Source organism: Arvicola amphibius, chromosome 9 (assembly GCF_903992535.2).
Source record: "Arvicola amphibius chromosome 9, mArvAmp1.2, whole genome shotgun sequence".
Classification (NCBI taxonomy): domain Eukaryota; kingdom Metazoa; phylum Chordata; class Mammalia; order Rodentia; family Cricetidae; genus Arvicola; species Arvicola amphibius.
In genome coordinates this window covers 87,828,726-87,900,814 of record NC_052055.2, presented here as the reverse complement: position 1 = coordinate 87,900,814, position 72,089 = coordinate 87,828,726, and positions in this window count along the sequence as shown.

The window sequence follows — 72,089 nt, the reverse complement described above, 5'->3', positions numbered from 1 at the left end:
TTGTTGAATTACATCTTTACCAGCTGTCTATTTTTGATGCTTTTCTTCTCTACCTAAGTTTGATTGTCCTGAAGCTGGATCTGGAGTCCAGGCTGGCCTCAAACTTTGAGATCCATCTGCCTCTACCCTGGAGTGCTGGGATTAAAGGTATGCACCACCCAACTGACTCTAAGATTTTTTTTAATTCATTTACACAAATTGGAAATTTATTTGGGTGAGATCTTGTCCTGAGGTCACCACTCCCTTTATTCCATTTCTTAATTTGTTTATTTCCTTGTACAGAGAATTTAGCTCCATTCCACATTCTGGTGCTCCTTTTCTCCTCAAATTATACATTTTATAATTGTCCTTGCTCCGCTTGCTCTTTTTCATAATATATCTTCATTAGAGGTTACACTAATATCTACATGAGAGATTCTGTACTAGGATGTTTTTAGATTTCCTCTACCAACAAAATTTATCCAAATCTATTCACTTTAGCCTCAGGCAGACTCTTAAGACAAGGGCAAAAATCAAACAAATTCTTGACCAAAATATCACAAGAACAAGCTTTAGGCCACATACTTAAATTCTTATCCACTGAAAGTACTTGAGCCTGTCCCTCACAGTTCAAATATTTCATACTCTTCCTAGCATGGTTCAATAAGTAATCCTTACAGCATTCTACTGCTTTCCTAACTCAAGGTACCAAAGTCCAGCTTTCTCCACACAAAAACATGGTCCAGCCTATCACAGCAATGCTTCAGTCTATGGTAGTAACTTCTATCTCAGTTAGGATTTCTATTGCTGCAAAGAAAAACCATGATCATGGTAACTTTTATTTTATTTTATTTTATTTTATTTTGGTTTTTCGAGACAGAGCTTCTCTGTGGCTTTGGAGCCTGTCCTGGAACTAGCTCTTGTAGACCAGGCTGGCCTCGAACTCACAGAGATCCGTCTGCCTCTGCCTCCCGAGTGCTGGGATTAAAGGCATGCGCCACCACCGCCCGGCTTCATGGTAACTTTTATAAAGGAAAACATTTAATTGTGGCTTTCAGTTTTAGGGGATGAGTCCATTATCACCATGGCAGGACAAGACAGCAGGTAGACAGACAAGGTGTTAATTTGCATATCCCAGAGCCTTTACATGGTACTTTTTTCTCTCTAAACTAATACAAAATGACTCTTACAAAGCTCATGAGGCAATTTACAAAGTGAATTGGATTCAATTTTTTGCTTTCATTAAAATGTATTTCAAAAAATTTAAGTATGACATCTTAGTTGGTATTCTTTTCTATATCTCTTCCTGGTTCCTTCCCTTGTAAATAGAAAACAGGACAGATTAGAAATAGATTATATAATTTAAATAGAGTTTAGTTTCATAATTTAATGTAATAAAAACTTTTGAAATAATTATGTACACAGAAAATGATTCAATTATACATTTAAATGCATAATAAGCTAAGATTTATAATGTATATTTGGTAATAATCCATAACAAAATGTGTAGCCAAACCAATTAATAACACTATAGAAATAAAATATAGTAATATTACAGCAATAAAAGAAAAAGTAAGTCTCTATATGATATCAGGATGAGTTATTTTAGCTTTAAAAGACTTTTAGGTTCTCAGTTTTGCATATAAATGAGATATGTAAGTAGTAATCATCAAATATTTTATTACAAATTATGAAATCATACTTACTAGGAATTTAGTTGTATATTACTCACAAAGCATGTATGTGTGTGTGTTTAGTAGTGTAGTCTATGAAGAAAGATAAAGAACAAGCATATGGGTAACATATCCATTCAAGATGTGATGACTTCAATCTTATCTGTTGCAGTATCTAATTTTTATTAATAAAAATTCTTCAATATAAAGTCTCATTTCTTTCCTTTGACCAGTTGGAAAAATACTCTAGAATTTGTTTACCAAATTTACTGTTAGCTGAGTTGCTTTCCTATTACCCTTAAGCCCTTGGTCTGTCATCAGCAGCAACACAAACACACGTCAGCTTGTATCTTGTGACCTGACAGTCCTCCTACCACTGTCACCAGAGTGTATGGAGAAAATGGAGGACAGCATCATTACTGAGTTAACTACGTGCATGATCACAACTACTAAACAATTTTAGAGGAAAACTGAAACCTGAGAATGTTTATATTCACATATGACTTATAAATGGCCATATTAGCAATGTTTAGGTGCATCTACTTTGACATAATTATTCATCAAAGCTAATTTAGAATTCTTATGATTTTCAAATCCAAGCTATCACACCAATTCTAGAACTAAAAAGGGAGGAGAAAAATCGAGATACCTAGTCTTCCTTGGGAAGCTACTATACGGTTTGTATGCTACAGTTTTAAAGCTCCTGGAATCCAAAGTTTGATTGCTTTTTATATCTTTCTTCCTCTGAAAGAATCAAACATTTCCTTGCACAGTGTCTGTCAACAGATTCTGTTTTTCTTTCTTTGATAGCCTGCTTCCGTTATATCTTTCACAAATTCAAAATAATTGGCCTTTTATATTTTAAGTTTCAAATAAATTGAAATATACCTTTTTTTTTGTTTGTTTTGTTTTTTGAGACAGGGTTTCTCTGTAGCTTTGGAGCCTGTCCTGGAACTAGCTCTTGTAGACCAGGCTGGCCTCGAACTCACAGAGATCCGCCTGCCTCTGCCTCCCGAGTGCTGGGATTAAAGGCGTGCGCCACCGCCGCCCGGCGAAATATACCATTTTTTTAAAAGTTAAAAAATGATCTTTTGGGAAGTCCGGGGTTTAGAAAAAATAAGATTATGAATACATTAGTGGCAAAGAAAAATTTTGTGTGTGTTACATGTGCATAAACTTTGGTATATGTGTATGAACAAGAGTACATTGCTGTAGCACATCTGTGGTGGTCAGAGGACCACCTTGGTATTAGTCCTACCTTCCACCTTGTCTGAGTCTGGGTCTCTTGATATCTGCTGTTGTTGCACACCAGCTTAGGTGGTCTGGAAGCTTCTATCTTTACTGCCATTCTTAGCACAAGAACACTGGGATTCAGGTGAATACATCCGTTCCCAGCTTTGCGTAGGTTCTGCAAAATTAAACCCAAGCTCTTGTGTGTTGGGACTAATGAGTTCTGGCCTTCAGCTGCTCTTCCCTACTAGAACCTTCTAATTGAAGCTACTAGAAGCTGTGCCTAGCTTAGAGGATCAGAGGATAGGATTTTCACCTGTTGTCCATTGACTGCAGTATATTTAAGCCTCAATGGTGCTATTAAAGAAGGGCTTTTGGTACCAGTGTTGGAAGGTCTGTGTGTCGGTCTGTCTCTGCTTGTGTTTCCTCAACCTCCAGCCCCTTGCCCGAAGCTCGCTAACTGGGGACTAGCGCATAGAGCACAGACCGGGGCCGCGGTTCGGGGTACTCTTGCTCTTTCCCAAAAAGCAATTTACTCACTGAGTCATCTCTTCTGTGTATAAATTAAAGTTTTAATACAATCATGTTAAATAATATTCTAGTTATGCTGCCTACTTTACAATAGTGGGTGCCTTATCATGCTCAATTCTGAACACATCAAGCATTTATTCACAACTTCTTTTTCTAATGTCTGCGGGAAAGGGCAATGAAAGTGGAGTTTACAAAGTGGTCAGGCTGTGTTTTCAGTTTATATTTCTATATTCTTATATGTGTCAATCAAGGTGGGATGGAGGCAAAAGGTGAACACGATTACAGGAACAAGATTCACATTTGTAATAGTTGAAATGTTCCCTGGAGGAGGTAATAAAAGCTTGCAGCAATAATAATATGTTCATAAGCTTCAATAATTATACTTGGATTTTGCTTTGAAAACACACCACAATGTCTAATTAATTGAATTTCCCAGTCGTGTCTCTGAATTATGAATGTGCAATTCTGGCAGGAGAGAATGGATGCTGATTTACTTTCCATTAGTACTAAATGCATCTCGTTCTTAAATTATTTCTCTGACACTGTATCCCTATTCTACAACAGGTGTAAAACCTGCTAAGATGATCCATTTAGAATGGATATTGGTTAGCTGGAGAAATGGCTCAGCATTTAAGAATACTGCTACTCGTTCAAAGAACCTGAATTCAGTTACCAACACCCACATTGGGTGGCAAAAAAACCTCCTCAAACTCCAGTTCCAAAATTTCTGAAGCCCTCTTTTGGCCTTCCTCACAAACACAGATGGATAAATAGAAATAAGCATTTAAAATTACATTAAAATGGGTATTTGGTATATGAAGTTGCAGCAATACTATGCTGCAATTTGATATGCCATGTTTTGTTGATATCATGGGAGGTCTGCCCTTTTCTGAACTGAGGGAGAGTGTATTGGGGCAGCAGGGGTTAGAAACAATGGGGGAAACTGAGGGAAGACAAAGGAAAGGAGGTTTCACCTGAGATGTAGAATAAATAATAAATAAATAAATACTTTTTTATAAATTTATTTTTTTAAAAAATAAGTATTTGGAGGAACTTGTATATGCTAGACAAGTTCTCTATAATTGAGTCAAATTCCCAGCTATTGACTTTTGAGACATTCATAAGAAGTAGCTCAGACTAGCCTTAAAACTTCTCCTATTTCTGAGTGCTAGGATTGTAGACTCCTGCCAGTATGCCCATCTCTCTCACATTTTAACCTTTCCTTTGATGTATGAATATTTCCCAGGGTTGAAATTTTATTCAATTGAAACGGAAAACACCTTGCTGATAGACATTCTAGCATTTGATAATCTCTTCTTTGGGAGGTAGAAATATGTAAATTATTGCTCCTTTCATTATTAAAAAAATTAAAGAACACAGATTAAAATCTGAATTTTATAATAATTTTATTTTCTTGTATGAGACATAATAGTGTTGATATTTTATGCTTTTTTCAAAAGGATAAAATCAGTTCAGTGAAATAAATACCAATCATGCATATGGAAAAACATGTTGGAGATCTTGAATGAACAATTGATCTTCGAGTGAAGGAAAGACTACATTGACAGAAAACGTTTTCCTTTAAACATTGATTTAAAGGCTGTGAAGGGATTTAGGGTGACCCTAAAATTGTTATCGAAATTTTACCAAATGCATATAGGTACACTTAATTGTAAATATTTAATATAGATGCCAATTTATTACATTCTCATCAAACAATAAGAAGCCTTCCTTACGGCTAAAGAGAAAAACCAGTTCATTTAAATCTCAGGCAGTGTGAAAGACTATGTAGTTATTCTCTGCACTAACAGTAATCTCTCTACAGATTTTTTTTCCAATCTACTTTAGTAAGTCTGCTCCATTATCTTTTTACTCTCTAGGATTTTTGCTTCTACTTGTTGCTTCTCAACTAAAAGCAAAAAAAGAAAAAAAAATATTGTTTTATTCAAGAAGGAGGCTAAAAGGTAGTGTTTCTTCCACTCAACATAGATTACAAAATCCTATAAGATATCATTGGTGGGAAGGTGTGGTAGAGCAGCTGCATTTAGTAATTGACTTTCAGAAGAGATGTAAACTTTCTTCAGGCTGCAAAACAAGAGACATATTTAAAACTGGGGCAAAATCCAACAGTCTGATCCCTATAGCCCAGAGATGTCGGAGACAAAGACTGTCTTCCCTGGTGATGGCCTGCCCAATAGTTCTCACTCCCTTGAGAATCATAGCCATAGGTCAGAACACTAAAATGTCTATTTTCCAGAGGCTCAGAGAAATCACTTTTTTATAAATACATTTTTTTCAATTTTCATAAATTATATCAATCTTTTTACAACAATTAACTTGAGATTTTGTATCAAGTTATTAGTTAATGCCATATATAGCTTAACAATATAACAAGGAGACAATGCTAATTTAAAAACATTAATGTTTATGTATAAGTAATATTATCTAATTATTTTCTATTTTAGAAAATCATGCATATCAATATGAAATATGTTTATTTTCTCTTTTCATTTATTCCTTGGGAATTTTTTTTATATATACACAGTGTTATATAATTATATCCTTCCCTCATTTGCCTCTTGTACCTGTCCCCACTCCCTCCTTAAACATATCTCCCTTCCAATTACATGTCCTCTTTTTATTCTTTACTAACCTGTTGTTTATTTAGTATACTGTACACGTGCATAATTGTAGAGTCCTCCAGTGCAGTAGTACAACAAATAATGAGTTGTCTCTCCATCAGCAACGATCAACTGCCAATATTCCCTCAATTAGGGTTCGATTTAGTGAGTTCCTCTCCCATCCATGCTGGAATTTTTTTGCAGCCAACCGCAAGTGCTGTGAGTTCCTGAATATGATAGCATGCCATGCTTGTCCGGCAGCGTTTCACAGCCCTCCCCTCCATCCTCTGCCATTGCTTGTATTTCTCCTTCTCTTCTATGATGTTCCTTCAGTCTTAGAATGGATGTCACTTTTAGGGACAAGAACTCAGGCAACTACTCTTAGCACTTTGACCAGTTATGAGTCTTTGCACTGACTATTGTCCATGGCAAAAACAATCTTTTCTGACCAAGGCTGAAAACATCCCAAGTCTATGAGTATAAGCATAAACATTTAGAAGACAACAGGACAACATGACCATTAGCAAAACAACAACATAGTGTTATGGCTGTCCTTAATGTCAACTTGTCACAAATTAGAATCATGAGGACTGAGTAACAGTAGAAGAACAGTTCTGATTGCTTTAGTTGATTAGAGACACACCCTGATTATACACTACATCATCTGATAACAGTCCAGATTAAAAAAATGAGTATGGCAAAAGAAAGGTTAGCCCTCTTTTTTATTTGGCTCAGTTGGCCTTCCCTCTTGTCACTGAGTTGATTGTTCCTATTGTTGTGGATTATAAGGATGATGATTCCTTTTCTGCTACAACCAGAAATTCCAGGCTTCAATGATAGACAAGGACCCAAGTGAACATTTCTGGTTTTCTGTACCAGATCAAGACTTCTAAGGCAGTCATCCTTGTGTACTGAATAGCTATCAGATTGTGTGCTGGGAATACTTCAATTGCTGCACTACTCACTCTCAAGGACCATGCAATTGCTGGCTCACAGCATCCTTTGTGTGATTCAGCTGTTGTTACTATTTAAATGTAAGCTAATAATAAATTCCATTGATTCTTTTCATTAGAGAATCTTTATTATACAAGTAGGTTCCACTCTAGGTTTTATAAACTTGCCTGCCATAGGATTTTGTCCAGGTCTACATTACCAAGCAAAAAATCTCTCCTGTGGCAAAGGCCTTAAATCCAATCAGAAAATTGTTGGTTAGTCCATAACAGTCATGTTACTATTGCACCAGTGGACTTACCTTGTATGGCAGGTTTTTATTGTGGGCTGCATATTTCAAAGCTGCTCAAGACTATTGATGTCTTTTAATCCCCATTAAACTTCATAGTATCTTTTCGCACTATGAAGGCAGTGAGCAGGGAAAGAGCTGCCTAATCAGTTCAAGATAGATGTCTATATCTCCTGCAAACAAATTATATAGTATTTTTAGAAAGGTAACTAAGAGAGATAGCAATATTATGTCTTATTTTGGAAACATTCAGGTCCTCAATGGTCAGTAAATCATATGGTAGTACATATGCCTGGGACTGTGATTTTCATTTAATAACCACGTTTTCTGGAAGCAGAATTATTCATCCATCTTGAGAATCTACATGAAAATCTGTTTCTTTTAAACAAATTACGTTTTAAAATTATCTACCTAGTAGGTTTCTATTATTATCCAACCCCTACTCACTCTTCTCTCACTACCATTCGTAAAACTTTAACCCCTGTTTACTCCCATACTTTTCATTTCATAATGTAGTATCTTACTGGTGCTCTAAGAAAATTGTGGGGATTCCCTTCTTGGGTTAGGGTATCTAGATCTGTGGGTAGTAAAAGGGAAGTGAGGGTCAATACAGAATGTCTGGGAAGTGGTAAGTCTGGCCAAGAAAATAGTTACACGGTTTTAATTGCATGAGTTCTATAAATATTTCTTTCTTACAACCACAAATCAAAGCAATCATAATTCCTTATAGGAGGGCTTTCCATACGTCTCTTAGTCATGGGAGTTGGAAGAACATGGTGGGCTTCAGTGGTCCAAACTCACTCTCCCATAAGTGTTTTTAGCATTTAATTGTTGTGCAAAATTGTGAAAAGAGGTATGCTTCAGACACTTGTACCATTTTTGACATTTTTCTTTTACTTTTGAAGTTGTAATATAATTACTAAGTTTCTCCCTTCCTTTTTCTCTTTCCAAACCCACCGATATACCCCTATCTTCTCTCTTTCATGCATGTAACATCCATGAGTGACAAAAGGCCAATGAATTTGGAAGAGACCACTGAATTTCCCTAGGAGTGGGAGAGCCTCACAATTTGACTTGTTATTTTATTTTTGTAAGAGTAAGGATATGCAGCTATTTTATTATACTTCTTTTTTAAGCATCTGTTCATTGTATTTCTAATTTCTTCATTGGCTTTTGTATATATATCACTCCTCTCTATGTGTCTCTCTCTGTCTCTTTCTCTCTCTCTCTCTCTGTGTGTGTATGTGTGTGCATGTGTTTGTGTTTGTGCCTGTGGGTGTTTCATCTAAAATGTGAATGTTAAACTTATGTGGACAGATGTATTGCTGATAAACATTTACTTCGATTGCTGTCTTTTCACTCCAGTGCATTCTTTGCTCTATAGAAACTTCTTAATTTCATGCAATCTCATTTGAAAGCTCTTAAAAATACTTCCTATTCTGTTGCCATTTATAAAAGGTCTCTGATTGTCTTTATATCTTTAAATATTTCCCTCTGTGTCTTTTTCAAGCACTTTTAGTGCATCATATCTGACATTTAGGTCTGATTCGTGTTAAATATATTTTTCCTTAGTGTGATAGATAAGAATCAATTTTCAGTCTTCCATGTGTAGTTATCCACTATTCCCAGGACCATTTGCTGATGAGGTTGACTTTTCTCTGATGTGTCTTTTTTTAGATCCTGGTCAAAATATTAGGTAGCTGAAGCTGTATTGATTTTATTCTGTGTTCTCTATTGCATCCTATTGATCTCTATGTCATTTTTTGTACCAGTACAGAAGCAGTATGTAGTGGCAGGGAAAACCTGGAGAGCATGACAAGGGTTAGGACCTATTTACCCTAAAATCTAGTCAAGGTCTCTTGAATGCAAAGACGCAGTAACTTCTGCACAATTAATTGATAAGAGCTTTCGTCCTTCCTAGCTAAACACCAATTATTTGGGAGCCTTACTAGAAATTCCTCTTACAGAAAATGAACAAATTCCGAAATCTTTCTGCAACCATAGGGGCTCCTGGTATCAAGTTATCAAATTATAATTCTAAGGTAGCAACAAAGCCATATCACTTTATTCACTTCAAAGAATAAAAAAGGAACAAAAAAGGGTTTCAGCTAAGAAAATTAATTGAGACATCTTGAAGAGCACATGCGCACATTTGAGGATAACTTGCTTTCTGGGCATCTTCTTAGAGAAGCTCAACTATGCTGTGGATCTTATTTGATTTCTGAATGATGTTCTCTTACTCTTAAACCTCATTCATAAGTTTGAATTAAAATATGATTAATCAAATTTTCAGTTATGTTTTATAAACTGGCTGACTTTGAAATTCTTTCTCATTATAAAAGTCAAAAATCCCTACCTAAGATGACTCAAAGTATAATAAAGTCTTTGGGTACTTCGCAAGATGCTAAGGATGACAGTGAGGAGCTGTGCCTAGCTCCTCACCAATGAGAGCATAGTGTTATTTTTATCACTATGTCTATAAGACATATGTTGTTACTATAAGACAACATGAAATTAGACACTGTAATGTTTCCAACATTATTTTTGCTAAGGATTGCCTTTGTTACTTAGTTTTTCTATTTTCCATATGAAATTCAGGATATTCCCCTGCCCCAAGTTTTGTGAGAAATATTATTAGAACTTCAACAATAAATGTATTCCACGTGCATGTGAATACACACACACACACACACACACACACACACACACCACACGTGTGTGTGATGTGTGTAGGAGGTCTGGTCTGACTTATTTGCACATTCCTGAAAAGGGGAGTGAAGACTAAGGAAATAGACAAGGGACAGAATATGGAGTCAGGAGGACTTCATGTGAATATTGTGACAGCCTTGAGTTTATTATTCATAGTCCTTATATGCCCCAATCAAAAGGGGAAAACAAAAGACTTTCCTCCCATGATATAAGGAACTAACAGCATATTTACCTTCTTACATCTTAAAACGCCTAGTAATCATGCCCTAAGTCCTATTGCCTGGTCTTTGAGTAGCAAAATATCCAGTACTCACACTTTTGGCCAAATATCCTGTTATCTGTCCTAGAGAGCTATAAATAGGTTTGAATGCTCAGAACTTTAGTCAAGATGGAATGAATTCAAAACTGTGGAGTCCGAAGATATATGTGGATATAGTCTAGAGATTTCTCTCATCTCTTTTTAAATAAAACCATTCATGTTCATGAACTTTCCTTTTATAGCAACCTTTATTCCATCCTACAGGTTCTACTAAATTGTTGGTAAGTACTTTTAGCTTTCATTTAAATTGAATTCTATTCTAGGCATTTTTGAAAGCTCTCTGATTTCTTCTATAAGCTAATGGTCATTTTGTGCACATTGGTTAATCTCTGTGCTTAGTTTCAGTTTCTGTAGTGTTTTTTGTTATTGACTCTTAGTTTTATTACATTATAAGGTAAGAATTAGGTAATTATTTGGGTTCTTTGGATCAGGATTTTTATTTAGGAGAGATGGTTGTTCATTTCTGTAAGTTTGTTCATTCTTCTCTTGCTTAATCTTCATACCACTTGTTCATTTCCTTCTCTCTTTCATGCCTCAGGATGAGGATGATTTACTGAGCTTGATGTTTTTACAATTCTAAATCATGGGATTTATTCTTTACTATGCTCATCATTGTAAATGAATTTCTCTTTCCTCTGGAATATTTAAGTATCTTCTGTGATGCTAGATAAATAGTCATGAACAGGTATAATTTGCACCTATTATACGGCCTCTATTTTTATTAGAATATGAAAAAAAAACAACAATTCAATTTTAAAGCAGGGACCTCAAAGGCAGCAGATGCAGAAGTGTCTGTGGTGTTGAAAAGAGTTCTATCTTTGCCAGAAGCCAGGAAAGTCAGAAGGACAGCTTCCTATTTTTTTGTTATTTCTTCTTCTAAGTGAGCTTCTGTCTCTGGGGACATGACCACAACCGAGAGCTGCACCTATCTCTGGGGGCTATGTGTAAAGACATGACCACAACCGACACACTGCATCTGGACATCTTGTGCACGAGTCAAGCTGCCCATGTTTCTGTCATCAAAGCTGTGGAAAGCCTTTGGACCAGCAGGTTTATGATAGCTCAACTTTCTGACATCTGATCCTGCCATAGAGAAGCTATGCCTTGTTTCACTTTCCTAAGCCCTGAGCTCTGAACTTATAATAAATTCCTTTCTAAATGTAACCTCTTCCATTGTCCATAAAATTCATTTTAGGTCTTAATGAGACAAAAGACCCAGAAGCCACTGCCTTGTAGTGTCTGGTGTCTGTTGAACTTTTGGCACATTAATTCTCTAATCTATACACACCTAAGGCAAGAAATCCCCATTGCTCTTAAGAACACTCCATTTTTCCCATTTCAATCTCTCCATCAATTTCAGAGATACAAATACATTTTCTGGACACAACAATCATGGGTGAAAACATTTTACCTTCAGGGCTTGAAACTTTTAATTCAGTAGTTCAGGTTTTGAGTGGTTTTTTGGGCATTATTCAAAAGAATTTAGCTTTAGAGGTAGATTGGATGTTTTTTCTTCCACTTTTTAATATTCTCGCTTAGATCTGTTTTAATATTTTAATAATGTGCCTTATAGAGGCTCTTTTCTGGTCATGCTTGTTGGGGGCTTCTACTTGCTGTATAGTTACTTGAGTGTAGAAATTTCTACATTAAATATTTCTATGCCTTTGGTTTTTATCCCAGCACCTTCCTTAACACCATAGATAACTGAACTTCATTTCTTTATTGTCTCTTAGAATTCTTGGATGGGCACCCACACCTTTTTCCTATTGCTCTCTGGATGTGATAGCCCTGCAAGTGTAGTTTTTATTACTTTCTTCTCTTTGACTATGTCTACTGATGATGCTTCCCATTGCTTCATCTTTGGCTGTCTCATTTCCAGCAATATTACATATGTCTTTGCAAAGCCAAAAAAATTTTTGTTGCGTTTTTCCTTTGTGTTGAATTTCTCATTCATTTTGCCAGGGTTCACAGTTACATTGCTTGCTTTCTTACTTAGGTCCTGATTGAAGTTTTTGTTGTTTGCTGTTATTGTTGCTTTATTTGTCTGTCTGTTTAAATCTCCTGAAGTTGTTAGACTCTTAGACGCAGGCTGCTGACGTATTTCCTTGCTTTTCAGTTCTTTCAATTATGGAGGCATTGTGAGATTGTGAGGGGGGCAAAATTGTGTTGGTTTTTCATATTTTTCTCTTTCCCTATGTTATGATTTGTATATTTATTGGAGTAGATCAATCTATCTTTTTTTCTGCCCATTCTGTTTGCTTTATTTTATGTGGTTATTTTTTTTTCCCCTTACTTGGAGTCTTCTTTGTAAAAACAGGCAGCAAGAAAAAATATTTTTGAAAATTCTGATACTAAAATGCAATAGAATTCAATTGGGAGCCTTTATTAGCTCCAGTAAAGTTAGAGAATAGAAAGCATGTTGTTAAAATAAAAATTTTAACGATAGTAAAACTATATAACAGTATAATAATCAAGAGCTGAAGGTGTAAGTCACAAACAATCCCACACCAGTTTGGAACTATGATTAATAGAATGGTTATTTATTTAAAGGGGAAAAACTTACAGATCACTGTCCCACACAACAGCCCTCTGAGCAATCAGGAAGGGAGCCTAATCTCCAGAAGAGGAGCCAGAAGCTAGAGAGCGAGGGAGGGCAGTTGCTGCTTTTTTTAAAGAAGGAGAGACCATGCCTCAATGGGCTGGTATCTCAGCAGCTATTGGCTGAAGGAGCGGAAGGAGCTCCTGCAACTAAAGAGCTAACAGAATTGAAATGGGGAAGTAGAAAGTTAAGTATTGAGATGGAAAATATATAGGTTGGAGAGAAGTAGAACAGTACCAGGCACAATGGAATATGTGCAAAAAATATCACAGAAGCTTCATGAAACTTAATTAAGCAATGGAAAGAACCAAGGGTAGTAAATATTACATAGTAATGCAAATTTGCAAACGTAAAATTAAAAGACAAACTGAAGCAGGTATAATAGGAAGAATATTGTATCATCCATTAATATTTTATCCTTTGTATAGTAGGATGATGGAAAATGAGTTGCCTTATAGAATTATCTCTGCTCATTACAGATCAGCTGCTTTTGTCTCCAGTCCAAAACTGTTAGATCTGATGTTTGGATACCCCTTGTGCATTGGATTGTAAAAAGTTTATTTGTTAGATTTAATCCCAGCCCAGGATCACCATGACTAAACTATTCCTTAGGAGTTTCCCAGTTCATAACATGAGGAACAATCGCAGAATAATTTCCGTGAAGGCAGCTACTGTCTTTCCTGTGTTATGATTGATGACGCTTTCTCTGAAAGGATCCCAATAAACAAAGTTCTGAAGCAACCCTGCCTGCATAGCATCTGCCTTTCTTTCTATCTACATATTTGCGACTATCAGAACTCATGCATCTTTCCACTAGCATCCACCATCCTAGTTTTTGTTTTTATCCGTAGAGTTTCCATTTAGGCAAATATGACTCCCATGGCATGCTCACAGTGAACATGTGTGTCGTCATGTTTCATGGTTAGTCGGGAGGATTGCTCTTTGAGGATTGGAGGAGTGATGCCATAGTTCTCTGTTCTCTCTGCAGAACACTTGATGGCAGAGCTTGTCTTGAGGCTTGTTACCTTCTTGTATCCCTGTGTTAAGCCGCAAAATCATATTCTTTGTTATGATACTTCTGACACAAAGTCATATGATCTCCTTATTGTCAGAAAATCAAGGCCCTTCAAGTAATTGTGAAAAATAAAATATTAGAATTCTGAGGCTCAAGGAGGTAACTGCTGTGAACTGTCTTGGGTAAAATGTATTAGGAAAAGAAAGTTGTTTTTAATGCTATAAAGACAGCTTGCTTATAATTTACTTCTAGATTAGCTTGGATAAAATTATCTACTTCATTTTATAAACTGATTGATGACAAGAAAAACACTAGAATTTTTTTGCAAATTAAAGCTAATAAGCATTTAACATGCATGATATTATTCTATATTTGTGTGTCTAATTAAATAAAGAATAAGAAGATAATAATTAGTCTTTGATTACCCAGTTTTGATTACATATTTGAATTTGACTTGAAAAAAGTAATAGTTTCTTGGAGTCTTCTGAATATTCCTGCTTGAAATATGGTGTTTCATTTTAAGCACTTGTTATTTTAATTTTTTGATGCCTTAAATATTATAAAATATTTGGGCATTTAGCATTAGGGGCAGAAGTGGATTACTAGAGTTAGTTGGCAAGTCAGTTTAGCCTATCAGTGAGTTTTAGGCAGTGAGAGACTGATTCAAAAAGAAGATTGCAAGCAATAGATTAAAATGCCTGTCATCAACCATTAACCTGCTTTCGAGCACACGTGCACACACACTTAAAATAATAAAATATGTAAAGAGATATTATTTCATAAAACATCAAGTTAGCTAATATCACACGCTGGTAATCTAACCTGTATAAAAAAAAAATCTCTCAATTAAAGTAAGGCGTGACAACATTTACACTCACACACAGATGCAGTTGTTTTCCTATGCCATATATATATATATATATATATAGATAGATAGATATAGATATAGATAGATAGATAGATAGATATAGATATATGTACATACATACGTAATTTGCTGTGTTTTTCAGGTTTGTTCACTTTGTGACAAAAGAAATGACAAAACATCTTAAGAGATGGAAATCTATATTGATTCATAGCATTAGAGATTTTGATCCATAGTTGGCTGAGATGATTACTTTCAGGTAATGCTGGCCCAATATCATGGCAGAAGGGGCACACTGGCATAAAGCTGTTCTGTTCATAGCAGAGAAAAGAAAAGACAATGCGAGAGTGATGGGAGACTCTTCAAAGTCAACCTCCTAGTGACCTATTTTCCTCCATTGAGATCACTAGGTTCTTTAATATCCCGAACAGAACTGAGCTCATTATTCATTAGTTGATTCATGTAGCATCATCATGGTCCACCGGCACTACAAGTTGGGAATGGAGCTTTCATGACCTTTGGGACCATATTCTATATAAGCCATAATGGTTATACGTTTGCCAAGAATTAAATAGATAAGACAATAATGTGCTCATATGTTTCCAATCAATACATTATAATAAACATAAATTTGTGCTATATATAAGGGAGTTATCTGGAAGCTACATTATGTAATTGAATATAACATGTGTAACATGCAGATTTGCCATCTCATAACTATATTCACCCTGGATTTATGATATAATTAAGAAATCTATTTTCCCCTGGTTCATTCTCCTTCCTTATCTCCTAAACTTGTTACCTAGGTCATCTTCCCATTTTAATGTCCAGACTCTGCCTCCTTGAAATGCTTTGTAATTGCTCTCCTCACCTCTGTGTAATCTTATAATCTTCCTGTGCATTTGATGATGATATAAACGACTGACCAGCTGAATCTAGTGCTGCATTCCTGCAGTTCAACACTTAAAAGGCAGAGGCAGGAATGCAAGAAGTTTATGCCAAGCCTAGGCACCATAGAAAGCACAACCTATACATGCATAAAATGAACAACTAAAAATACGGAAGCTTTTAGGGAAATAACTTATGACTATATAAATCAGTGCTACTTTTCAAAAAAGATATGTCAGCCTAATGAGATCATGTCTTTATTGATCTTTTTGTGTCTAGGCTATCTTTTACGATCATTCCAAATTGTCTTGCATAAGCATCTTTTATAATATCTACCACCTAAAGCAGTCTTTTTTTTAAATGGATTTTTCTGATATTTTTCTGGAGCTTTAAATGGGTGGGTTTTAAATAAATGAATGCAATACATGAACTCCTTCAAGTTTGAGATCACTAACAAAGTTAAACTGTCTGTTATGCAACTGTTTATTCTGTGAGAAGATGACACATCCTTTTCTCTTTGATTCAGGGAACTGCTCTCCAGATAATAACTCCTTAATCACACTGCCACCCTCCTCTTCCTGATCTCCTAGCAACTGTTCCGCCTCATCAATTTTTATGCTCTGCTTTCCTTCTACCTAATGTTTACCCCGTTCCCTTCTACCCCCACCAATTAATATATTTTATCCAAAACTGCCCGAATGACACTTCTAATGTACACATCTGATAAGTTACAATTTGGTCAGATTTTTCTGGCATCTTTACTTTGTTTAGAGTCCCTAGGTTTTGGTGCACCTAATGAAGTCTACTGTAGGTCTAACCTACCATTCAGTGAGTTGCCTCACTGAATATCGGTTATTTCTAACATATCTTACATTGTCTTGAGATTTTTATAATTCTCCAAATTCATTTAATAATAAATATTAAGTGGCCTCATTTACATCCATCTTTTTCTTTTAACATCTTATATTAACATTATTAAAATTGTTAAAAACTTTCTTCAATGATTGTTTCAAACAAGCAATATCTTCTTTATATCCCACACTATTTACCACATTTATCTTGCATGTATTCAGTATTTACTGACTAATTAGCATTAATGAACAAAATTTTTCTATTGATCCAATTCTGGGCCTAAACTGCTGATTGAAGTATCTATAATATGTTGATATGTGGTATACACAGAAGACTCCAAAGGACAGCTTGAAAATTCTCATCAATTAGTTACATTATTTTACTCTTTCTTGTCCTTAGCCAATTTTTTCATTCTTTCAATATATATTTATTTACCACCTAATATGTGTTTGGCGCATGTGCTTGTATCTGGATATGTAATAATGTATATGCAATTGGACCAAATAAAATAATGTTTAACAGTTATGTTCTTTGTTTTGTAATTAACTTATTCTTTGACAGCTTCATACATGTATATAATATATTCCAATCACGCTTATCTTCCACCACTCCCACTAGCAGGATCCAAAATTATCTGATGCTCAATTCTGTAGCCCATGCTCACTTCACTTCTGTGTTCTCTGCATTTCTTTACCCTGTTATCCCTTAATGTGGTAAAACATAGGAAACAAAAAATCACAGTTTTTGCTTTCTCACCTTGATAAATGAATAGTGAGAATGGCAGATATTTATTAAAAAATCAGAAAATATAACTTAATTTCAAGATGACTGGACTTGAGTACAGCAGTTAGCTGCCCTTAGAATTATGCCTTCCCTTTCTTCCTTCCTAGAGGAGATTTTGAAGATTTGGTGGGAATTATATTTTAATTTGGTTTGGATAGATAGATATATATGACCTGACACAGAAAACCCCAAGAAAGCTAAAAGATCTTAGAGTCTACATCAACCCTATTTGTTCTTTCTTCCCAAACAATCAGTTATGCAAACAAAAGATTGTTTATCCTGTAGAATACTAACAGCATCAAAACCAATATGATTTGAATAAAAAAACAAAGGCAATTATCACACTGTTTTTCTTTCATGGAATAAATCCAAGACACACAGCATTTCTTTATTCAGGATTTAGAGTATAGTTAGCCAATAGATCATTGAAGTTTAGTGAGAATAAAACATCTGCCTTTATTGTTGAAGGGAATATTACTTCACAATTGTAGCTTTCCCATTTCAGCATTGTGTTTACTTTGGAAAGTGGTACTCATGCGGAGCACTCTACAAAAACCATTTTTTGTGTGTTAAAAAAGCAAAAACAAAACAACAAACTGAGAAAGCATTATCAAAAATAAATTTCTTAAAAAGTCAAAACTATAAAATAAAACGGAGCAAGGTGAAATATTTATATTTGATTACAATGGTTTTAATGAGACACACCTCTGCTAAGTGTGGGTATTTGGATGCTTTTCTCCCAGTTGGCAATGTTATTTGGGAATTCTTAGAGAGTATAGCCTTGCTGGAGAAAGTATGTTACCTGGGGCAGACTTTGAGATTTTTTAGCCCTCTCCAGCTTCCAGTTTGCTCTCTCATCTTCCTGCTAGAGTACAGGTGTGCCCTCTCTCCTTCCTGATTGTGGTTTAGGTGTGCCCTCTCTCCTTCCTGCTTTTGCTACCAGTCCTGCTTCACAGTTGCTCCCTGCTGTGATGAAGTCCTATCCAATTGGAACTGTAAAACAAAATGAATGCTTCTGTAAGCCAACTATGGTCATTGTATTTTATCACATCACCTGAACAGTGACTCAGACAGTGACTGTCTAGCTTTAAAACACTTACTAATCATAAAATACAAGCCTCGTACTATATATATATATATATATATATAAGAAATTTATATATAATTTCCTGTCAGTATCAGATGGCCTCCTGATTTTATCCATAAAGGTATACATATACACATAAATATTTTATAGCTTATGTTTTCAGAAACATTGTGTGAACTTTGTAGACTCAGTTTCATGGTTTTCTTTTATTAAATAATAAACCTAACCGAAATCACTAGATGTGGTGTTCAAATGTTTCTGGCATATTCCAGCTTGGCCATTTCTAAAGGCTTCAGGCATAATAAAATGCTTACAGCAATTGCTTTCTTAAAACCGTTTTGTGTTGGAAGGCCTTGCTGGCTGGGAGAGGCTGCAGTCTCTCATGGCCTGGCAGCTTTTCCCAAAATTTCGACAATATGAAGACTCCTTCCTCCCCAGAAGAACTTTCTGCTTCTACCTGCTCTTATCTGGAGAATGTCCCTGGGCCTGGAAGACTGACCTTATCTGAAAGCTGTCTCTGAGCCAGATGCCTGATTTATCTTTAGCTTGAACCTCGGCACAGATCCCTGCTAGAAGACTTGTGCTATGAGTCTGCTATAGGTTCCTACTGCCACATATGAAGCTTCGTGAAAGGAGCCTGTTACTTAATGCAAATTATGCTTTGTCCCTAGGCTCCCCAATACTGTGTGTTCCTTATAATATGGAATAAGGTTGAGCTGATTCACTGAAGTCTGTCTCTGTTGTGCCCACAGTCATCAAACCCTGTTCCCTGGTGCTGCTCACTCCACCCTTGTGGACCAATACATCCAATGATCCCGAAAATTAAGAAGCAGAGCTGACAACTTTTCACTTTCCTTATTAATATTAATATGGTACATTGTAGAATGGTTTTAATTAGTCATAGCTCACTCCTATAACCTGTTCATATATATGGACATTTGATTTAATTTTTGGTAAATTATTTTTAAATGATTGAAGAACCTTCCATTTCCTTTGCATATTTGGACTATCTGAGGGTTTCCTGGCAGTAGGACCAACATCTATCCCTGGTGCATGACCTAGCTTGTTGGGGTTCATTCCCTATGACGGGATGCCATGCTCAGCCTTAAAGCTCCTGGGAGGGGCTTAGTCCTGCCTCAACTTAATGTGCCAGACTTTGTTGAATCCCCATGGGAGCCCTTAAAAGATGGGAGGAGTGGATAGGGGTGGGATGGAAGAAAGGAGATATGGGGCAGGAGGATGGGTGGGAGGGAGAACTGTGGTTGGAATGTAAAATAAATAAAAATAAAATTAAAAAAGATTTTCTATTTTTGTGTGTATATGTGTGTGTGCATATGCACACACATGTGTGTCCAAGCTTACCATGGAGAATATGTGAAGACCAGAGAATAGGTTACAGGAGTGGGTTCCCTTTTCCAGTATAGACCCTGCATATTAAATTTCCATCAGGGGACAATTTTCTTGGTGACAGGAACCTTTACCTAATAAGCCATGTCACCCATGGAGCTTTCTATTCTTAAGACCACACAACAATTTTTTATGCAATTGATGGAAATAAAAATTGTTGGATTATAGAATTATTTATCCAATTCTATCTAACAAAGCAATTCATATGGCCTTATTATAAAATTTGTAATAAATATTTTCACACATGTATTTTGAGTGATTTTCTAAGTATTATATACAGTGGGACTCCATTGAAGAAAACTATTTTTTTCTTTTATGAATGGTTTTCAATTTAAGGTGGCTTTGGAGATAAGGATGTGGGTTCGAAACCACTTTCTATCTCAGCATTCTGATCCATCTGGCTTAGATCTCTGCAACCCTGTGCATGTTGCCACTATTTCTGTGAGTTCATATGTCAATCCTGTTGTATCTAGGGATTTGTTTCTTTGGTGTGCTTCATCCCCTATTCACTCTTATTTCCAACTGCTCTTCTACAGAGCTCCCTGAGCTCCAAGAGGATAGATTTGATGGAAACATCCCATTTAGGAATCAGTGTTTCAAAGTCTCTCACTCTCTGTACATCAACCAGGTGAGGGTCACTGTATTTGGTTCTTTGTGCATCTATGTGAAATTCATAGGTTGTTATAACTTTATGAAAAAATCAATTGGAATATCTACACATTCATATTTTTGTCCTGCAAACCCAAGAATTGGGAATGCTTGCATTGTCTAGTGTTTTTAATTACTTTAGTTACTTAAACTTTTCACTATATAAATATTTCACCACCTTTGTTTGTGTTATTCTTAGGTGTTTTTAATTTCTTTGATGCCATTGCTAATGGAATATTTGTCCTAACTTTTTGTGCCACATTTGTCATTAGAATATGTAGAACTGCTAATTGTATTCTTATTTTTAAATCATTTTTTCTGTTGTTTTAGAATTTCATACGTGCATGCAATTTTAATCAAATCCACTCTCCAATCCTTCTTCTTCAGTTCCTACCATTTTCTCTTATCCCACTACCTATTTCATGGATTCTTTTTTTTAAAATGCCATTGAATCCATTTAGTGTTACTAAATGGATTGAATATGAGCATGAAAGACCTAGTAAAACTTGAGTAGCTTCCTCATGCAGCTATCAGTTGCCAACAGATCCTCAGATTATTTACATTCTGTTAATTCACTGGAAGTGTATATATAAGAGTTTTCCGGGACAGTATTTATAGTATCATGTCTTCTACAATAAAGGATAATTTTCCTTGTTTCCTATTCATTTTGTTTATTACTTTTGTCTTATCCATCTAACTAGGACTTTATATTTTATATGTAATAAGTGCTGAGAATGGACACATTGTATCAGTCCAGACATTAGAAGAAACACTTTTGGTTTTACCTTATTTAATGTTGATTATAGTTTTACATGTCCTTATATATCCCTTTTATTATAAGTTCGTCAGGATTTATATTATGAAGGGAATATTGAAATTGTCAAATATCTTTTCTGTGTTTTTTTGAGATGATCATGTGGTTCATGTCTTTAGGTCTATATTCTGTATTATTTTATTTATTAATTATTTATTATTTATTAATTTGTCTATGTTGAACCAATCTTGCATCCCTTATATAAATTTAACATAGTGTGATATATGACCTTAATATGTTCTTGAGTTCAGATTGAAAATAATTTATTAAGAGTTTTTACATCTCTTTATCAAGAAATATGTTCCATAGTTTTCTCTTTATGTTATGCCCTTACCTCTTTGGGTATCAAGATAATACTGGCTTTGTAAAATGAGTTTGAAAGTGCACTTAATATTTATATTTGATGGAAGTGTTTGATATTTACTAGAATTAATTCTTCATTACAAATTTGGTAGAATTTAACAGCGATTCCTGCTGGTGGTCATGTCAGGGGAGCAAGTGGCAATTGAAGTTTTAGGTGTCAGTCCACCTGGAGGAAAATCCTTGATGAGGGAATCTCTGATAGGAAGGGCCTCCAAACCATAACCTCTAGAGTGTCTTTTGTTTCCACTGTGACCTTTACATGTTTGCTGCCGCCATCTTTCTATGGTACCTGGCATAGAGTGAATGGGTGTAGGGCAGTCCCCACGGCCTGTAATGCAGTGTGTTTATCTCACAAAAGCATCCCATTCTACTGTGCATTTTACCTGTGGATTATAATGAAGATGATTTCCTCCAAAGCTGCACTGTTTAATTGAAGCAATGATTTTAAGCAATAACACTATTAGTTTAAATAGGATTTTGATGATTGAGGGTTTTTTATAACTATGGTAAGGTATTATGATAGAGATTAGTTTGTTGTAGAAAAATAGGATAGGTAAAGGTAGGATAAAATGTTCTCCTGATTCTAATAAAATAGTGGCTTTAGAGGAAAAAAAATAAGGAAATGTCGCATAGCTAGAACACATGAGTTTCTATTGATGAGCCATACAGATTGTGGCTTAGGTATATGATTAAGGAAAACAAATGAGTTCCAGTAGCCCAAACAGAATTTTAATGTTGGGAGATGTGTTCACAGATTTTGGAATGCACCATAGTGAAGCAAAGGTGTGGATCACAGCTAAACCAAAGCCTTAAAATGACTTCAGGTTAGATGAAGATGTTCTGTTAAATAGTTTTGAGGTGAAAAACCTAAGAAGACAATCTTATGTTTTAGAAAGGCACATATCTGAGGAACTTAGTCAGGGAACAAAACCAAAGCAGCCCATATATTACTATCTGATGTCCATTTTTGGTGAGGATTGGTTGGTGATCAAAGATGATGATTAATTCCTTGTACCTATTTCTGCCCTCAGTCTCCTGATATAAAAATCTATTGATGAATCAGTATGCATCCTAAAGATTTAAAGTAGAGCAGACTGATTTATTTTTCATGTATAGAAGTTTGGGTTTGCAATCGCCTTAAGATTCTTTATAAGATTACCTTCCAAGGTAAGTAATAAAATGATTGGTCCTTTCTTTGCAACCACAAAATGCAGCCTGTCAGTAAAAGAACTGGGTGAGCTGAATACCTTGCATTCTTACACTCTGTTAATATATAACAAGTTGCATGGATATGAATGTACTTGGATTCTTGGGACAACTTGTTTTTTTACCTGTAATACATAAAATGTTTAATCGTGTAAGGGACATAGAAATCATGCTGCTTTAACTTGTGTTAATTGTAATCATTCACCTGAAAAATAGAATGTGACCATATTGTAATTTCTATATTGCCTAAAGGGTTTTGTTTGGGTGTACAAGCTGTCAGCAAAAGAATAAAAAGAAGAAAAAGAAGAGAGTGTGTGAGTGTATTTTCCCTTAGCCCCTTCAGATTAAAAAGTCACGTATGCTGACTTTATGGATTTTCTTCAAGTCCTGTGCTGATGGAGGCTGCCCCCACAGACACCAGAAGAATCCATCTGGTTCCATAACTTTCTTTGTGTGGAAACTCTTAATTACTGCTTCAATTTTGTTCTTGATAATGGGTGTATTTAAGCTGTTTATAATTAAAATGAATACTACATTAATTACTGATGAAATTAGTAGAAAGGTTAATGGGAGAGATAGCTAAATTCACTATTTTAAAATGTCAAAGAAGCCATTTTCACTAGTACATGTAATGCAAGTGTGTAGTAACCACTTTGTCGTTTGACTGAAAGCCAAGTTAAAACTTACAACCACTCCAAAAATCTCAGGAGTGGAAAGTACAGGTTTGAAAAATGAGATATACTATCATCTAAATGGTTTTTTAAAAACACTGTTATAGAGAACAGCCAATAGCTTTGACAATATCTTGGTCTTTCTGCTAAAGGAGCGTAACAAGAATGGCCCAGGGAAAGCCACAAGAATAGCATAATTCAAAGATAAAATCATTGCTTAACTCTACATTCACATCTGAACTCCACTGTCTTCACTTCTCTAAACATTGCGATTTTTCAAGTCTTTGTAATATCTCCTTAAGCTCTGAGCACACACTCACCTTCTCCAACTTACAGCTTCCATGATACTCCATCTTTGCCTTCCCCCTAAAATGAAAAACATCAGGTAACACAAAGCAATAACTCACTCTCTGGTACCAATTTCTGCCTTAGGTCAATTTATATTGCTATGACAAAATACTAATAAAAAACAGCTTGTGAAGGAAAGGATTTATTTCATTCTACAGGTAATAGTCTATCATAAAGGGAGGACAAAGCAGGAATCTGGATGTAGGAATTGAAGCAAAACCCTGAAGGAATGCTTCTTACCACATTAGTCCCCTTGCTTGCTCAATTTGCTACAGCTACCTTCCCAAAGCTGGCAATTGTGCAGAGTAGGGTTCCTTTCTCAAAGGAAATAATACAGTATTAATTCTGAAGAATGTCTGGGCTTAATTGGAGCATTCTTAAAAAAATAAAATCACTTTATTCTAATTAATTCACAATAGTACACAGTTGGTTTGGTAAACCAGTCAAATACTTGTCTGTTCCAAAATCCGTGAAACTAGGTGACAGCCATTCAGAACTGGAAGAGCTGCATTAAATAAACTGAGAACCAGTGTGGCAAAGCAATTCCCTCCACACACCCTCCCAGCCCACCCCCATCTAATCCTTAGAGAAGGTAAGGCACACTGCTTGGGGGAAGGTCCAAGCCCACCCCCCACACACTATATCTAGGCTGAGCAAGGAATCCATCCCAAGAGACTAGGATCTCTAAAGCCAGTATATGCAGTAGGGATAAATCCTGGTGCCACTGTCATTGGCCCCTCAGTCTGCCCTAGCCATGCTACTGTCAACCACATTCAGAGGGACTATGCTTGTTCCTTCATAGTCCGGCTGGAGTTGGTGAGCTCCCATTAGCCTAGGTAGACTATCTCAGTGGGTGAACCCATGATGGTCTTGACCTCTTTGCTTATATTCTCCTTCAACTGGACTTTGGGATCTCAGTTCAGTGCTCCAATGCAGGTCTCTGCCTCTGTTTCCATCAGCTGCTGGATGAAGGTTCTATGGTGATATTTAAGATAATCATCAATCTAATTATAGGGCAAGTCAAGATCATGGCCCCTCTCTTCTATTACTTAGGGTCTTAGTCGAGGTCATCCTCGTGATTCCTGGGAATTTTTCTAGAGTCTGGTTTCTGCTAACCCTATAATGGCTCCCTTAATCAAGATATCTCTTTCCTTATTCTTATCTCTGTCCTTCCTCCATGTGAACTATTCCATTACCTCAAGTTCCCCTCAACCCTCCCCTTCTCCTCTCCTCTTCCCTTTCTACCTTTCCTTCTCCCTCCACCCCTGCTCTATATATGTTTTTCTTTGGATTCACCTTATTACTTATCTTCTCTAGAATCAGGAACTATAGGCTCAATGTCTTTTATTTATACGTAGTATCCACTTATAAGTGAGTACATATCATATTCATCTTTTTGGGTCTGGATTACCTCACTCAAGATGGTGTTTTCTAATTTCATCCATTTGTATGCAAAATTCAAATGTCATTGTTTTTTACTACTGAGTAGTACTCTAGTGTGTAAATGTGCCACATTTTCTCTATCTATTCTTTAGTTGAGGTGCATCTAAGTTGTTTCCAGATTATGGCTATTACAAATAATTCTACTATGAACATAATTGAAAAAATATTTCAGGTGAAGACCTTTTCCCATTCAGTAGGCTGCCTTTTGTCATATAGTATATCAGTTGCTTTACAGAAGCATCTCAGTTTCGGGAGGTACTATTTATTTTTGTTACTCTCAGTGTCTGTGTTACTGAGGTTATGTTTAGGAAGTAGTCTCCTGTGTCCATGTATTGAAGACTACTTCCCACTTTATGTTCTATCAGGTTCAGTGTGGTCAGATGTATCATTATGTCTTTAATCCATTTTGACTTGAGTTTTGTGCATGGGGCTAGATATGAATCTATTTTCATGCTTCTACAGGTTGACATCCAGTTATGCCAGCACCAGTTGTTGAAGATACTTTCTTTTTTCCATTGTATAATTTTAGCCTCTTTGTAAAAAATCAGGTGAGAAGAATTTGTTTGTTATATACATAATACTATTTTCAAAGTACTTTGCAATATTTTCAAGCTGTCACTTCCAATATGAAGGCTAAACTGTAAAAAATGAGTAACAGAAAAATTAAATTATATTAGAATAAATATGATTTTGCTGTTCACCAAGAAAAAAAGAGGACTTAATTCATATAGCTATGTGGACCACCTAGTCAAAAGCTATGTCTTGGGAAGGCTAATTCACCATAAGTCATGTTAATGGGATGGGAGGTATAATTATTCCTTTAGAGAGACAATGCATTTTCCCCTAGAAACACCACTCTCAGTGCAAGCACTTACTGCACTGAGAAGCCAAGATAATGTGGCTTTGATGAGGTTAGCCTGATTTTCTGAACTTTTTATCTTTCCTTCTTTCTATGTCTTTCAGATACTGGTCAAAGCCAGGCACTTTTCTCTTGCTTTGAGACTCTCCTTTGACCTTGTCATGTGACCGCTTACAGATGGAGTCCCTTTGTCTGTTCTTCCCCATCTTCATCATTTTGGCAACTGCTCAGATTTCCACCTTGCCTGACCTGTTGTTTTATCTTTAATTTCTAATAAATTGTCCTTGATTTTTTAGGAGTCAGTTTCTAAATAATTTTATTAACAGACTAAGAACCTGGAGAGCAAACTTCAATTTTCCTGGTAAAATATTGTGCCCCAAATACAGAGTCTCCAAATTTCTTGCAACAGTGTGAGTACCTAACAGAGAAAAAAAAGATGTGTGGTTCTAAAAGTCAAAGCAAACTGTCAAAAGATTTCTCAAAGTTTCCTTAGTCTAAAGAAAAAACGAGAAAAGTAACTGTAATCCTACATTGAAAGTTGTTATATCTGTTTTCCCGACTATTCCTATTTTTATATATATTTTATTTATTATTTATAATTTATTTATTTATTATTTATATTTTATATGTAGTATACACACAAAATATATTTTTAAAATTTACATTCTAATTTCTGAAATATTTTAAAATTTACATTCTAATTCTTAAATAAATAATACTTATAACTAAAACATACTAAGTATGCTTCCTTCATGTCTTATTCTGTGAAGGCACTTAAGTCCAAACTCACTGCAGATGAAATCATGTTATTTTAATCAAAGTTCTCTCATTAAAGTGGAAGCTGTTTACAATATAATATTTTGAAGATGTCAGAGCAAAATAAAATAATTCATCTAGAGAATACGATGGAAACTGAGGATGTCCTTCCTTTGCTGTGTCACATGCCCTGTGCTCCACTTCTGAGTCCTGCTGGACCTGCTGCCGTCAATGGTTGCTACCGACCCTGAGAAAGCTGAGATCAACTTCACTTCTATTCTCTCATCAAGCATCTCAAGACCCAACATATCTTTTAGAATCAAATCAAGGGAGAATTTATCAAAATTGTGGTGGCTTAAGTCATATGCAGAAAGCTACCTCCATTTTCTTGCTAATGTGAAATCGTAGAAGAGAAACATCTCTTGTCCTTAGCTTTTCTTGCATATGAGATAACAAACAATGCTCCCTTTCCAATGAACCACCAAATTCTTGATGAATAAATCTCTGGAGAAAAAAATCTAACAAATTACTTTGTTCCAATGATAGCAGTGTGAACTAAATTCAAAATATTTTAAGGTAATTGGTAATTGAAGGCATTTTATGTGTCTAAACCCTAATAAGAAAATGGTGGAGTCTTGTCCACATAAGCATATCTTCCAGGTGGTAGGGAGGTGGCTTTGTCAGTAAACTTCCTATTGCCTAATCATTAGGATCTGAGTTTAGATGCCCAGCACACATATAATAATCAGAGTTTGGGGGTATGCACTTATAAACGACAGAAAGATTGCTGTGGCCGGCTGACCAGCCTATCTAGCTGAATCAGACAGCTTCAGGTTCAGTTGAGACCTTGTCTCACAATATAAGATACAGAATAAAAAAGTGACACTAACCTCTGGCCTCTTAGGTTACACACACAAACATGTATATACCACATGAAGAAGCAGAGAAAAGGGGGGAAGAGGAGGGGAGGGAGGGATCTTAGGAGAGAAAGAGAGAGAGAGAGAGAGAGAGAGAGAGAGAGAGAGAGAGAGAGAGGAGAGAGAGAGAGAGATAATATCACTCAACTTCTTTTCTCAATGAGTTGGAGGTTTCATGCAGCAGAAATGTTGGCTGTCTTGATGCCACACACCCACAGAAATCTTCAATGGAGAAGATCAACTAAGGGAAGTTCCATAGCTGGAAACCAGGAACTAAGGCGGTTAATTCTATGCCTTACTGAATAGAGTTGTCCCATCCTGTTTTGCCACTGGGGTAGTTGCAGGAAAGTGATCTTACATGTGTGTCATTATATAAATTTTAAAATACATCTATAAATGGCTTTTGTTTATAAATCCAATTTATACAAATGCTGAGCTCTCACTCAGAAAGAATGAGAGTCTGAGTGTGTCTTCTTGCAGAAATTTACAGTTGATGATAGTGCCTGGATACCAAATAACAGAAGGGTACATTAAAATTGCAGTCCATCATCAGAGTAAATTAAGAAGGTAGCAAAAGAGGAGAGCAATGATCCTTGATTTTTGGAATGTTCGGGTAGAGAGAAAAGAGGAAGTGTTCTGTACTAGCCAATCTCATGTTATGAAGGGCTCTTTGGTGTAGGGCCAAAACACCTGGTACTCCTGACACCCTTACACACTATTCAGTCATTATGCTCTAATCACTGAACTGACTTGACTTGGGTTAAAGAAGGTTTATCTAACTAGAGGACCACGGAGCAAAGGCTGGCCCTGGATCAGGTTTTCAGGATGAAAGACACAAGGGGCTACATTATTTTGAATGTTTATGTAGTAGGTAAAGCACAGTTCCCCACTGCTAGCTGTGCTTAGCCCTGTACAACAAGAAGGATGACAGGAAAAGTCTTTACAAATGAGTGAAATTTTTGCTCAAGTAATCATTTTTCAAAATACATTTCTCTTCTGTTGAATCTACTAATCTTCATTAAAAATAAATATTCATAGCATATGCTTTGGTAAGATCTTCATTATTTCTCCATTCTAGTGCAAAACATCTTAGGGAAAGGGGCTTACTATTTAAAATTTACTATTTTAAAAGCGCACACACATATTTATTATCTATTAGTTCCACACTGGAGCTATCTATATCCATTTTTTTTATTTATTTCACTGAAACTTTAAGAGAGGATCTATTGTGTGTTAAGTGTTCTGATTCTGGAGGTCCTTTTTTGAAACACCATTAAATTTCGCTCTTCTCAGCATTTCAGGATATAAGCACCACCACAAGCATCTGCTTCAAATCTCAGGTTGTTGCTGCTGAGATTCTTCTCACACCAACTGGGCTAACACAGTTCCTGCTTTATTTCAGAGGCTACCTTATTTCTTCAACATGTAATAAAATCACCTTTCACTTGACAATGGTTTTATGTCTCATGATTTCATACACTTGTGTCTCCAAAACTATCAAGTAAATATCAGTTTAAAATTGGGAGCATTTTGAGGAATGTGGCAAGTAGCTCATGCTGTACTGTGCATACCACCTGCAGAATGAACCATCCTGGGAGGCCTCACAGCCAGTCAATTAATCACCTCGTAGCCACTGTTGTTTTCACATGGACCTTTCTGATTCCATTCTTCCCTCATCAAATGAAGCTTATGCTATGATCATAGTGTTCAACGGCAACTTCATTGCCTAATCTCAAGTCCTAAGAAAGCGAGAGAGAGAGAGCAACACAGGAAGGTTTTCTGAAAGGTTACATGAATATGACTTTTATTATGAGGAATTTTGATAATTTCTTACTTTTCCTAATTTATAAATTAAACTTATTGAGGATATCTTATAAATAAGATGAACTATGACACATAGAGATCAACTCATATGCATTCCTTCAAATCACAATTCCATGTAATTTTAAGTTGCAGGTTTTTTTTTAATCACAGGTCTATTGTGAGAGTAAACAGAGGTTTTATTTACAGAGTACTTTTTGTTTAGGATTGCTTTCTTAGGAAGGAATTAGGTCAGATGTTCAGGAACATCTCATCATGGTCCAGGCCTCTTCATGACCCAAAGCATCAGCTGTGGGCCTTTGTAACACACCAAACAGTTAAAGGGTAAGTGCTATATTCATTGGACACATTTGAAAACAAAAGACAAGTTCATTTAGAACTAATTAATTGCTACAGAAACACACACACACACATACACACACACACACACACACACACACACACACACACAGAGAGAGAGAGAGAGAGAGAGAGAGAGAGAGAGAGAGTCTGTGTATGGGGGGTGTCCTTTACGTCCTTTCTCATTCATACCATCACATGCAGTTAGAGGAGAAGAAGAAAATTATTAAAAACAGTTTTGAAAACCACAACTATGTTTTTTCATTCACTTTTCATTTGGCTTTGGAATGGTAATTTTTGTCTTACTGACTTATTTTTGGGAACCTTGACTCTCTCTCTGTATGTGTGTGTGTGTGTATGTGAGAGAGAGAGAGATAGAGATAGAGAGACATAGAGAGAGAGACAGAGAGAGAGACAGACAGACAGATAGACAGACAAACAGACAGACAGAGAGACAGAGAGAGAAACAAAGACAGAGAGAGAGGGAGAGAGAGACAGAGACAGAGAGACAGAGACAGAGAGACAGAGAAAGAAACAGAGATAGACAGACAGAGAGAGTCTCTCTTAGGGTCTTCTTTTTATTGACAAGATCTCCTGAGTAAATTGGGAGGATGGGGAGCATGGGAGAGGGTGGAAGGGGAGGGGAGAGGAAGGGAGGGGAGCAGAGAAAAATGTATAGCTCAATAAAATCAATAAAAAATTAAATAAAAAATGCAGAAAAAATCATGTGATCTGCATTCTCTGGAACTCTGGTCACTGTTTCTGGGTCCTCTGCTCTGATCACAATCTACTGGGACCTCTTAGGTTAAATAAAGCCCTCTAGTTGTTCAGGCTATTTTAAATATTTATTCTTTATTTCTTCATACAAATTTAATTCTTACAGGCTTCCCATACGCTCACATGTTTGAACACTTGGTCCCTGTTAGTATTGCTGTTTGGTGGCTTTATGAAATCCTGAGAGGTGGAGCCTTGCTAGAAGTACCTCATCAGGAGCAGGCTTTGATAGTTATAGTGCTATTCCACTTCTCTGTCTTTGCTTTTCAGGTGTGGATGAAATGTGATCTCTATGCTGTCCCATTGCCATGATGACTTCATATTCCTCTTTCTGCGTCTTCCCCAGGATTATGGACTCTACTTTAAATCACAATCAGTCTTTCTTTCTTCCTTAAATTGTTAAATTCTCAGAAATGTAAGTAATATACTTCTCATCCTCAGATTTTCATTACAGTAAATATCTAAGGAATTTAGTCTGGCATCATAAATGTTATTGCTAGCTTTATATTCTCTACTCTGTTTACAAAGAAAAAGTACTTCCTGTGTTTTTTTTCTTTTTTAGTGTGTCTAGATAAATGATACACTATTTTTGTGTTATAATGCTAGATAAATAAACCCATTTTTAGATGAAGAACATAAAGAGAAGAAAGAATTCATTTAAGTATGAATATTTTCACTATAAATTATTGTTTTAAAATAATCTAATTGTACGCAGAATACACACTTATTTACAGCATATTCATTTACATCTGCGTTGATAACAACAACAACAACAACATGGTCTCACAAATGATTAACACCCATTACTTCTTCATGCCCTGTTTTTTGTCAAGCTCCTTTTGTGTCTACATTGATTTATGAATGTAATGTGATTTGGTTGCTATTATCCGGTATGTGAATAAGTTATGTCATAGGCAAATATAATAATACTTTTTATAGCAGTAGATCTCTAAAAATCAATGCATTGTTTTATGTTACCTTCAATGCTTTTGGCATCACATAAAAACAGACTCCTAATTAGAATATTATGGTACCCTAAAATTTAGTTTAACATTCCTACCAGTTCTTTAAATTAGAACTTACCATTCTCGTATGTATTGTTTTTTTCCCTTCTTAGATCTATTACTTCTATACTCTTCGCAAGATTTATATCCCCAGGTTTTAACTGAACCATTATTATTTTCTAGGGTAAATTATTTGGAAGCAAGAGACCTAACGTGTTCTAGAAACAAAAATGCTGTGTGAACTCAAGAATTCAGAGTAATTTGTCAATGTTCAGAAGAAAACATCTCAACTCGACACTAGACCTTACCAAAGAAGGTCTGGTAAACTTCTCCGTCCTCATTAGCTCCATGGGTCAGCAAGTAATTTGAAAGCACACAGAAACAGCTGACCGGAACACTTTTCACCTCTTTGTACTAAATTAGTGAGTCGTGCTTGTTACTATTTTCTAAGACCTATACTTCTACTGGGCCATCACAGATAAACAATAAAACTAATGTTTCAGGAAACATTTAACCCAGAAAACCACCATAATGACTGTTACAAAGTGAGAGAGTGGAATCTCAAGTAAGCTTTAGCAGTACAAATCTTGTCATCTGGTTTCTCTAACCTTTAGCATATTTTCTTGTGAAATGATGAGACGATGAGAGCAAACTAGAGAGCAACCCTATCTTTGTTGTTTTCAAATCTAGGCTCTGAATTAAATGTATTTTTTATTGATTTTTTTTATTGAGCTCTACATTTTTCTCTTCTCCCCTCCCCACTTCAACCCTCCCCCAAGGTCCCCATGGTCCCAATTTACTCAGGAGATCTTGTCTTTTCCTACTTTCTACTTCCCGTGTTGATTAGATCTATGTAAGTCTCTCTTAGTGTCCTCATTGTTGTTTAAGTTCTCTGGGATTGTGGTTGGTAGGCTGGCTTTCTTTGCTTTATGTTACAAAATTACCTTTGAGTGAGTACATGTGATAGTTGTCTTTCTGTGTCTGGATTACCTCACTCAAAATAATGTTTTTTAGCTCCATCCATTTTTTTGAAAAATTCAAGATGTCATTATTTTTTCTGCTGTGTAGTACTCTATTGTGTAAATGTACCACATTTTCCTTATCCAGTCTTCGGTCGAGGGGCATTTAGGTTGTTTCCATGTTCTGGCTATGACAAACAAAGCTGCTATGTACATAGTTGAGCACCTGTCCTTGTGGCACGATTGAGCATCCTTTGGATATATACCCAAAAGTGGTATTATTGGGTCTTGAGGAAGGTTGTTTCCCAATTTTCTGATAAATCGCCATACTGACCTCCAGAGGGGTTGTACCAGCTTGCATTCCCTCCAGCAATGCAGAAGTCTTCCCTTTCCCCCACAACCTCTCCCCGCACAAGTTGTCAGTGTTTTTGATCTTGGTCATTCTTACAGGTGTAAGATGGAATCTCAGAGTTATTTTGATTTGCGTTTCTCTGATGACTAAAGATGTTGAACATTTCCTTAAGAGTCTTTCAGCCATTTTAGATTCCTCTTTTGAGAGTTCTCTGTTTATGTCTGTACTCCATTTCTTTTATTGGATTATGTGTTCTTTTGTAAACATATTTTAAGAAGACACTAATGCATACTAATAAATGTGTAAGTAACTGTAGAAACAGCCATGTGCCTGCCTAGGAAGAAATTAGGTCCATTCAGTATCATCCTTCCCACAGTGAGGCCTCACACCAGGGTGGGCTTCAAGTTTTCTGCATCATCGTGGTTGTAGGGATGTCTCAAGAGAACCCTGGGTTTGCACTAAGCAGAAGAGATTGGCGCATGCCCAAAGAGTAACCACCGCTTGACCATGCTGACAAGGACAGAAATGTCAGCCTATTTCTCAAGAAGTTCCTAAAAAGTCCATTCTGGATGAAGACTAGATCTCTGAAATACAGGGGCAGGCAACTCACACTTCAGAGCAGGGAACTCTGAATCCCCGACGCAGCTGTAAAGGCAGAAGTGGGTTTTCAGTGGTAGCCGGTGCTGTCACAGCAGACACATGATGGAATGCAGTTCATCCTGTTTGGAGTTGGAAAGTTGACTTCATTTCTATTGTTTACCAAATCCACTTGTTAATGCAAAAGGAGAAGAGAAACCTGTAAACCAATGAGTTTTCTGAGATCGCAGCTGCATTCAGCAAGAGGAGGGCCTGTGGTCAGAAGTGATGGATGCACAGCATCTGGGCCGGAGTGAGGGCAGCCAGCAGCACAGCATTAGTGCAATAGAAAGGTTTCTTGCTGCAGTAGGTTGTCTGTTTGTTTGTCTTCTTGTTACTGCCCCTTTCCTACAGTACCATGCTTCAAGGGACCGGCCTCTATGTGCCCAAGGTGGTTTGTTTTTATTTTCTTTCCAGGAGTGCTTTGAAACCCAGGTTCTTTAATCTATTATACATTACTAGGTTTTGTTTCTAAGCAGTGTAACAGAGATTACATGTGTTTTATGTCTAGACACTTCCTCAAAATAGTCAAATAGTTGAAAATCAATGGCGAGAGCACAAGTTCACAGGAACAATAAAACACCTATGTGCTGTATCATCTCTTTATAGATACTGGTGCATCAAGTCTCAGGAGACACTTAACTATAAGTTACACTCATTTTGAAAGGCGAAAAAAATCAATGGCTGCAATATAAGTAACTTTACAGCTGCGTTTAAAATCACCTTTCATGTGGAAGTCTGAAAAAAATATATATACACACGCATATATGTGTATTGATATATATATAAATATATCATTGCAGTGATAAAAAAATGTGATTTGAATTCGCTATTGAACTTGGTTTTTACTTCTCTTTTGTATTTTCATAGTATCTCTCAGAAGAAGTTACCTATACACTCTTATCTCTATATACTGATGAGTTTTTAAACTCTTAAAACCAACTTCTGGCTACTTTATTATATAACATAAACTATTCATTTAATACTTTGATATATAAATAACAAGTTATACCTGTTTATAGAATTCTTTTATTTCAATTAGTGACTACACAAGAGTATTTTTAGCTCAATTCCATTAGTATCAAGAATTTATCTTAATGACATACTCTTTAGAGTATGATCACTAAGAAATTCACTGGAAAGTTCTGGATTAATGCTGATCTCAGCATTCTTATGATCTAAGCCCCAAAATCTGTGCCCTGACTAAGCAAACTGTTAGAGTCAGAGTTTGTAAATAATCACGATTCATATTAAGGAGACAGAATTGGAAAGGGGGGATGGCATAAGTGGGAGAGTAAAGAAGCAAAAACAGCTGCCACAGGAAGGCTGTTAAATTGGTAAAAATGAAAAATTACAGGAAAAAGAGTTGCTGGTATCCTTGGTGAGTTGGCAGAGCCAACGGAGTTCACACATCTCCACTAGATGATTGCTGGATCCTTTCTGCTGAAGGATGAGCCTAGCACAGTACAGAGAAAACAGTTTCAGGAAGAGTGAGGAATATGGGATTTTTAATCTGGGTAGAAATGCAAAAGTTGAACAAGAATAGGATGTCAGAAGAGGAATGATAGGTTTTGCAAAATCTGTCTTGTAAATACTCCTTTACAAAAAAAAAGAAATTAGGAAGAAAAGTAATAAAAGGAAGACAGCTCTGATCTATTGGAGGACATTCATATGTAAAGACTGCTCCTGATTTTCTTTTCCTTTAGAAAATGTGAACAAACAAAAGCCTCAAACACCAGTGGTGAAACCTCTAACCAGGTAACTCCATGTTTGTCACCATCACAGAATTTCAGAATGAATCAAATGATTACCCTGCACATTAACTACTTCACAGTTCATGAGACAAGTACAAAATTTTCTTATCCCCGTAAACCCTCATGATGTTATTCCGTTATGGAGTTTTTCCCCTTTGGCACTGCTCCCCTGAGTTCTTGTTCCTCATCAGGTAAAACAGCTCACTGTCCGAAGGGCTTCCCCATCACTTCTCACTGTCCGCTCACTGTCCGAAGGGCTTCCCCATCACTTCTCACTGTCCGCTCACTGTCCGAAGGACTTCCCCATCACTTCTCACTGTCCGCAGGACTTCCCCATCACTTCTCACTGTCCGCTCACTGTCCGAAGGACTTCCCCATCACTTCTTTGCATCTCATCCTGTCTGTCTCATCATCGTATTTGTCCGCTGCTGTCATAAACCTCAAGGTGTTAATTCAATAAAATCAATGCCGTTAAGTTTCCTGAAACAAAACTGCAAGTGAAAACAGAAAGCAATACCTAAAGCCAAATAAATAAATACAGTAATACAACTACTAGGCAATAAATGGGAAACTCATTCTGAATAAGAGAAATCTATAAAAAAAAAGGTAAAAATAAAAATAAACAAACAATTGTTAGCAATCAACATATAAAGAAGGCAGGCCTGGGACTGTGGTATGGTAAAGTCCTGGTAGGTTCTGGTCTAGGAGATGCCCTGGAGTCGGTGGGGGTTCTAGTAGGCCCTGGTATGAGAGATAATGATGCTCTGACAGGGGCTGATCTGTGAGATGGTGGGGAACTAGCAGACTCTAGTCTGTGAAATGGTGAGATCCTGGCAGGTGCTGGTCTGTGAAATAATGTAGACCTGGCAGAGCGACATGCTTTTTTTGGTCCTGGCAGCCATGACAATATGAACAGAAGCTGCATCGAATTCCTGGTTCAGAAAATGCAGTAGAGCATAGAACATCTGTATGTATGAAAGAGTTTTTAACTAAACAAGAAGGAAGAAAGGTGCCATGAAAGCTGCCTGTGACCACCAAGTGGGAAGCAAAGGTGTGCTCAAGACCTCTGCCAAGCAGAAGGCAATAAAATTCCAGCTATAACAAGAGAAAACAAAAAAGGAGAGAATAATAAAAATAGGACAAAAATACAACAAAAAGGAAGAATAAAGTAGATAAAGACCTAAAGAAAGGAGATAAAAAGTAACTCAAGGAAGAAAAGAAATGATAGGTTCGGCAAAGCTGTGACAATAGAAGTGCTCAGCTCCATGGGAAAGTCTGGAAATGGGGTCTTATAGTCGTGACAAGCTTGAGGAAAGCAAACACGAAATTTGGAATTTTAATGAGGCCTCAGTTGTCTTATAGGTTTTGGTTTCAGTCATATTGTTTAAAGGCAAAGATGTTGCTACCAATAAAAGTTTAATAAAAGTCATTCCACGGTTAAATTCTAGATGAAATGAGAAACAAACAACAAAACCTTACAAGTGTTGCAATGATTGGCCAAAGGAGATTTGTAAAGAGAAGTTAGTGGGGCATTTGGAAGTATTTCTGTGGCTGAATGCTTGCCTAGTATTCACAGACCTCAAATTCTACCCCCAGCACATTCGTTCTCTCTGTCTCTCTCCCTGCCTGTCTGTCTCTCTCTTTCTCTCTTGCTCTGTCTCTCTTTATCACTTCCTCCCTCTCTTCCTTTTTTCTCCATCTATCTCATACATGCATAGCTATGGATTGCCATTGAAAGGTTCTGAGTAAACTCATGTGTCAGAACACTTGGTCTCCAGTTGGTGACCCTATGGGAAATGTTGCGGAGCCTTTAGAAAGTAGAGCTTGCTGAACAAAATGTCACACTGGAAGCCAGCTTTGAGGCATTATTCACAGGTTCTACTCTGTTTATGCTTTTCTTCCTGGAGGGCGGATTCAATGTGACCAGCTGCTTCTTGATCTTGTCAGTATGCATTCCCTTTCTGCTGCCATTATCTCCATGATGATGGATGTTCAGAATCTCTATAGAACTGTAAGCCAAAATCAAGGCTTTCTCCTCTCAGTTACCTTTTTTGTTTCAGGAGAGAAATACACATATACATATATCATACATATAAACACACACACAAACACTGAGTTGTAGACTCTTGTTCACTAGTGTTTAATACAAACCTTAGATTCAGTGAATGGCAGAATGAGGTGGAATATAGCATTACACAATGCTCATTGACAAACCTATTGTAGAGCTGACACATTTGAAGAGGAGGTTTACTGGAGAATGTTTTAATGCAGCATGAAGACTTCACATGAGCATGTGGTAAGTCATGAACTTCATTCAGGTTGATTTCTGAGGCAAATATAAGTGCATGAGAACTTTGACTGTATGACATTACTTCAAAGCTAGAACTGCTGGGTCTTTGTGAGGAAGAGTTACTTGAGAATGATGTACAATACTATGAGGAGAATGGCTAGCATTGAGGACCTGACTTTGACCATCTTCCCCCTTCTTTTCTAATAATGTGCTGATTGCCTTCAGTGGTAGTGTTCACTGCGATATTTCCATGCAGGAAGATGTTGTGTGTTGGTCTTGTCTACCTTTACTTATGTCTTTTCACCCTGCTGTCTTTTTAAGCCCTTCCCTGCTTCTTCTTAGTCTCTGATGCTCCCTCTTCTCTTAGGTCATGTTTGTCTTATTTTCTTTCTTTCATTGAAGATTCCATATTGGGAAGAAAATGTGCAACATCTGTGCTTCTATGTCTTGTTAGTTTTATCTGGCATGATGTCTTCTAGTGTCATCCATTGTTTTAGCTGCATGACATAATTTTATTCCTCACCATTAAGTAGTCCTATATTGTGTACATATATTATATTTTATTTATTAACATACATGGTCCTATATCTTAGCTGTTGTATATCATGATGAAATGAATATGGGTATACTTATGAAACCAGAAATGTTATAAATTAGGAAGAAAAAATTCTTCAAAAGTTTACTTACTAAAAATTTCCTCTTAAATGTAAACAGTGTTCACAGTGGATCACAGCATGATAATATAATTGGAAAGTGATAGTCCAGAATAGGGGGAGGAAATCAGTTCTAGAATCATGCCTAGGAGAGGTGGATCTCATCTCTGGCCTGTATAACTTTCTGTTCCTACCTCTGCTTCCTAATGTCATGGGATGAACACTTTTCCTCTGTTGTGCTCCTTCCCCTTTGTTCTGTCTTGCAACCGTCCTAAAACCAATGGATCAGATCCTAGCCTTTAGTCTTCACACCTGTTTTACCTCTGTGGCAAAACAAACAAAGAAAACAAAAATCAAAATAAACAAAAAAGTCACAGGGAGGAATAAAGTGAAAGAAAAAAAAATATAGCAGAAAAATAAAAGTACAAAGTTTACATGAAATACTAAACTCAAATGATAAAGGTAGTCACTGAGCAAGCTAAGGAGTCAGCTAAAAAAGGGGAGATCCATAACCACAAAACAGAAGATAGTGAAGAAATTATGGGATTACTCATAGTTATCTCTGTGTGAATGTGTTTGAGGATGCACAGGAAGGTTACTTCCTGTGGCAATAGTATCCAGGACCAGGGAGAGTTTCAGTAAGTAGATTCTGATTACTGTTTATTTGCTGGACCTGGGAGGAATAAAATGCTTAGCACATGATACATTTTTCTATATTTGGTGTGAGAATTCTAGATACAGTTGTTCATTCTAGAACCCATCTTTTGCCTTGCTATCAATGTCCTAAAAAAGAAATTGAAATGCAACTATTAACATCTATTGACAGCATGCTTTCAAATAATGCTTCCATAATAAAATTGACTCCTTTGTATCACCAAAGCATTCATGGATAAAAAAAGAGAGGAGATTCTTCCCTTTATCCAGTGTTGGCTCATTTATTTTAGTCATATAATTATTCAAAGCTACAAGGATCAGATATATCTGAAGTCTAATAAATTGTTTCTAAGAATTATTAGTGATTTAGACTTCCTAATGATTTTAGCAAGAAAGTATAAAATGGGGAACGATGTTTGAAAAAATATAATTGAAAAAGGGAAAAATAAAGAAGATTATTAATAAGCTAAGTTTAACATCACATCAAAGAAGTTATTCCAAACATGTTCAGGTTTTTTACTTGCAGAATTTTTGTCTAACATGACAAGGCCCTGAGTTAGATGGGGAGGGGAACAGAAATAATACAAATGATAAAATTGGCAAATATAACATATTCAAAGCAAAAGAGACATATTTTCATCGATGCTAAAAAACCAACTCCTTGGAAATTTAGCACTTCTGGTTAAAGAACTTTAAGAAAATCAAGAAATTTTATTATTAATATTGATGTCTTATAGAATGAAAATGTACTAAGGTAATTTTAATAAAAGAGGAACAAGAAAGAGATACCCTACTCTATTCACTTCTGTTTACTACTCCACTATACATATGTGTCTGTAGGTACTATGGGAACATGTCAGCAAGTATGTAGAATAAGCCTTAATATTATAGGTTTGATCTAAAGCACTTCAAATATCCCTATATATTAGCCAAAGGGGGAGACTCTCTCTCTCTCAATATATATTTGGTGTATCTATGTATATATAAATATATGTTTCTATGTGTATGTCTGAAAAGGACTTAAAAACATAAATTTGACAAAATATTTAGCAAAGAATTAAAATACCAATTTTCATATGACATTATAGGAAAATCTGGAATGCTAAGAGCATCATCCATTAAACTAGCAATTAAATGCTAATAACATAATAATGAAAAACAATGAAACAATTCAGTAAGACCCATAAAACTAACATGAAAAAAATCAATAACTTCCTTTTACACAGGCAATAACCAGCTAGAGAACAAAATAGAGAAAATCTCATTTGCAAGAGCAAGAAAAAAAAACTTACTAAAAATGTAAAAGCAATAAGCAAAAGCTTTATAAGAAAAGCCATAAGTATTTGTGAAAGTTCTTGAAGGCTTTTAGATGTGAGATATCATCGACTCATGAATTGTATGGTCCCAAGCTGTAATGGGTCAACTCTCCTGGGGTAATCAATAAAACAAGGTAATCTGAAAAAGAGAGTCAGGAAACTCTCAAATATAGTTACACTATATTTCCTCACTTACACTGAGACTGGAACCCACACAACATAGGTAAATCCTCAAGTGTAGCCAGGGCACTTTTAAAAGAAAAGGGACATCAGAAGGCACCCCTACTTTCAGACTTCCAAATTTCTTCATTATAACCACAGTATGCTGACACATGTAAATAGAGGAACAGAACAGAAGGCTCAGAGGTAAACCCAAAACAGATGGAGAATTAATAAACAAGAAAGGTAGCATCTGAAATCAGTGGAGCAAAATAGACTGAAATGAAAGATAGCGAGACAAATCAGTAGCCATATGTAAAAAGACAAATTAGACCCATACTTCAAAATTCACGCAAGAATAAACTCAAATGGATTACACCATACAGATGAAAAAGAAAGTGTGTAAAGTTTAGAAGAAAATACTTTAAGCTCTAAATGCAAAAAAATAATCCATAAACAGGAATTCATTTCTATAAGTGAAGAAGAAAGATCACAAGTGATCCTGACCCTCAACTGTCTTTTAAGCTAAGGGGAAATAGAAGAAAAAGTATGCCTGTCTGTACAAAGACATTAACAAAAAATATAATCCATAACTTGATGAAGTTAGTCATTAATTAGTGATGGAGTGAGAATAATTAGACAGATAGAATGAGTAAGGAGGATATAGCACCAAGTAGAACTAGGTATTGGAGTGTGTGGGCACATGCACTGCACACATTAAACAGACCCTTTGTTATCATGTATTAATTGTACTAAGTAATGTTTCAATGCTACTCATGTATTAGAACATATTAAGATCCTATTAACCACAATACTACTTTTATTCTCTTTTCTCTTGTCCCTATTCACACACCTAATTGCCTCATTTTGCCTTCATGGCATTTCTCCCTCTTTCTAAATTCCACATTAGAAAAATGATACTTATATTTCTGAAAATTACTTTACTCATACGTGGTTTCCAACTCCATAGACATTCCTGAAAGCAACACAATTTTCTTTTAGTGTTTTATAAAATATCCTATTGTGCAAATACATTGCATTTGCTTTTTGTCATTAATTGTTATTTTTGTATAACCTGTTTGCCAATTTACAGTGGCTGGACTATTTATTATACATTCCCACCAACACACCAATATTTTCTAAACTTGAATAATACTCAGGGAACAATGTCATTTCAGGAGTAAGCAATGAACCTAAAACACAAATATTAGATTGTTAATAGGATTTGTCATAAGAGAAAGCCAATCTTCTTTTCAGAAGAATTGACTACATATACATAGTGTATGTATTTTCAGTAGCAAGATGTTGATAAGTTTAGGTAATAAGATAAATAGAAATATGAATATAGACCATATAGTCAAGAACTTGTTCTTGAATTCATTTTTATATAAATAAGAGTAGAGTCTGTTGCTAATGAGACCATTCTAATCAATACAAAAGAAAATATTATGGTTGCATTATGTTAACATTTGAGAAATAGCACAGGAATAAATCATTCAGGCAAGAAATATTAACAGAATTAATGCACATATTTGTATAATCTAAATATATTTTTTCAGTAGATACATACTGATATAAAACAGTAACCATATTAATCAGTGAAGCAAACAAATTCTTTCCTAGTTATTTCTTTATGAGATCAGAATTGTAAATATCATCATCATTGCCTGCCATGGGATCACTGAAGGATTTTCTAAATAATACTTTAGCAAGTTTAGATAATGTTCTTTTGATTGTGGCGTGCTTCACACACACACACACACACACACACACACACACACACACACACACACCTTTGCCTATTTAACATCACCTGTAGCAAGATGCATTTACCTTTGGGTTGCTGAAGTGTGCATGTTTTTTTTAATTACCTATTCCTATTTTAGCTGCATTGGTATTTTGCTTGCATGTATGTTCATGTGAGGGTCTCAATATCCTGCAACTGGAGTTACAGAGAGTTGTGAGATACCATGTGGGTGATGATAATTGAACCTGGGTCCTCTAGAAGAGCAGCTAGTGCTCTTAACTGCTGAGCCATCATCTCTCCAGCCCCAGTGTGCATGTTTCTATGACACAATCGGTATTGTGCAGAGGGCAGCAGCATCTAGTTTCTTTTTGTGCTACTTTTTGGAATTCTAACATGGCCAGAGCTTTAAAAATCTCTTCCAGGTGACTTTGAAGCAATTCTTACCTTATGTTACATCCAGAAATCTTGGAATTCAAGAGTGTGTTTCCCAGAGTTTTCCGTCAATGCATATCTAAGCAAATTTCTGTAATGCAATGTAAGTCATGATCAGAAGGACCAGGTCAGAGTCTCAGCCATGGAGAAGATCCTTTCCCAGGTTACTTCCTTTCTGAATGGCCTCTATCATCTCTAAAAGAAGAGGCACATGTGTTTTTCCATAAAAGATGTGTGAAAAGACCCCTTTTTGATACTTGAGACTATAGATAGGATTAAACCATATACATGTGTGATGCATATACATATGTGTGTATGTATATATATATATGTGTGTGTGTGTGTGTGTGTGTGTGTATGTTATGTGTGTATGTATGTATACCAAAGCTAGAGCTTATTTTTACAAATTAGGCACAGTAAAGATATTAGCAATAATACATATAAAGATTATTCACGTGAATTTGAACTCTCACTAGGTCTCATTTATTGCATCCATCTTTCCATAATGATGGATTGATGTTCTGCTTTATATGACATGGATGGAATCAGGGCATTAAGATATTGTGGTTTTTGTTTAAGGCTACAGTTGACATTCTGATGAAGGAGAATTGTGTTCTTCAGGTAATGCTAGATCATAGAACCTGGACATACATCATGGATGTGCAAGATGGAGAGATGATATATTGTCCAAAAGGAGGAGGGATGGGTGGGAGAAAGCTCATCATGCTACTCAGAACAGCATGCAACTTGTAATTCATGAACCATTTCTAAAAGTTTCCATCTAATATTATTAGGTAATAGTTAACTGTAATCACAGAAGTTATAGCTAAAGTAGGTATGAAAGAAGTGTTTACCAAAGTGGCTACTTCTTTTATCTTCTATTTCTGCACATTTTTACATCTAGTGTTTCTCCCTAGCAGTTTCCGTTAATACTATAATATTATAATTAATTTTGTAGTTAATGTTTTTATAACAGACCCTTCATCAACTTATTATATTTTTAAGTTTCCTAATAGGACCTTGATTGGCCACTCTTAACAAGCAATGGAATATATGTGACCAGTAATAAAATGTGACTCATATGTAGTCTGTTTCTTCCTGACCTTTCATTTAGTAGTTGTAGGACCATAAGGAACAGAGATAACCACTCAGGTTCTGTTAGTTCTTCTCAAAGTAGAGAAAACAGAGATATACTAAGAAGTTTTGTGGTCATTGAAGATCATCCAATAATTATGAATGTGGATTTTTGTGTTTATTATTCTAATAAAATGGGAGGAATACAGACTAAATTGTTCAAGTGAGAGTTGATTGTTACCCTGAACACCTTCCATGTCATACTTCATATCTAATTAGTTGTCAAGATCTATTAATTTTACCCTTGTGATGGAGACTGCTGGCTGTTCAAGAATATTGATTACTCTACATTCGGAACACCTGGCTAGACTCTATTCCCAGGGTGATTTTATATTTAGTAAGGTCCTAAGAAAGAGCTCTAATGAGGGTAATGTAGACAGAAGCTTTGCTATATAGTATTTCCATGATTAACTAAAAAAAGAGTTGAAGATTTTTTTTTGTCCTTTATGTTTTGACTCTCAAAGAAAACACTTACCATATGTGTTGGAGACAACAGAGCTTGCTTGACTTTGGAACTGTGATGGACTATGGAGAGTATCATACTTCCCTGCTTCCCTTTTCCAAACCAATTACTTCAGACCTATTTTCAGGATTTTTAGACTATTAATTTGAGCAATAACTAGACTAATATTGTCTCTGGACATCAAATATAGTAGTCACTATTGTTATATTCATTTTTCTAGTCAAAAATTTAATAAAGAATTTTTAGTACCTACGGGGTACTTACATGATATATGGTTTTGTTTCATGAATTGTGTACCTCCATAGATTTCTCTACATTGCTACTTTGCCCTTAAATTATTTTCTATTTTTAAAAGATTTGCATATATATATATATATATATATATATATATATATATATATATATATATATGGAGAGAGTGGTATGGGATGAAAATGGGATGCCTGCAGCGTCTAGAAGTGTATGTCAGGTTAATTTTGATGTGTAAGGCTTTTGTTAAAGCTTATAAAATTTTATAAAATATTTGGAAAGAGAATTCCATTGTTCAGTTCTCGCATAAGCTCACATGAAAGTGTTTAACAGAGAGTAAGAGGTGACTGAAGTTATGGTCAAAGAAAGCCTGGTACTGTTCTAGTTGGTTTCAAATCCGCATACAAAAGAAAGACCTGAAAGATCAGGAAATATGTGGCAGACCAGGGTTTCTTCAGCTCTCTATAAACTCACAAGTGAGATCAAGGAGACCCCAAGAAGCTGGAGATACCAGGAATATGGAAGGTCAGCTTAAGAAATCTGCAGGCAGCAACAAAAGCTGTCTTAAGAGAGAAATATGCATTCTGAGCTGGAAAAACTCTAGGGCTGGGGCTTCCCAAGCCATTGTATCATGACCACTAAGATGGTAAGCAGGTACGTATCAGTGTTCACATATATGAGGAAATAAATACAGGGGCAGGTGCTTGTGTGTGTGTGTGTCTGTGTGTGTATGTCTGCCTGTGTGTATGTGTATGTGTGTGTGTGTGTGTGTGTGTGTGTGTGTGTGTGTGTGTGTGTGTGTGTGTTTGAGTGCCTGTGGATAGGTATGGGTGTGTGTCTGTCTAGCTTCCTGGAAGATGTCTGGAACCTAGACCACTCTTCTCCTCATTTTTTTGAAACAAAATATCCCAGTCAGCCTCGGATTTCATCAATGCGGCTAGTTATGCTATTCTGCTTGTTTCAGGGATGTGCCGTCTCCCACTTCAGAGGCTGTAACTTCAGCTGTTTAACACTCCAACCCACACTCATGTGGGTTCTGGGAATCCAAACTTTGATCTTCTTGCTTGCAGAGTACATGCCTTTAAACAGGGAACCCTGCCTCCAGTCTTGGACTGTATTTTAAGCAGATCTTCATTATGGTACCAACTGTCATGAGTTTTAACATTAGGTGTGATTTTAATTTTCATTCTATAATTAATGCCCAAACACAGAAATGATTTTTCTCAATTTATAAGTACTAATCTTCTATAATTCTCAGGCACGCAGCTAGAAAATAAAATTAGAAATATTCTGAAATAGTGCTGCACTGTTTCAGTGAAACTCTGCTTCCTGAATTACATGTCATACATAAGTAATATCCAGAGGAGTGTAAGGTGATTGCCAACAGAAACAGCTCCTTTTCTGACAGCTAAGAAACATTCGTAGCTCATTAAAAGCCAATGGAAAGTAGGGGACAACTTAGAAGTCACAAGGTAGGATACAAGGTTGAAAAGAGCCTGGGAATCAACAACCACATACTTACCACAATTCATTCTATGATAGTAATTTTCATGATACAAAGTAGATGTGCTTTTCTTATTTGAAGTTTAGCTGTTTTACTAGATTTTAAAAAGCTACTAAAAATCTTCATAAATTTAATGAACATTTCATCTTCCCCCCTCAATGTATAACTTTAAAATAATATTGAAAAACAATAGAAATGGAGTAACTATAAAATAGTATTGTGAAAAAATTGGAATGGAATAACTGCATATTAAATCAATGGAATAAATACATATTAGATCAAATAATGTTGATTTATTCTTCATTGGAAAATAGATTTCAGGTATTTTTGTTTTCTGTCAAGCTTTTTCCAAGAAACTAATATTACCATCATGTCAAAACACCTGAGCAAGTGGATATGGAAGAGAGGTGTAAAAAAATTAAAGTAAATAAGACAATAACTGCCTGGCAGTGGTGGTGATTGCCTTCCTAACACTCAGGAGGCAGAGGCAGGCAGATAGATATCTGTGAGTTCAAGGCCAGCCTGATCTACAGAGTGAGCACTAGGACTGACTCCATAGCTACAAAGAAACCCTATCTCAGAAAACCAAAAAATAAAAATAAAAAAGACGAAAACCAAAAGCAAAACAAAACAAAATAAAAATAAAAATTTCCAAACTATAGGCCAATATCCCTGATGAACATAAATAAAAAATATCCTCAATAAAATATCTACAAAACAAATATAGGAAAATGCTAAATTATCATCTACCATAATCAAATTGGCTTTATCCTAGAAATGTAGAAATGGTTCAACTTATGTAAGTCGCCAAATGTAAGAAATCATATAAATAGACTTAAATACAAAGATCATATATTCTACTTAATAGATACAGAAAACACTTTTGGAAAAATCCAATATGTTTTCATTATAAAAATCCTAGAAAAGGTATGACTGGAAGGAACCATACCTCAAAATAATAAGGTTACATATGACAAATACACAGTCAGTATCATCCTAAATGGAGAAAATTGAGGTAATCCCAATAAAATCAAAAATGTGGCAGCACTGTTCCTCATGCCTACTCAATTTAAGTATAGTCTTTTACCTGGAGAAAAGAAAATTAAGAAGTACAAATAGAAAATGAATTCAAATTATTCCTACTTACTAATGCTATCTCACACAAGTGCTCCCCAAAATTCCACCTCTAAACTTATATAAATGACCTACAATATTTTGATAGAGTCTCCTAGTTTATTTGACTTTCACCAGTTTAGCTTGTGTATCTGGTCAACCAGCTCTATGGCGCCTCATGTCCCTGCTTTCACACTTTTGGGAATACAGCTGTATATTTCATGCTTTTTAAATTTGTTTTGGGGCTTTAAACTCAGGGCATTATGCTTGGGTAGCAAGTATTTTACCTTTAGACGTCTCTCTAGTGCCCAAAGATTGATCTTATACAATATCAGTATCACCACTAATTAATCAAATTGCATGTAATATTTATAAGTTTGAACAAGTTCATTCCCTAATTGATAATCAAAGAAGTTTAGTTGCAAAAACTCTTAGATACATCATTCTTTGGCAATCTCTAGAATCTGAAGAAAATATAAAAATATTGGACAGAAATGTCTCCTAAGACATGCTATATCTTCATTTTTAAAGAATATTGAAACTATATTTATCTGTTTGACAGATATTAATGACAGTAAGATAGTCATATACACAGAAATTTTTTATTCTTTCAAAATCAGGGACTTCATGAATCATGACTTGCAATGCAAAAGAGATTTCCTAGTGAGCAAGCTTGAAATGAACTAGATAAAATATAATGTCTTTATTGAAATATTTAAATTATTATAACTATTTTGAGTAGATATTTTTATTTGCTTCAGTTTTATATAATCTACGAAGTAAAATAAACAATGTTATAAAAGTTTAGGCAGTATTCAGGAACAATATCCCATGCTGTCTAAAATTTCCAACATAAATTACTATTGCTTTTAAAAACAGAATTTCCTGGGCTTCAGAGTATGTAAAAGTTTTGATTTCACTTCTTAGATCTATAGAAAGTTTTCTTGTTACTTGGTAGGCTGCTTTTCCTTAAGTTCTTGCGTATAATTATGAAAATACAAAGAACTGACTAACTTCCAGTGTTTGAGAAGCTTGAGAAAACTGTGAGACACAGTGGCTTTCTTCTTATGTGGCCCTTTCTAGTGTTGGTCCATATTGTTTAAGTTTTTGATCTCTGAAAGAAAAATGACTCTTTGTGTATTTGTAAACCTCTGATTAATAGCTATTTCTTACTCTTGTTTCAGGGATATTAATAGTTGTCATTTTAATTTATCATTTATTTTCTATATGCTATTGGATAGTTGTATGAAATATATCATCAACTTCGGTAGATGGTGAGTGAAGTTGAAAAGTTAAAATCAGCCTGAAATGAATATGCAAACTCATTTGTATAAAATGCATTCCAAGGTGAAAGTATGAATGTTTTTTATACATTATGTGATAAAGATTAACACAAATAAATTAAGGAGATTAGGTCCACAAGAGCCACAGAGGGAGACCATTTTTGGCAGTAGGGGTCAGCACTCCGATTTAGTCACACCCTTCCATGTTTTTCCCTGTAAAAGTAAAATCAAGGGCCTGGAAGCCAGAAAATGGAGAATTGTTTGGCAACTGGCTTCTAGCTAGGTTCTGCTAATGGGCAGACCTGGTGTGAATACAAAAAGTTTGAAGACAATAATGCTGCCTTTTATTGCTTCTGGGGTGCTTAGCAGCAGTCATGTGTAATGTGGGTTTCTGGGTCAGTTTCAAGCAACTGTGATAGCAGTCCTAGCAACTGCAGAAATATGGTATTCATGGACTCTGGTTCTGACTGAGGTTATTGTGAACACGCTGATGGTTTTTTGCATAGGATGCAGGTGTAACCGTGTCCCCCAGAGAGCCTCAAGTGGATAGAGAACTGTCTACTTGAATTTATCCTTGTAGCTTTGAAATGCTGGTTAAAATAATTCAGATATTTTGTACTTAAGTGAACACAAAAGAAAGTTTATATGATTGAAACAGTACCATAAAGCTAATTCACAGGCTTTATGAATACAGGAATCAATTAAAAATTAAGCATTATTGTAACCTAATTGAGAAAAATGCTTCAAGTTCAAATATCAGCTGTGGTTTGCTAGGAAATCGACATCATCAAAGCAGAGCCATATAATACACCATGATTCAGAAAAAAAAATAACAGGAAATTATTTTTCAAATGAACAAAATGCACGTTGTAATGGTGATTTGTGAGGCCACAATAGTTTGTGTCAAATATAGCACAGGTTCAGCTTCCTTTGTCTGTGTGCTTCCATGATGACAGGGCTTGTATATTGTTGTTCGTTTTGTTACTTTTATTTCTTCTATCTTTACCTAGACTTAAATATCTTGTAAGAATTCAGGTCAGTAGTGATAAAATATTGGTGATCTAAAAAACTGTGTTTGAGTCATTTTTGAAAATGTATTCCAGGTAAATTGATGGAGACTATATGTATCTGAGATATGCATTTATGTGCATTATAAAAGATTATCCAAAGGCATCTACAGAGCATGTCATTTTGTAGATAACACTGAGTAGTTTCACTAATTTTCCCATGCTCTACAGATGCCATTGGATAATCTTTTAAAAACTTTTTTAAATATTTCAAATATGGGTACTATATTTATATAATTTTCACTCCTCCTTCTCCCCCTCCAACTCTTACCTTGCTTCTACCACTCTTTCTCAAATTTATCACCTCTCTTTCTTCAGTTATTATTAGTTACCACACACACACACTTACATATGCACATCAACATATCAACACTATATTTATCTATGTATCTATATATCTATGTCTGCATCTATATTACCAATCCGGGGACTCATACTGGTAAGAGTAATATTCCCTCTCTCAGTTGTCATTAATCATTTGTAGCATGTCACCAAGATATACAATCTTTTGATATTTCCTCAATCGTGTTTCCTGTCAACTGGTGTTGCCCTTGTGCAGGTCTTGTTTGTGCAACCATGTTATTGATATTTTACAAATTCAGCTCCCCTGTTATATTTAGAAAATACTGTTTCACAGAAGACATCTGGGTCCTCTGGCTCTTAAAATTTTTCTGCCACTTTTCCAGTGTTTCCTGATCCCTAAGTGTAAGGATTATGTTGTAGAAGCCTTTGTCCTTCAGGGTTGGACACAGCATAGCCAGTTGTGCTTTATAATTGGGCCAGCTGTGTGTGTCTCAACATAATGCAAAAAAAAAACCCCAAAACCAAAAATGCTTCTTTGATGAGGAGTGAGAACTATACTTGTCTATGGGGATAAGTTCTTGGAACCTATAAATTATAAATTATTCTGGTTTAGAAAAGTAGCTGTAGGTTCTCCTCTATGACCTCTCTAACCATGGTTGGTTAGCCAGGTTTACAATACCAGGCATGAATTCCCTGCTCCTGAATGGGCTTTGACTCTGACCTACATGATATTAGCACCATATTTCATCATTGTATGTATCTTGCCATGCTTGTCATTTTTGTGGTTCATAGATTCTACAGCCATTTATGACTTTCAATTGCTTTTGTCCCTTGGCAGCTTGCAAAGCAACTTCAGATACAATGAGAACCAATTCTGAGAGAAGAAACTTCCAGGTCAATTTCTAGTGAATTCCTCTAACCTTGTGTCTGAAGTGTGTGGTGTCTTCAGCAATAGGGACTTACTTTAAAATTGCATCCAGCCTCTAGGACTCTATTATGTTGAATATTATGAATTTATTATTTTAGGTCATAAACCACTAATTTGATTCAGCCTAATAAAAAAAAGATTGTGATTTGAGACAAAATCATGAGACTTGAAATTTGTCACTTATACAGGAGTGTTTATTACTCTTAAGTGGGTAGGACTTAGTCTTTAAGTTCCTGTAGTTCTCTCTATTTTCCCCAAGGATGTCTCATACTTACTTTATCCCAGCATGAGATGATGAGTAGTCCCTTCACTGATCACATAAAGCATTTCTGTTTGAAATCATGAATACGGGGAATTCCTTATAAAGAGGTCAGGGGAATCTTAGGTTGCCCTTGGGTCGCTCTAAATTCCACTTGGCCTTTGTAGATTGATGTATGCTATAGTTTGAGAGCTGAACAAAGACTGCTGCCTTGGTACTTCTGAGATGGATCCCAATGAATAGGAACCAACAACACAACTAAGGTATATAGAAAAATACCTTAATTTAAGCCGTTAAGATGTCACAGCAGGGAAAGCACTTGTGGCCGAGAGCATGACCACTTACGTGATCATTAGTGTCCACCAAATGTTCAGGGCAGTAGTCCACACCTGCAGTCCCAGAGCGCCAGTGCTGAAATAGGAGGTGGAGTCAGTATCACTTGGAAGCTTGTAGACAAGATATCCGAAATATACAGAGCAGCATAATATGCAGTTAAGAGAGATAACCCCTAAACTTTTCCTCTGATCTTTAGTTTTACAACAGCTTGTCATACATGGGTGCATACACACAATTATAGTAATCAACAAAATGTAAAAAGAAAATATATTGTATAAATCATATTTTCTTTTTTTCTGTTTTATACAAATCTCTCTTGAAAGATAGATAGATGATAGATAGATAGATGACAGATAAATAGATTTGTATAAAACAGAGCTATAAAGAAAAAAATCAATTTCCACCAAGCTCGGTTTTTCTCTCCATTTCTTTTTAATTGAAAGAACAACTCCTCATCATAGATGCTGTTGAACTATACAAGTCTTAGACACTGAGAATGCTTGCAAGGCAGAGTGGTCAGAGTGACTGGGGAAGGAGATTGTCTACTGAGGTATATCACTGGAGATCAAGATACAGATGAATGTGTTCCTTACAGTTCAGTCTAAATGGCAAGCATGAATCTATGTGGTAGATAAATCTGCAGTTAGACAGTCCATTAAAAAAAGGCATTAACAATTTTAAATGCACCATTGAACATTTTATTACCTTTACCTACCAGCCAGAAAACTCAATAAGGAGCAAGAAACATACCCAAATTAATATACATTTCTATTTTACAATGTATGTGTATTGATTAGTTTTAAACCAATTAATAATTTTTTAAATACCAGCTTCATAAATATAGAATGAGAATTGTGTGCCCTCAAGTATAAATGCTGTAAAACTGCAACAATAAACATGATCATTGAATATAATTCCTTGCTCTTTTTTAACTTACATTTTCAGTGATTGAATATTTAGGTAATAATATAGCTGGGGATCTCTCAGAATATCTTGCCAGAATGGTCATTGTTGTGGTTCATTGGTATTACAGCTGGATGCTGTTGATTGTTTTGCCCTTCTGACAACTTGCATAGCTACTTCTAATACCATGAGAACTACTCCTCAGGGAGGGTCCTTCCAAGTCAGATGAAGTTCTCCAAGGCCTGTGTCCTAAGTGTGTGGTGCCTTCAGCAATATGACCTCACCTTTATTTTCTTGAAGGCACCAAGAACAATAGCAATAGTCTATACTGTTTGGGAGTCTCTTGGTAACAGTGGTGCTTATATCCTGGGAGCAACTAGCAACCACTTAATTGGATTTAAGGGAGAAGCAGTATGATTAAATTTGTCTGGCATTGAAAACTCAGCCAATGCTTCATGACTGGTGACGTCATGGGCCCTAGAGGAGAACTTCTACTGCCATTTTCCTATACCACCAGTGATTTCTAATTGCATTCTAAACAATCATCCTTACACCCACAGATGAGTGTAGCACTCACTCCTCATCAGAGAAGTTTACTTTTGAGCAGCAAGTTGAGATCATTACAGAAGTACATAAGTTATAAAGATGCATAGATCAAAAGAAGATGGGGTGTCCAATGCTCATTGACGCAACTACAATACTACCCTTATACCGGAGGCTCGGGGAACTTTATGGAAATGGAGGCAGAAATATTGTAAGTGTCAGAGAACCAAGACATCTGCTGTTAAATAGTCTGTTCTTCACAACTAAAGATGGAAAGAGGACAGGAAGTGACAGTTGAGTAGGGAGAGAATGAATATGAGGGGAAGTGGGACAGAGTGAACACAATCAAGATACATTGTATTACATTCTCAAACAATTAATACAAAGATTTTTTTTTTAAAAAAAGCATTGACTGTTCTTCCAGAGGTCTCTGGTTCAATTCTCAGCATGCACAATGACACACAGCCATCTGTAACTCCATTTCCAATAAGGGATCTGTCTTTCTCTTTTAAACTCTGTGGGAACCAGAAATGTATCTCATGCACAGACGTACATGCAAGTAAAACACCAATATATATCAAATAGTTAAATCTTTTTAGATATTAATATAATTATATAATTTCCACACTTCCCTTTTCCCCTTCCAAAATCTTCCATGTGTACCCTGCTCACTTTCAAATTCATTGTTTCTTTTTGTTTATATTGTGTGTGTGTGAGAGTGTGTGCGTGTTTTCCTAAACATATTAATACAATATTCTCAGTCCATGTTATTTGTATATATGTGGTTTTAGGCTGACCATTTGATTTGGATAACCACTTGATGCACTCGTACCTACGGAATACGATTTCTTCTGTTCTTAGAATTTCTTAATTCCCTGTAGTTCTTTGACAGGGCTTGAGGCCTGCTGAGCTTTCCTCCTTCCATGTTAGTGTATCTATCAGTGTCTTCCTAAGCAGATAATCTAAAGACAGGACACTGTTTGAACCTATCTGTTAATAGAATAGGGAAGAACAATCGCCTCTAGTGCAAAGGAGACTCTGGGTGAATCCATGAAGGCTTGGAAAGCAGACGTCTGACTATATCACGGAAACTTTTCTGGTGGTGCCCATGAATTACTGGGAATGTACACCTCACAAGGATCCTATGAGAAATGAAACCACAAAGAATTACAAGTTGATGTTGTAGGGACAGAAATATAAGAGAATGGAGAGAGAGAGAGAGAGAGAGAGAGAGAGAGAGAGAGAGAGAGAGAGAGAGAGAGAGAGAGAGAGAGAGAGAGAGAGAGAGAGAGAGAGAGGGAGAGAGAGAGGAATTGGGCTCAGTAGGGATCAGTTGAAACTAAAGACAGAGAGATATGTTGAATGCCCTGCAGATGTGTAGGAAAACCTCTGATGAGGAAAGAGAAGAAAGCGTCTTCTCTTGCTTTGCTGCTGGGTCAGTTTAGTATTCAGAGCATATTTCTGGGGAATGGAGGCATTAATACGGTCCTATTGCTTCACGGTATATTTCTTTTTAGCAAGTAATTACACCCTGAAGGCTTGTCTAGCAGTCGAGTCAATGTTGTTCAATGTTTCACTGTACTTTGACATTTTTCTACTCAACCTCACTTTTTATCCTCCTTCTTCTTCATATCCTTCTTCTTCTTCATAGAGCTGCTCCCCAAAGTCACCCCTGTTGCGAGTTCCTGCATTTTTCCCATAGCATTGTCTCCTTTGCCTTTGTTTCATTTGTGTTCGAAAGCTTACAGAACGCCATTGCAGTGGACTGACTGATTCGGCAAAACAGGACCACTGAGCTTCTGATGGTCAATCACCAAGCTCCAGTGGCACTGAAAAGTTCAATCAGAAAAGGTGTCTTGTGTTGTGGTCACATTCAATTTAAGGGTACACCAGAGAGGGAAGCAGGCAGGTTCACTGCAGATCTTCACATTTCTCTCTCTAATCCTGCAAATTTAATCCTCCGCTCTCACCCTCAGATCTGCAGCAGAACACCTGATGAGGCCTCTGATTGCACCTCTCCCTACTTCCAGTGACTCACACAGATCCTTCTGTTTACTTCCTTTCCTAAAGTCATTGCTTTAGCCAGTCCCCAACTCCAGCAGGTTCCTGGGAACCAGCAGACCACTCGATCTAGAGAAGCATTTAGGCTATCTTAAAATCTTCACTCTCCCACCATTCCTCCAGATCCAGTCTCCAATATCATCCTCAGCTCTGTGGCAGACACCTACCGCAGACTCTCCTCACACTTGGCCCCCATTTCCAGGGTACTAAGCAGATCCTGATAGAACACTCTACTTACCTCCATTCTCTGGGTCCCCTCAGCAACTGTCTACAATTCTTTCTCCGTCCATAAGTGTTCACTCCCAATGCTTAGAAACACATTCTACCCATAACCCACAGTGTTATGGGTAGAATGTAATGGGTAGAGGTAAGCCACCCCTCTCAAGATCCCAGAAGAATTTCCTACCAATAACACAGAATGATCCAGCTCTCCTACGAACCTGAAAGGGCAACAGAAACCAAGGAACAACACACACATTCAACAAAGACAAGACCAGGTATTAGCACCTAGAATTGTTGTTTCCCAAGGTCAGATAACGAGACATCAGAGTAAAAACACAATCAATAACATTCAGCATAATATGTTTCCAACCCTACCACACGGCAAGCCACGAGAATTGTAACATAGCTGAATCACAAGAAAATGTCTTGGAAATCGCCGTCATAAACATGACAGAGGTTTTTAAAGATGGAATGGGTAAATTCCTTAAAGATGTCTATGGGAAAAAAGAAAACCAGTGGAAGTAAATGAAAAAAATCAATACCAGAAAGTAGAAATAGGATCAGTTAAGAAAACCCAAGCTGAGGGAAAACAGGAAATGAAAACTTAAAAACTTAAACCCAAAATTCAGAAGCAATTCTCACAAAGAAAATACGAGAAATGGTAGAGACAAATAGAAGAAATGGATACATTGGTAAAAGAAAATGTTAAATCTATTAAATAAAATGACACAGAACAACCAGAAAATCTGAGACGCAATGAAAATACCAAATCTAATAATAATAGGAACTGAGGAATGAGGAGAAATCCAGGTCAAACGCAAAAGATATACACTTTCAAAAAATGAAAAATGAGAATTTCCATAGCCTAAATAAGTAGATTCCTACAAAGGTACAAAAAGAATACTGATCTTTCAACATATAATAATCAAGACAGAAAATGTACAAGAAAAATATTTATCTACAAATATGTACTTACAGAAGGCTAAGAAAACACAAGAAATAAATAACCCCAGACTAGCAAATCCAAAGAGCGTGCACACACACACACACACACACACACACACACACACACACACACACACACACACACACACACCACCCTAATACCACAATAACTAAATAACAAAAAACAGCAAGGACTGCTCATTGATAGATTTCAATATCAACGGCTTCTGCTCCCCAGTAAAAAGACAGAGACTAACAGAATGGAAGGCAAAACAGGATTTATCTTTCTGCTGCATCCAAGATATATACCTTTATATGAAAGACAGACATTACCTGAGGATAAAAAGATGGAGAAAGATATTATAAGCAAAGGAACATGAAAATCAATCTGGTATAGCCATTTTAATATCTGACAATACAGACTTCAAACTAAAACTAATCAGAAGATATATGGAAGGATGCTATGTGCTCATTGAATAAAAAATTCACCAAGTGGACAATGCAGTTCTCGACATTTGTGCACTAGATACAATAACAAACAAATTTGGATAACAGAACAAACCCTACTACTACAGCTTAAATCACACACCAACCTTCACACACTGACAATGTGAGACTTCAATACTCTGCTATGGCAAATAGGCAGGTCATTCAGACAAAAACAAAACCAAGAAATGCTGAACCTAAATGATGCTATACACCAACTGGACCTAACAGATGTTTGTAGAACATTCATTCGAATGCAAGTGCATATACCTTTTTAAGTGAATATATCTTTTCACATGAATATATCTTCTTCTCAGTATCTTGGGGAATTTTCCCCAAAACTGACCACATGCCTGACACAAAGCAAGTTTCTGAAGGTGTAAATCACAAACAATCCCACACCAGTTTGGAATTATGATTAATAGAATGGTTATTTATTTAAGGGGGAAAACTTACAGATCACCATCCCAAACAACAGTCCTCTGTGCAATCAGGAAGGGAGACTAGTCGCTGGAAGCGGAGCCGGAAGCTAGAGAGAGAGAGTGCAGAGGGCGGTGGCAGCTTTTTTAAAGAGAGAGAGACCACGTCCCTAATGGGCTGGTATTTCCGCAGCTATTGGCTGAAGGAGCGGAATGAGCTCCAGCAACAAGTTTCAATACATACAAGAATATTTAAATAATATTGTGCATCTTATCTGACCAACACAGATTAAAACTGAACATCAACAACAATAGAAACAACAGAAACACTTATATAACCAGGAAAACTGAACAACTGAATACTGAACAAAAAGTAGGTCAAGACAGAAATTAAGAAAAAAATTGAAGAATTTCTAGAATTGAATGCAAATAAGAACACAGTATTCCCTAAATTTTGGGACACTATGAACGTGTCTCTAAAAGGAAAGTTCACAGTAAAAAGTGTTTACATAAAAAGAGAGAGAAAGCTCATATTAGCAACTTAATGGTCTACTTGAAGGCTTTAGAAGAAGGAGAAATCATGCCCTAAAGGAGTAGATGTCAAGAAATGATCAAACTCAGGGCTGAAATCAAGGAAATAGAAACAAATAAATGAACAAAAATATAATCAATGAAACAAAGAGTTGGTTCTTTGAGGAAATCATTAAGATTGACAAACCCTTTTCCAAATCAACTAAACTGTAGAGAAAGAATATACAAATTAGCAAAATTAGAAATGAAAAGTGGGCATAACAACAGACACAGAGGAAATGCAGAGAATCGTAAAGAAATACTTTAAGAATCTGTGCTCTGCCAAATTGTAAAATCTAAAATAAATGGATAATTTTCTTGATACCTATTACTTACCAATGTTAAATGAAGATCAGATAAACAATTTGAATGGACCCATAAACTAATGAAATAGAAGTAATCTTTAAATGACTGCCAACCCAACCCAAACCATTCAGCCATAGGTGGTATTATCACAGAATTCTACCAGACTTTCAAACAAGTTAATATCAATGCTCTTAAAATTATTCCACAAAACAGAAACAGAAAGAACTTTGCCCAATTTGTCTTATGAGGCCACAGTTACCAGTATACCCAAACCATATAACGACCCATAAAAGAAAGTAAACTAAGATAAATTTTCCTTATGAACAGGACCTTGGTCTTAACATAGAGTAGGGAACCCTGATGGCTCCTTGGCCTGGAGAGGGAGGGAGGGGAGGGATGGGTGGAGGGGAGGGGAGGGAAGGGGGAGGAGGAGGGGAGGGAAGGGGGAGGAGGAGGGGAGGGAAGGGGGAGGAAGAGGGGAGGAGATGGAAATTTTTAAATATAAAAAATAAACCATTAAAAAAAGAACCATAAAAAATTATCAATAAAACACTTGTAAACAAAATCTAAAATCATATGAAAAATGTAATCCACCATTATTAAGCAGGCTTTATCCTAGAGTTGCACAGATGGTTTGATACACATAAACATATAAATATAATCCACCATATAATCAAACTGAAGCACGAAAACTGTACAATCATCTTATTATATTCAGAAAAGGTCTATGACCAAATCCAACATCACTTTAGGATAAAAGTTCAAGAGATATCAGGGATATAAGGGACATGCCTCAACATAATAAAAGAAATTACAGTAAACCAATAACAATGCCACCTTATACGGAATGAAACTCAAAACAACTCCATTAAAATTAGGAATAAGACATAGTTATTAAAGTCTTAGCTAGAGAATTAAGGAGATGAGTACACAAATTGGAGGAAGAAGTCAAAGTATCTTTTCTTACAGATGATATAATAGCGTAAATAAGTGAATTTACCCAAAAATCCACCAGAAAACACCTATAGTTGGTAAACATTTTCAGCAAAGTACCTAGATACAAAATTAACTAACAAAAATTAGTAGCTCTCCTATGTAAAACTCACAAAGCGACTAAAAAAGAAATCAGCCAAAAAATTTTTCACAATAGCCTAAAGTAATAATAGGTATCTTGAAGGTAACTCTAACCACATAAATGAAACACTTGCATGATAGTTTAAGACACTGAAGAAAGAAATCGAAGAAGATATCAGATGACAAAAAGATCTTTCAGGATCATGGATCATAGTAGTATTAACCTAGTAAAAATGGCCATCCTATCAAAAGCAATCTGCAGATTCAATGCAATCCCTATCAATATAGCAATGTAATATTTACAGATCCTGAAAGAACAAACTTTAGCTTCATATAATATAGAGAATTATGTGCTTGGCTGGGTCCTACTTCCTTGAAGGACTTGTGTCATCGTTGTTCATATTCTTCTCTGTGGCTGTTGGGGAATGGTGTATCTTTCTTTCATGAGAAATGGAGTCATTTCCTCCGGCAGTAAAGCATCCGGACCACCTGTATTTCTCTATACTCCTTAGAAGTGAGTGAAGCAATACAAGTTTGATAGAAGAATTTTTCTTATACAATAATTTTACATGCCATGACTAGATTTCTGGCAAACACCGTTGTATTCAATCTAGTAACTGCCACTGTATTCTGTTTCTGATAAGTGTATAAAAAGTCTGATTCCTTGGAATAAGCTCTTCTCAACCTGAGTCTTGAAACCCCTCCAAGCCACACTGGCTTTCATTCCTAGAAATTCAAGAGCTCCTGGTTCAGCAAGTAAATGCTGGCACTTACAACATGGAAACACAAAAAATCCAGGGTAACTAAAACAATCCTGAATAATAAAAGAATTGCCAGAAATTTCACCATCCCAGAAATCAATTTGTTCTACAAAGCTTCAAGAATAAAATCAGCATGATATTGATAAAAACATGTGATAGTGATAAAAAGCACAATTATCACTGAAATCTGATCAAAAACACAGATAAAATCCATATACCTATAGACAGCTGTTTATTGAAAAAAGAAACCATTAATACACACTGAAAAAAGATAGCATCTTTGAAAAGAGGTGCTGCTCAACTTGAATGGCTACATGTAGAAGAATCCACATAGATTCATACTTAACACCCCACACAAAACTCAAGTCCATGTGGATCAAAGACTTCTACATAAAACCATATAAACTGAGAGGCTTCTGTACAATAAAGAACAACATCATTTAGACATAGCGGGAAACGATTTTTATTAACTATACATTTGATGAAGGGCTAATATACAAAATATATAAAGAACTTAAGAAACTAGGTATCACGAAACCCATATAATCTAATTAAAAATGGGGTACAAATCTAAACAGAGAATGCTCAGTAGAGGAAACTCAAATGTTCAAGAAATGCTTAAATGTTCAGCATCCTTAGCCATCATGGAACTGCAAATCAGTTTACTTTGAGCTTTCATCTTACACCTGTCAGAATGGCTATGAATGACCCAAATGACAGCTCATGCTGATGAGGATGTGGAGTAACAGGAACATTCATCTATTGCTAGTGGGAGTGCAAACTTGTTCAACCACTAAGAAAATAAATATGGCGGTTCCTCAGAAAATTGGAAATCTATCTACCTCAAGACTCAGATATATTACTCTTTGGTATATACCCAAAAAATGCTCCATCCTACCTGCTATGTCCAAATGATGATGTTCTTTGCTGTACAGAAGCTTCTCAGTTCAACCATATTCACTTAAACTTTTTTTCCCATAATTGTCAGAAATTAGAAACAACTTAGATGATCCTTAACAGAAGAATAGATAAAAATATGGTACATTTACACCATGGAGTGCCATTAAAAATTGAAATTATGAAATTTTCAGCTAAATGTATGGAACTGGGAAATTATCATCATGAGTGAGGTGTTCCAGGTGCAGAAAGACAAATTTGATCAGTGACTTGCTTAGTCTTCATGAGAAAACCTTCTGTCTGTAGCAAATGGGAACAAATACACAGACTCACAGCTGCACATTATACAAAGATTGAGAGAATTTGGAACTCTCAGCTCTAAAAGGGAAATCTTCAATTCCTGATCCTCGGGGCTCAGGGGGTCTTGTACAAGTGGAGGCAGAAAGAATATGAGCCAGAGAAGATGAAGGATACCAAGGAAACCCGGCACTGTAAATCACAATAGCCATATGAACTTACAGAGATTGAGGCAGCATGCACAAGGCCTTAATAATGTGCTTAGTTCAGTTACTTTAAGACATCCTTACAAGAGAAGAAAGAAGCAGTTTTGCAGTCATACATATTATATTTGAACCTAGGGTCAAATTTTTCTGAGTAATACTAATTTATTCACAGATAAATGATGAAGGTGTTTACCAAACATCTGTATCAAGCTCCTACTTGTGCTGCAAAAAGTTCATATGAAGAGGTTTGTGAATCCCACTCTCTCTGTCTTCCTAGTATCTTCACAGTACCTTAGGGAAATATTTGTGTTCTTTTGCAGGGAAAATCCAGTTATTTTTGAGCTCTTAATAATAAGTCCATTAACCAAAAATAAATAAATGATACAAAAAAGAAAAGAAATTCGAAGAGGCTGGAGAGTTTTCTCAGTAGTTAAGAGCACTCTATTCTTGCAGAGGACCGGGTCTTATACCCAGTGCCCACATGGCAGCTCACAACTATGTGTAACTCCAGAAACTATAATTCCAGTTCCAGAGGATCTGGTGCCTTCTTCAGTCCTCTGAGGGTACCAGGAATGCACATAGGATCCAAACATACTTGGGCTAGTACATCCACAAAGTGCATCCTCAAATTTCCTAAAGTGACAGTATTGATTGTGACCTCAGCTGTTGTTCTCCTTTGTCCCTATCACCTCTGTGCTTCCTGTCCATGGCAGGGATGCTAAAGCAGACACATGCCTGTAAGCCTGCAATTACTTGAAAGACACCTTTGCCTTAATGACTCTATTTCATCCTCATGAAGTCTCTCTCCTATATCATCTTATCGTGAACATCAAATAGGCAGCTTGTTAGAAAGCCTCTTCCCTATTTCTTAGCTCACTCTTCTTTGTCCTCCGTAGGTGCTTCTCACAGTGTCTCAGCTGTGTCAACTTTTTTGACAGCTGTTTATCGAAGGATCTGAAGCAAAACATTTCTGCAATATAAATCGTGGTGGGAACAGGCAGACATGGCTCATGTTGGCAAATATTCAGGTTTCTGTGAAAAAACTGAGAAAGTATTTAAATATATTTTAAAATCCTTCATTACATGTATACCTATAATTCATTTTTTTCATTTTCTTCAAATGTAAGATACCTTTATCATATCAAATTATGAATTTTCATTCTCATTCTGATACTTCACATATTTCATGAGCTACGTTTTATTTACATTGATATTTCAGCCCTTTTATGAATAATAAAGGTTTTAATTTTTTCTCTAGTATTCTTGCATCATTATTATTGTTTCTTAAATTATACAGTGCCTATAATTCAATTTATTTTTGTTTTGTGTCTTAAATTCCTATAAATAAAAAAATTCTTGATTTGGGATTCTCCTCTGTATGTTGTAAATATGTTTTATTACCATTGTTTAATAAAGAAGATGCTTTGGCCTATGGCAGAACAGAATTTAGTCAGGCAGAAAATTCAAACAGAGATATATAGAGAGAGTAGGCAGAGTCAAAGAGATGCCATTTAACTGCCAAAGGAGACAGATGCCAGAAACTTACCAGTAGACCACAGCCTCATGGTGATACATAGATTAGTAGAAATTGGTTAATTTAAGATCTAACAGTTAGCTATGAAAATGCCTAAGCTATTGACCAAATAATGCTGTAATTAATAAAGTTTTTGTGTGATTATTCAGGTCTGGGCAGCCGGAAAACAGATTGAAGTCTCTGACTACTGAATGTGTCACATAAAAAATTGTGTTATCAACAACCATGTTTTGTGCCTTAATCGGATGTCTGGAAATGACACAGACATCTAATATGATGTAAAATAATGAATAAATATACACTCCCCACACACAATGAATAAAAATAATGAAAATGAACAAGTGGTATTCACATTGAAGCATACACATAATACAGTATAAAATGACGGATGTGAAAAAATACACATGAATTATTTTCATTGACAGTGAAACAAAGAGATATTAAGGCTGTGGCTACCTGCTTGTCTGGGTGTGGGAACATGTGGGAAGTGAGGATAAGAGGGGACCTTGGAGTTTTGTGATACTTGGCTTCTTCACCAAACATGTAAGGATGTTCACTCTGTGAAAATGAGTCCTGTTGTTTTTTACTTGTGTACTTTTATTGAAATGTGGTCATATTTGGATAAACATCTTAAATATGCAGGTAAACAACAATTTTGCAAAGATGCTAAAATTATGTGATGCAAGCATTATTTACCTTTATCAGTGAAAGAATAGATCCTTTAAATGTACCTACCACAGATAAATCTCCCAAAGGTTGACCTACTGTCATTTAACATGATCTTATCTTAGAGGCTTTGAAAGAAATCTTATTACAACTGGTGGTAACTGAAACCTTTATCACATCCTATTAATCTGTCATTCTCTGAAGCCCCCTCGTCAATCTTGCAGTCTTTTGCATCCTTTTACAAGGTTTCCTCATCACAGGATTCTGATTTGTTCTGTTTCAAATTCCTGCTATATTCTTTCTTCCCTTCTTTACACAGTGTTAAGTCTCAGTCAACATTTTAGCTTCCATAAGACAAGCATCTCAGTTGCATAGCTGATATCAACTTCATAAGGATCTTGATGTTCGGTGTTCTGCTTCAAAGAACTGATATGAAATAGGACTTGTTCCATATAATTTTGTGATTGTTTAACTTGCCTCATTTTTTGCACCTTGCCACCTGTGAGGGGAAACATCTTGCTGGCTGACTTTGTTTATGACACTCTATTAATAGTATCCTTCCCAAGCAGATGCACATATCTATAGAAAGTGTTCAAGGAGCTTCCCAGGAATATATCAGTGTAGATGGCCATAGCACACTATCAAATTAGGAAATTAATACTGGTAAAATATTATCAACTTAAATACAGTTTATGAATTTTATTATCTTTTATGTTATTCCTTTAAGTATAAAATTTAATATGTATTCAGTATACAGAAATATTTTAGGTGACTACTAGATGTTAATAGAGAGGAATCTTATTATCATCTACATTTATTCATATATTAGAAAGTAGATGGCTTTACATTAGGGCTCAATTCCTAAGTTCTCAGAAATTAAAGTTTCCTTACTCTTTTCCCATAAAAGAATGTATGCAGATTGTGTTCTTCAAAATTATGATAAATTTGCTTGATTTATTCTCAATTTTTCCTAACCAGTACTAACTTGTCAGCAAAAAAGTGTGCATTTAATTTCTAGAAACTCCTCAGTTAGATAAAGGAATCTACATATATTAACTTTCTACTTAAAAAAACAAGAGTTAATCTGTTCTATGTCAAATTTATGGTTATCTCCAAAAAAGGGAGATTTTAAACTTCCCATTTTGTGAAGAAACAAAATGTGTAATAATATATAATTCTGGTTTTTAGGACATAGGGTAAGACTGTCTGGACATGGTAGACCTCATTATAGGAATGTGGAAGAGATTTCTGTCTCTCCTAGTGCTCCTTGACACGTCTGGTCCTCATCACTGTTGCAACATTCAACAGACCCATGACTTGCTCTGTCTCCCAGGTACACACAGACTTTTTAAAAGTAAATTTCAGTGCTGAGGTGCTCTGAAGTGATTCCTGAACAGATACATTCAAAGGATACCCTGTTCCTAGTTCCTGGAAGAATTTATCTTAGGTCTTGTTTGGTTCACTCGCCTTGTTTGTTCATTAGTGCTTTAGACCTCCATTTTCAGCTCTTTTTTGAACTGCAACTCTTCTAATTGGCTTAGTTTAGAGGAATAAATAATTGGACCCCTGCTTTCTGCACTCCTTGATATAATTACCTTGTTCCTTTCTAAATTTAGTCTTGTACTAACATGTTGGTTTCCTATTTTTTCCACTATATCCCAAATGCCACATACCTGTACATTGTGTACACACACACACACACACACACACATACACACACACAAACTTTATCAAGCCTTGATTTAACTAGTCCTCTCTCTTTCAGAAAAAGCATATCACCCCTGTGTTGTGATCTGAGGCTGAAGACTAGATAATATCTACATGGTGAATCCCTGAGAGTTAATTATTAAAGGGATTCCCTAGGTACTATGCTTATTCACCTTATTATTATGATGATGATGATTATGATTATGATTATTTTGTCTTGAAGAGTCATAAACTTTAGCCTAATATATTATTCCTCCTGAGAGATGATCTTCACTCTATGAGAGTGCCCTGAAGGTCATCTTTAAGGAGGGCTTGTCGCCCTTCCAATTTCTTATCAGAATGTGAAAATTTGAGTAATCATTTCTCACAAACTTCCTGTGCCTGCTCAGTGTCCTCCTATATTCTATTCATAAATCTTAAAAGGAATGAAAAAAACAGAGCAAAATGCATTTTGTTCATTAAATTATGCCATTGCTTATATTTCATTATGAAAATGTTAATTACTTAAAAGGAGTTAATTTAAGTATCAATTTCAATGGATGGCCGAAGGAAAATTATATTTAGTTCTAAATGTTATTTAGTCACCTTTGTATACCTCCCAGTATGAATATGTTCATCACTGACTGTAAAGTGAATGAGGCAATTATCATGAAAAATTACTTCATTTGATTACTATAAAAGCACTTTTTAAATGATTAAAATCTTCAGGAAAAAGCAAAACCTATAATTATGCATTTAAAAACAAGGCAGGATTTGACTGGCAATAAAAGATTTCTTCCCCAAAAGAACTTAGCAACATTCTTGTTATTCAGACTGTAAAAAACAGTAGAAACTGGATGCAAATGACTTCTGAGCTGAGTACTCACAAAAGGACTTCAACATGTTCAGTCACACTGTGGTCTGGAAGTTTGATCCAGAATCCTAAGTGATTAAGTGAACAGACATGCACAAGGTCATATAGAGATAAAGCATTTTGAAGTGTGCCCCTACAAAAGAGATATTGAAGGAAAATGTGTCATGCTAAGTATTTTTCCCCTGGAGTTATGTAGATCAAGAGGCAGCCTATATGAGGTGTAGTCAACAAATTGAACAGTGTATCAGCTTTTAACACTTGTGATACTGTGTTTTATACAAGTAGTTATTTCCAATAGGGGTAGATGATATAGCTTTCTAGGAATGTTTTCTAGACAGAATTCTGAACAAGGTAACAAGGTAAGTTTGTGGAGAACTTTAGTTTGATTATATATATATATATATATATATATATATATATATATAATTTCAAGTAAGAGTTAGACTTTTACCCCACATCCTCTCCAGCAAAAGTTGTCATCAGCGTTTTTGATCTTGGCTATTCTTACAGGTATAAAGGGGAATCTCAGAGTTGTTTTGATTTGCATTTCTCTGATGCCTAAGGATGTTGAGCATTTTCTTAAGTGTGTTTCAGCCATTTAGATTCCTCTGTTGAGCGTTCTCTGTTTAGGTCTGTACACCATTATTTTATTGGATTATTTGTTCTTTTGAAGACCAATTTCTTGAGTTCTTTGTATATTTTGAAGATCAGTCCTCTGTCTGCTGTGGGGTTGGTGAAGTTCTTTTTCCATTATGTAGATTGAAATTTTGTCTTGTTGACCGTGTCTTTTGCTTTAAAGAAGCTTCTCAGTTTCAGGAGGTTCCATTTATTAATTGTTTCTCTCAGTGTCTGTGCAACTGCGGTTATATTTAGGAAGTGATCCCTTGTGCCAATGCATTCAAGCGTACTACCCACTTTCTCTTCAATTAGGTTCAGTGTGGCTGACTTTATGTTGAGGTTTTTAATCAATTTGGACTTGAGCTTTGTGAATGGGGATAGATATGAGTCTATTTTCATCCTTCTGCACATTGATATTTAGTTATAAAAAATCAGGTGTTTGAAGGTGTGTGGATTAATATTCAGGTCTTTGATTTGGTTCCATTGGTTCTCCTGTCTGTTTTCATGCAAATACCAGGCTGTTTTCAGTACTATAACTCTGTAGTAGAGTTTGAATCAGGGATTGTGATGCCTTCAGAAGTTCCTTTATTGTACAGAATTGTTCTTGCTATTCTGGGTTTTTTGCTTTTTCATATGAAGTTGAGGACTGTTCTCTAGAGGTCTGTGAAGAAGTTTGCTGTTATTTGCTGGTGGGAGTCCAAACTGGTACAGCCTTTTGGATATCAGTGTGGTGATTTCTCAGAAAATTAGAAAACAGCCTTCCTCAAGACCCAGTAATACTACTTTTGTATATATACCCAAAGGATGCTCAATTGTACCACAAGGACATGTACTCAACTATATTCATAGCAGCATTGTTTGTCATAACCAGAGCCTGGAAACAACCTACATGTCCCTTCACTGAACAATGGATAAGTAAAATGTACATTTACACAATGGAGTACTACACAGCAGAAAAAAATAATGACATTTTGAAATTTGCAAGTAAATGGATGGACCTAGAAACATCATATTGAGTGAAGTAACCCAGACCCAGAAAAATAAATGTTATATGTCCTCACTCATAAGTGGCTTTTAAACATAAAGCAAAGAAAACCAGCCTACAATTCACAATCACAAAGAACCTACACAACAATGAGGACCCCAAGAGAGACATATGTGGATCTAACCTACATGGGAAGTAGAAAAAGACAAGATCTCCTGAGTAAACTGGGAGCATGAAGACCTTGGGAAAGGGTTGAAGGGGAGGAAAGGATAGGAGGGGAGCAAGGAAAATGTATAGCTCAAAAAAATTTAAAAAATGGATTTATACATTTATTACCTAGCTGAGTTTAGAAAATTGTGTACAATCTTCCTTATACTGGTCACAATTTTGTTATTATCTACCTTAAAATTATTTTAAGAGATTTTTTAAAAATTTGCTTTAGTAGAAATAATCTTAATTCCTTCAGCAAAGTAAATATATTCCCGCTATTTGTTTCATTTTTTAAAATTCGTCTATTGTATATTATAAATGTTTTGTTTATCTGCATATATGTATACCAATTGTGTCCATGCCTGGTTCCCACAGAGGCCAGAAAAAGGAGTTGGAACCTCTAGGATATAGATGGTTGTGAGTCATCTTTAGGTGCTGGGAATAAAGCCCAGGTCCTCTGGAAGAGTAGTCAGTGCTCTTATAACTGCTAAGCCAATTCATTTACCCCTCTATTTTTCTCTAATTTTTATTGAAATTCTAGTAGCTTAAAAAGTGAGAAAAATTATTTTCACTAGGTGACCTACAAAATACCAAAAAAAATTTCATAAACATCTTCATAAGTAATTTTATATTACTGGAGTATGTTTTATTACCCTGATTTATACTGACTCATTTACTTAAGCTTTACTACTAATTTTTTTAAGAATCCAGTAAAGGTATAATTAAGAGAAAACATAAGAGACCAAGTTCAGTGATGGAGGCGGGTCTTCTATCAATCTGTTGATTTCATTGGTTAATTAATAAAGAAAACTGCTTGGCCTAATAGGTTAGAAAATAGGTGGGTGGAGTAGACAGAACAGGAAGAAGGAAGTGAGGTAGATGGCTCAGACAATTGCCCTGCCTCTACAACCAGACGAGATGAAGCTCCAGCCCAAGGTGGACGTACGCTAGAAACTTCCTGGTAAGACACCGCTCATGGTGTTACATATATTATTAGATATGGGTTAGTAAAGATGTGAATAAGAGGCTGAAAATAATGGGCCAGGCAGTATTTAAAAGAATACAATTTGTGTGTTGTTATTTCGGGGCATAAGCTAGCCGGTGGCCGGGAGCCGGGCGGCGGGAAGCCAGCCCGCAGCTCCTCACTACAGTTCAGAAAAGGCACATATTTTTCTAAAACATACTTCTACAAAAGGCTGATGGTTAAGACTTTTAAACCCAAAGAGGAGGCCAGGGCCAATTTATAATTGAGTGTTGAATCTCTATGGAATCTATCAGTAACCATTCTTGCTTTATAAATACTAAAAGAATAATTTTTATATCTAAATAATTTGGTTTGAATAGAGAAATCGCATATTTTCAAAACAAAGTATTCAAATCTTTGTCATTACAAATGGCCTACACTGAAAGAGATGAAAGATTTTATTTTGTATTCAGAATCAGGTATTTGTAATTCACAAACTGTGGGGAAAAGTTCTCCTTTTTATTAGAAAATCCCATCAACTACTTTTCAACTGTGATCAAAAAACATAAAATGTTAGTTTCATTTCTTATCTATAAGAAGCTTTGTTAGGTTTTGATGATGATGACCTAGCTCATAGTCAGATTACAATATTTTCATGTGAGATAATTTAGAAGCTTGTCTAAAAGAGTATAGCTAAATGTAGAAATTATTGGTGGATGAGAGAATAGAGAAAAACAACAGTCAAACAGATATAAAGTGATATACATTAAACACAGAGATCTGAACTGTGGAGTTTCCTAAGAAAGGTGCTATACAGAATAGAATATTTTGGGAAAGTAATCCATATTTATATGCCATTTTGTATGAGAAGATACATGCATTTACAATATCTATTAATGAAATAGGTTCTTTATTTAATTGTTTAAACTGCTAATTGTTCCATTATTTTGTAATATAGAGACTGACATCACATGCTAGCAAGGTAAACATATGGTGATAGATTCATCAAGTTAGAATCACACAGACTTCAGATTCATTTGTATTTAAATCTGTGTTTTGTAGCAGCCCAAAGATATAAAGAAAATACTTTGTCTCCTGTGACTGTGCAAAGTAGAGGCATAAACTATTATAAAAAAATAAGAAAATTAGTGTTTGAGAAGTTCATTATCTAGACGTCTGTTGTGAAGTGGTTTGTGTATAGTTTTATATGACATGAGGCTTTCAGATGTCAGTATATACTGATTTGGGGCAAGAAGGGATTCATCATAAAATAATGACACACTGAGGAAGGAGTGCCAACGGTGATTATGATAAACTATTCTGGCTAAGTGTTATTAACTGATATTTAACAGAAAGTGTTATTAGCAGGTATGCATTAGTTCTCAACAATCAAGTTTCCTGGAAAATGAGAAACCTGTAACATGCCTGTAGCAGACCATAAACAAAATGTTGAAGGTTTTTCTTTTTTTCTTTCGGTTATTTAAAAATTCACATTGGTTGGTTTTAATGATCCTGTCCTAGAAATGAGAGAACAATCAATACATGAAATATAAATGACATAACTTACTCATGTGACTGTATGTGTGTGTGTATATATACATGTGTGTGTGAATATATATGTGTGTGTAAGAAGATCACAAAATACATTTTATAGCCAATGTAACTTGTCAAAAGTTTGAGTGAATACCTAGGCTGAATGATTTTTAACATACTTATTTTCAGACAGTTTGGAAAGAATAAACTCAAATATCTGGAGGATACACGGACATTATTATCAAGTAAATCTAAGTGCAACTGCAGTTATGAACACATAGTCTAGGAGAATCTAGAGTGAGAAGGCTGCTGAGGCAGGATCCACTTCATCAAAATATCCATCTAAAGATACTTAAGGAAGCATTGATATTTAGTGAAATCTCATGTGAGAGAAATGGGAAAACTGGATACAATTGGGAGAGTACAGATCAAAAGACCTCACCACCATAAAATAGTTCTAAAACAAATCTGATGCAAATGTGTCCACCAATTAATCAGGACTCTACTCTGCTGGCAAATTGGGCAAATCAAATCTCTTCAAGCATTCTCAAGTCTTGGAAACAAGTCTTCACAAATAATTAAGGGAAACTGCATATAGATGACCTCTGTAAATATTAATCCTTCTTTCAAGTGATTTTATAGCAACCACCCGGTTAGTGTTTCATTTGATCATGTGCGACGATAGCAAGAAAGTGGACAGGCCTCTGGCTACTCAATAATATATATTTTCCTAATCAAATTAATGTATCTGCTTAAGAGAAAAGGACAGTGGTTTACTTATATGTGAATTAGAATATGTGTGCCATTAAAAATACCTAAGTTATCATGCACAGCTTCCTTGAATTATATACATTAGGTTGATTCATTCTACAAATGAAAACTTCATCAAAACATTCTGAAAATATATTTAGCTATGCCAGCACCATTGGTTAAATATGCTTTCTTTTCTCCATTTGATATTTTTTTGCTTCTTTGTCAAAAATCGGGTGTTTGAAAGTGTGTGGATTAATATCTGGAGTTTGATTTAGCTCCATTGGTCCTCCTGTCTGTTTTTATGCCAATACCAGGCTGTTTTCAGCACTGTAGCTCTATAGTATAGTGTGAAGTCAGGGATTGTGATGCGTCCAGAAATTCTTTTATTGTACAGGATTGTTTTTTTTTTTTTTTTTTTTTTCTCATGGTTTATTTTTTTTTATATTTAAAAATTTCCATCTCCTTCCCTCCTCCTCCCCCCTCCCTCCCCTCCTTCTCCCCTTTCTCTCCCCTCCTTCTCCCCCTTCCCTCCCCTCCCCTCCACCCATACCTCCCCTCCCTCTATCCTGGGTCTTTTGCTTTTCCATATGAAGTTGAGTACCATTCTTTTGAGGTCTGTGAAGAATTTTTCTGGGATTTTGATGGGCATTGCGTTGAATCTAGATTGCTTTTGGTAAGATTGCCATGTTTATTACATTAATTCTACCTACCCAAGAGCATGAAAGAATGGATAAGTAAAATGTACATTTACACAATGGAGTACTACACAGCAGAAAAAAAAATGATGATATCTTAAAGTTTGCAGGCAAATGGATGGACCTAGAAAACATCATTTTGAGTGAGGTAACCCAGACCCAGAAAGACAATTATCATATGTACTCACTCCTAAGTGACTTTTGAACATAAAGCAAAGAAATCCAGCCTACAAATCACGATCCCAGAGAACCTAGACAACAATGAGGACTCTGAGAGAGACATACATGGATCTAATCTACATGGGAAGTAGAAAAAGACAAGATCTCCCGAGTAAATTTGGACACCTTGGGAGAGGTTTGAAGGGAAGGGGAGAAGCAGATAGGGAACATAGAAAAATGTGCAGCTCAATAAAAATCAATAAGAAAATAAATAAAAATATATCCAAAAATTCTCAGGGTGGTTTTAATGTAATTAGGCATTCTCTTTATTACTACACACATCTCCACATATAATAACATCAAAATCCTT